General features: G+C 44.8%; 2 protein-coding genes across 2 annotated transcripts in view; one reads left to right on the top strand and one right to left on the bottom strand.

Moving 5' to 3' along the window:
• The window catches only part of LOC107378977 (sodium- and chloride-dependent transporter XTRP3), a 44054-nt gene extending 20325 nt beyond the window's left edge, over window positions 1-23729 (top strand). Inside the window, exons 6-11 of the mRNA XM_015949499.3 lie at window positions 1-179; window positions 4646-4808; window positions 10864-11065; window positions 14180-14339; window positions 14424-14589; window positions 20407-23729. The exon at window positions 1-179 is cut by the window's left edge and continues 63 nt beyond it. Coding sequence (XP_015804985.3) covers window positions 1-179; window positions 4646-4808; window positions 10864-11065; window positions 14180-14339; window positions 14424-14589; window positions 20407-20601 — 1065 coding nt within the window. The 3' untranslated portion in view covers window positions 20602-23729. The remainder of the gene's footprint in view (window positions 180-4645; window positions 4809-10863; window positions 11066-14179; window positions 14340-14423; window positions 14590-20406) is intronic.
• An 8472-nt stretch (window positions 23730-32201) lies between these two features.
• Window positions 32202-56229, bottom strand: popdc1 (popeye domain cAMP effector 1). Its single transcript, XM_070551927.1, has 14 exons — window positions 55574-56229; window positions 52947-53055; window positions 48350-48625; window positions 46479-46534; window positions 46214-46359; window positions 45863-45958; window positions 45786-45813; window positions 45386-45630; window positions 38450-38574; window positions 37937-38124; window positions 36163-36271; window positions 33628-33795; window positions 33346-33487; window positions 32202-32503 (listed from the first exon to the last, which is right to left on the bottom strand). Exons 1-14 carry the CDS (start codon window positions 56074-56076, stop codon window positions 32388-32390), a joined length of 2307 nt encoding a protein of 768 aa, XP_070408028.1. The 5' UTR covers window positions 56077-56229; the 3' UTR covers window positions 32202-32387.
• Between the last annotated feature and the right edge of the window lie 10361 nt (window positions 56230-66590).

Below are 66590 nucleotides of genomic sequence, written 5' to 3' on the forward strand. Positions count from 1 at the left end.
GGTTTGGGCTTTGGGTCACTCATTGCTTTTGCCAGCTACAATCAGTACCACAACAATTTTGAGCGCCAGGCCATTGTCGTCTCTCTCATTAACAGTGGGACTTCTATCTTTTCCTGCATTGTCACCTTTGCCATCTATGGATTCAAAGCTACCGTAAACTACGAGAATTGCCTGGAGAGGTAGGTGTGTATTATGTGAACTTGTAAAAGTCAGGTTGCTGTGTTTGTTTCTTGTTGCGCATTGCTCTGTTTGGCCCTAGCACTGATCCATTTCATGCCGAGACAGTTCAAAAGACAACTACAGATTTCACCCCTATGAGTGAGCTGTTTAAATGGTTCATGGCCAGACTATATACACCACCTAGCCAAAAACAAATTCACCACCAAAAACAGTCAGACACAATTTTTTGGACTGCCTTTAGCTTTGATTACAGTGCACATTTGCTGTGTCATTGGTTCGATACACTTCTGCAATGTTACAAGATTTATTTCCATCCAGTGTTGCATTTTTCACCAAGATCTTGCACTGATGATGGTGGAGTCTGACCGCTGCGCAAAGCCTTCTCCAGCACAACCCAAAGATTCTCAATGGGATTAAGGTCTGGTCTCTGTGGTGACCAATCCATTGGTGAAAATGATGTCTCATGCTCCCTTAACCAGTCTTTTACTACATGAGCCTGTTACGTCCTCTATTGGTGGATATGGAGAAGGATGGGGAGTAACACAGAGGCATGTGTTTCAGTTGTGGAAATTGTAAACATTGATTTTATTAAAAGGATTTTAAAATGACAAAAAGCTCCAAATCTAAAAGTACTTAAACACATTGTTAAAATGGCCAAGGGTTTACGTTTAAAACAGACATCCGAATGCTCCCAAACATTCACAAAACAAAGTCCACTGACTTAAACACAAGTTTGGGAGCCAAGAGGTAACCAGCACTCTGGTCCCTCGTCTGTTAAAAACCTCTAAAAGCTCTTAAGCTTCTCTAAGCTTAAAGAACTAAAACCCATTTAAAAGCCATTAAAACACCAATAAATGGAGCACATGAGAGAACTGGCACAGATCCAGTCTCTCCCTTCCTCCTGGCAGCTCTCCCTTTTATGCTGCTCAGGAGGTGATCAGCCCAAGTGAGTGCAGCTGTGCAGGTAGGAAGAGGAGGCAATGCATTGATTGTCCTCTGCAGTGTCTGCTTTCTGAGGTAAACAGCAACAGCTGTTACAGAGCCCAATGAATCCTGCATTGTCATCTTGGAATATGTCCGTGCCTTCAGAGAAGAAAAAAATCCATTAATGGAACAACCTGGTCATTCTATATATTCAAGTAGTCAGCTGACCTCATTCTTGGAGCACATCCTGTTGCTGAACCTAGACCTCACCAACTGCAGCAACCGCAGATCATAGCACTGCCCCCACAGGCTTGTACAGCAGGCAATAGGCATGATGGGTGCATCACTTCATCTGCCTCTCTTCTTACCTTGATGCGCCATCACTCTGTAACAGGGTCCATCTGGACTCATCAAACCACATGGCCTTCTTTCATTGCTTAAGAGTTCAATCTTTATGCTCCATAGCAAATGGAAGCATTTTTTTTCCCAGTTTATACTTTCATTTTCATTTTAGTTGCTGGTTGGAGCTCGGCAGTGTGCCCACGTGATCGTGACACCCCTCTCTGTTGCGCCAAGGCACAATTGCCGTTTATTAGACAGACAGTTACCACTATATTACCACCAAGCAAAGATGAATGCCGAACGATTGCTGCAAAATTCGTGCATCTCCATGCCAACATAGCGCTTTGTAAGACACACCATTGCAGTAAAGGTACACTGATTTGCCAGCAGTGTGTCTTGTAAAAAGGGCTAAAGGGAGAGCCCAGACACCCTGTGGGGAAACTAATTTTGGCTGCTTCTATCTGTGATCTCATGCTTTTGGTCACTACCCAAAGCTTGTGACCATCGCTGAGGGTAGAAACATAGATCAACTGGTCAATCGAGAGCTTCGCCTTCTGGCTCAGCTCTCTTTTAACCATGACAGGCTGATACAATGCCCGCATCACTGTGGATGCAGCACCAATCCACCTATTAATGTCGCTCTCCATCTTTCCATCATTCCCTCACTCGTGAACAAGATCCCAAAATACTTAAACTCCTCCACTTGGGGAAGGACCTCCATCCCTGACCGGGAGTAGGCATTCTACCCTTTTCCGACTCAAGACCATGGACTCGAATTTAGAGGAGCTGATTCTCATCCCAGCTGCTTTACACATGACTGCAAACTGTTCCAGCAAAAGCACGAGATAACGTTCTGATGAAGCCAACTGGACCACATCATCTGCAAAAAGCAGAGACCCGATCCTCAGGCCACCAAAATGGATCCCCTCAGCACCTTGGTTGCGCCTAGAAATCCTGTCCGTCAAAGTTATGAACAGAATCGGTGGAATCCAACTCTCACCGGGAATGAGCCCAACTTCTTCCGGCAATGCTGACCAAACTCTTGACACTGGTCATACAGGGACCTAATAGACCTTACACACTAGCATCGGCTCCACTCTGCCTGGACCAGGTTGAGAATGTTCTCATTTAGGTAGCCTTTTATTTTCCCGGGCGCAACCGGACATTTTTTCAGCCCTCTTCCTGAGGAGGGCTGCTTAGAGCCGAACAGGGCTTATTGATCAAGTGAGGCCTCACGCCTCCCGAAAAACCAACCCTGTAATTGACTACACAGTGTCTATATAGTGATGTAGAAGTGCTCCAAAGCCAACAGAACAACCAGCACACCTCCATTTCTTCTAGACAAACATCATTATGTTTTCTTCAGCCTGTTGAGCGCAGAGGTGGTCTCCCAAAACGAGCCACAATCAAAGTACCAACAAAATAATAACCACTAGATTCTCCATTGTTGTTATCAATGCTATCCCACACGGATCAACTGCCTGCACTCACGACAGCTGTTTATAAACAAGTGGCGCTCATGTATGACATCACAGATATCTTCATGTCAGAAAATGTTCGCGGCAATTTTGGAGACCGCCTATATGCTCAGTCACTTCCACACTCCTATGATGTCGGAGAGGGCGTTTGTGTAATCTATTTGACTGGGCGGGGTGGAGTGGAGCTGATGCTAGTGTGTAAGGGCCATAACAGCCCATATCAGAGGGCCTGGTACCCGATACTCCCAAAGTAAACCCCCCCCCCCCCCCCCCCCCCCAATTTCTTTAATGAGTTAGGTTTTTAGCGCACATAGTTAAACAAGGATTAAGGCTCCCAGTTTATTACTTTAGATCGACCTAGATGCTAATGTAAATGCTCTGAGTGTTTTCATCCAACAGCAGGTCAGCTACAGAGTGGTCAAGATTTCTGTTAATATAAACTATAAAATATTCCACCACAAAAACCACATTTGGTCAATCAGCTGTTTCCAGCAAATAAAGAAATATCTGGACAACTTTGTTTAAAAAAAAACTGCATAAACCACTTTCTGACTTGTGTGTGTGTGTGTGTGTGTGTGTGTACGCGCGCGCGCGCGTGTGTGTGTGTGAAATTTTGGATTGGTCTTTTTACTGCTAAACCCGTTTGCATTGGTTACATTGTTGTTTATACAGTAAAGCCTGATTTATGCTTCTCCGTCTGCGTCAGTGCGGAGACACGCAACGCCATTATCCGTCCTTGCGTAGGGCTCCGGCAGGCACGCAAGTACGTACGGAGTCGAGCCCACTTTTTTAAACATCCGTCGAACGAGACGGATTACGCAAGCTTGTGATTGGTCAGGACGCCGCTGTTGTTTACAGCGCCGCCATTGCAAAGAGAGCCGAGGATAACTAGCGGCAGACACGGAGAAGCTTGAAGAATACCTCGCGAAAAAAACTAAAAATATGGACGTTTAATTCTCCCGTGACTGGAGGAGTGAAAAGATGCGCAGCAAGCGTTTTATTTGTGGATGGAAATGACAGGAAACGTGGGTTTAGAGGTGGGGAGCGCATGAAGCGGTGGGAGAATGAGAGACAAATACGTCCGTGTTAAAAGTCTCTTATATACACAAAAAACACAATATAAACACACGATCGTGGACCAATACATGACAGGATACCACAGAACAGCGCTACGCCCTCTGTGGTCCTGTCAGGCAATTGCTTTGCAACACTCCCCAGGAGACGGAGAAGTAAAAGCGCAAAACGCTTCCGTCAATCCGTGCGTGTCTGTCCCTTGCGGAGCTGACGGAGAAGCATAATCTTTTACGTTTAAATTATAAAACCCAAACCAGGTACTGAGGTTGCAAACTTGCAGAATTGTTCTTAGTTTTCTGTGTGAAACTGCACTGGCCTGGATTAAGAAATCCAATAATACTAAATCAAATAAAACCCTAAAACTAACCTAAGAACCTTGTAACATTCTGATGCATCAACTTTGAGCAGAAGGGTGAACCATGACAACGGCTTCATCGTTTATTCAAAAAGAAAGATCTGTAAAAGCAAATGAATGATACATTATTGAACTGTATTGCGGTGTTCACATGGCATGCATAGGTGGGTCAGTGGAAGAAAGGGAAGCTTTTGGACGACAAGGTTGGGAATCAGTAGCTTATGTAACAAGTGATCTGAGGGTGATTACGTTTGCATTTTAATATGATAATCCAAGTTTTTCCATCTTTTAGGACACGCACTCTGCTGCTCAATGCTTTTAGTCTGGCTGAAGACAGCATCACTATGGACAACATCTTTGAATGGGTTACAAAATTGAACACAACATATCCAGAGCAGATCGCTGATCTTCAGGACAAACTGGAAGTCTGCAACTTGGAGCGTGAACTAAACACTGTATGTTTCTCATCATCTATTTGATCACAACATGCCCTATAGGTAAAAAAAAAAAATTGTAAGTCGCTTTGGGTAAAAGCGTCTGCTAAGCACATAAACATAAACATAAACATCTATTTTACTTCTACTACAGTACTATGTTTTAAAAGATTATAATTTTTAAAGAGTGGAAATGTATTTTTTTTTCCTTTTATAAAGAATTCCCATTACAATAATTGCACTGTAATGTGAGGTATGCTGACTTTGTCCATGGCCCTGGCAACCCTGTCGGTTAGCCTGGCGACAGATGTTGATAAACATTAAAAACTAACTGATGCAGAATTCTGACAGACATAGCCAGCACACTGGGCTCCATGTGGATCATCATTACCGGGCAGGAGGCAGAGATTGTGCTGAGAGAGAAAACATAAACAAGAGTGCTAAGCTGGTTTTCACCCACATCTTAAGATGCAACCGCACAAACTGCTGCTTGTCAGTGGTTTTCTCACCAATATCAAAATCAGCCAGTGTGTATCTTCCACTCCGGTACAGTAGGTGGTGACATGCACACTTCATTTAGGCATTATTCTGCTTAGCTTATTATAGGGAGTAGGGATGCACATTTACCAAAATTTCTTTAACCGGCTATTGACAGCCCTTAACGGTTAATAGACCGGAAACCTGAAGTAGATGGGCGTGACTTAGGCTCCCTAAAGCAACACAAATAGTAAACAAATGCTGGCGGAAGTGAAGCAGGCGAAATTGAAACAGGATATGCACAATGGCCAAAAGAATGGACAACGACAATGCTGCAGCGCAGCTTATTTAGTACATACTCTACTGTATCTTCAACACATTCTCACACCCAAAGCGTCAAAATATGACTCGTGTGACCATGCGTCAAAATATGATGAATTGGGATGCCCCAGCGCGTCAGGAGAGGACGCATTGAGGACGCACTGTCCCAGAGCGTTGGCATCCGATGCCCGCGGTGATGTGTTGGTATGTTACGTTTTTATTTTTCCCGTGTCCTGTCTGGCTGTGAAGCAAACAAAATTAATGTCTGAATGCTGGTGACAAGCCTTACAGATTTATTCTCAGGTGGAGCATCAAAGCTTCTGCTTTAATGTCACGCCTGATACTTTAAACTTTATTCTTATTGTTTTTTGAATGCTTTGTAATTCCAACCAGACACGGAGACAGAAGTGAAAGAGAAAGGAAGAGACAAAAGGAAGGGGGGGGGGTCCACAAAAATAAACAATCAACGATGAACAAGAGTCTGCTTTTAGACCTGCAGAAAGAGAGAGAGAAACAAAAAGGGGACAGACAACAATACAACAGGAGCAAGCTATCACTGTGCCGTCAACCTGATGAGGAAATATAAAATCAACATTGTTTTACTGAACAATCACAATAATAAATCACAGTGCATTTAGTGTCAACCACAGCCTCAAGACATGTGATGAAAATGCCCAAGTCCATACTTATGAGAGCACCATGTGAGCACCTGTGTGTGTACACGCGTACAATGTTTCTCTATAGGATAGTCCAATAGAGTGTGTGAAGGCCCCCCCAAAGATGTGTTGGAGATGGAGGGAGCTCCAAGTCCCAGAGATCCTGGGGCTGTCCCAGAGCACAGGGACCCCAGGGAGACTGTAACCAGAAAAGCCCCTGCCCCCCTCGAGAGGTGCAGAGGATTGCCCCGGGGGTCACAACCAGCAGCCGGTAGGGTCCCGAGAGATATCAGTGGCAAGCCCACAGGCTGTTCGCAGCCTCCCACCCCCAAGCCAGCCGAGCCCGGAACCCAGCGACCCGGGACTCTGGGGCGACCAGCCCCGCCGGGGACCCAACAGAGCCCAGGGATCCAGACCCCACCAGGCAGCCGCTGGGATCGATCAGGCAGACTCCAAAAATCTTAAACCCCCTGACCGGGCAGCCGCGAACACTTAGGCAGACCAAGGCACCACATTCCACACCAAATGTGGCATGGGGAGGGTAGGCAAAGATGTATAGTAGCACAAGAAGTCCGAGGAGAGGGGAGGAGTCCAAGACCCCACCTGACATATACAGCCATACCCAGACACAGTCACACACTCACTCGCTCATGCTCACACTTACACTGTATGTTACATGTTAAATAGCGCTGATGATATTATATTATTGTACAGGTTCCAATGGGTCACTTTAAATGTTTAGCATTAAAATGTTTTACCTGGATCCTCCAGATATTATTCTTTTTTCCCTTAAATGTGCAACTTGTCTTTCTTTTGCTGATAAAATCGTTCAGGGTCAAATGCAAACCTTTACCTTTCAGCACTAATTGCGTAAAAGGGACATTTTCAACATTTTTTCTCGTCGTCCTCGTCTTCCTCCGCTTATCCGGGTCCAGGTCACGGGGGCAGCATCCCAACTAGGGAGCTCCAGACTGTCCTCTCCCCAGCCACCTCCTTCAGTTCCTCCGGCAGGACCCCAAGGCGTTCCCGGACCAGATTGGAGATGTAACCTCTCCAACGTGTCCTGGGTCGACCCGGGGGCCTCCTGCCAACAGGACATGCCCGAAACACCTCCCCAGGGAGGCGTCCAGGAGGCATCCTGACCAGATGCCCAAACCACCTCAGCTGACTCCTTTCGATCCGGAGGAGCAGTGGTTCTACTCTGAGTCCCTCTCGAATGTCCGAGCTCCTCACCCTATCTCTAAGGCTGAGCCCGGCCACCTTTCGGAGGAAACTCATTTCGGTCGCTTGTATTCGCGATCTCGTTCTTTCGGTCATTACCCAAAGCTCATGACCATAGGTGAGGATTGGGATTTAGATCGACTGGTAAATCGAGAGCCTGGCTTTCTAACTCAGCTCCCTCTTCACCACGACAGATCGGCTCAGCGTCCGCTTCACTGCAGATGCCGAACCAATCCGCCTGTCAATCTCCCGATCCCTCCTACCCTCACTCATGAACAAGACCCCGAGATACTTAAACTCCTCCACTTGAGGTAGGACCTCTCTCCCGACCTGGAGTTGGCAAGCCACCCTTTCCCGGTCGAGAACCATGGTCTCAGATGTGGAGGTGCTGATCCTCATCCCAGCCGCTTCACACTCGGCCGCGAACCTTCCCAGCAAGAGCTGAAGGTCAGAGCTGGATGAAGCTAGGAGGACCACATCATCCACAAAAAGCAGAGACAAGATTCTCCTGCCACCAAACTCGACACACTCCACACCACGGCTGCGCCTAGAAATTCTGTCCATAAAGGTTATGAACAGAACCGGTGACAAAGGGCAGCCCTGGCGGAGTCCAACCCTCACCGGGAACAGGTCCGACTTACTACCGGCTATGCGGACCAAACTCACGCTCCTCTGGTAAAGGGACTGAATGGCCCTTAACAAAAGGCCACCCACCCCACACTCCTGGAGCGTCCCCCACAGGGTGCCCCTGGGGACACGGTCATAAGCCTTCTCCAAATCCACAAAACACATGTGGATTGGTTGGGCAAACTCCCATGCCCCCTCCATCACCCTTGCAAGGGTATAGAGCTGGTCCACAGTTCCACGGCCAGGACGAAGACCACATTGCTCCTCCTCAAACTGAGATTCAACTATCGATCGGACCCTCCTGTCCAGTACCTTGGAGTAGACCTTTCCAGGGAGGCTGAGGAGTGTGATCCCCCTATAGTCGGAACACACCCTCAGGTCACCCTTCTTAAAGATGGGGACCACCACCCCGGTCTGCCACTCCACAGGAACTGCCCCCGATGATCATGCAATGTTGCAGAGACATGTCAACCACAACAGCCCTTCCACATCCATAGCCTTGAGATACCCAGGACAAATCTCATCCACCCCCGGTGCTCCGCCGCTGTGTAGTTGTTTGACTACCTCAGCAACTTCTGCCCCAGAGATTGGACAGTCCATCCCCAGGTCTCCCGGCTTTGGCTCCTCCTCAGAATGCACATAGGTGGGATTGAGGAGCTCCTCAAAGTATTCCTTCCATCGCCCGACTATAGCCCCAGTTTACAAACTAGCCACAGCTAGCAACAGCCGCCTCAACAATCGCAGAGTGGAGCAAGGCCCACTCGGAGTCGATGTCCCCCACTGCTCTCGGGACGTGGTCAAAGCTCTGCCGAATTGGGAGTATAAGACCGTCTTGACAGGTTCTTCTGCCAGGCGTTCCCAGCAGACCCTCACTATGCGTTTGGGTCTGCCAGGTCTACGCGGCATCTTCCCCTGCCATCTGATCCAACTCACCACCAGGTGGTGATCAGTTGACAGCTCCGCTGCTCTCTTCACTCAGGTGTCCAAAACATATGGCTGCAGGTCAGATGATACGACTACAAAGTCTATCATCGACCTGCGACCTAGGCTGCCCTGGTACCAAGTGTACCGATGGGCATCCTTATGTTCGAACATGGTGTTCGTTATGGCCAAACTGCGGCTTGCACAGAAGTCCAATAACGAAACACCACTCGAGTTCATATCAGGCGGGCTGTTCCTCCCAATCACACTCCTCTAGGTCATGCTGTCATTGCTCACGTGAGCATTGAAGGCCCTCAGCAGGACAATGGAGTCCCCTGATGGAGCACTATCTAGCACTCGTCCCAGGGACTCCAAAAAGGGTGGGTAATCTGAACTGATATTTGGTGCATAAGCAAAAACAACAGTCAGGACCCGTTCCCCGACCCGAAGGCACAGGGAGGCTACCCTCCCGTCCCCCGGGGTAAACCCCAACACAAAGGCAGAGAGAGTCTTGGGGCTAACAAAAAGCCAACCCCAGCCCTCCGCCTCTCACCCGGAGCAACTCCAGCAAAGGAGAGTGTCCAACCCCTCTCAAGGACATGGGTTCCAGAGCCAATGCTGTGTCGAGGTGAGTCCGACTATATCTAGCCGGTGCCGCTCAACCTCTGCCACAAGCTCTTGCTCCTTCCCCGCCAGCGAGGTGACGTTCCATGTCCCAATAACCAGTTTCCTTGTCTGGGGATCGGACCACCAAGGCTGCCACCCAATCCACACTGCACCGGACCCTTCATGTTCCTCCTGCGGGTGGTGGGTCCACAGTTGGATGAGCCCATGGATCCGGTTCGGGCTGGGCCCGGCCGGGCCCCATGGGCGAAAGCCCGGCCACCAGGCGCTCGCTCACGGGCCCCAACCCCAGGCCTGACTCCAGGGTGGGACCCCGGTAACCCTCCTGGCCGAGGACTCTGACTCTTTTTCTGACTCTGAAACATTTTTCTTAATAGTTTTATCATCAATACCAAACATGTTCAAAAAGTTCTTTGTTCAAAATCCCTCTCACTTAAAGTAAATACAAGAGTTTTATTAATCAGTTTCAGTACCTTCCAGAATGAGCCGTTTCAGGGCTCTGTCACTTTAAAAAAAACAAGCTGTTTGTGGGCACATCCACCCATTCTGTCTCAGGCTGCTTTATTCTTAGAAGGTCCTATATCTTTGAGGGATTCTGATTAGAGCTGTTGCTCCTCCAGCAGCTCTTACTTGCATATTAGAGAAGGTTTCTATTCTACTTTCCCCATTTGCGATGTCACATTTGACCTTTTAGGCACATAATACTTCAAATGAAACACTAACCAAAAATGAATGGACATATGTTTTTTTCCTATTTGGAGTATTATAGAGGCAGAATAGATCCACATAGCAGCACCACTCTCGTTTACTGTAGTGATATCGGGGGGACGTGGCCCAGGGATGATAGCCGATGGGAAGGGTTACAGTTCAGTGACTGTGTTTGTGTTTAAAAGCTAGCTTGTTTTGCAGCTTTGCCATTTCAGCTTTAAGTGACAAGTATAGTGTTCTGCTTGTATTAATAATAATAACAATACATTTTATTCAAAAACGCCTTTCAAGACACCCAGGGTAGCTTCACAATAAACAAAATGAGCAGTTAACAACTAGTGAAAGCAAACACAATACAGTAGGGAGGGTGTATTCACTAAACACATCTGTAGGAAAAGAAATCCAATTGAATTAAACTTGATCTTACCAGTAATAATAAGTCCCATTGTATTAATATGACAAGGTAGAACTTACTCAAAACTGATTCCAACTCTGTTAAGCTGGTTTTGTCTCTGTTACAGGCTGTAGAGGGAACTGGTCTGGCCTTCATCGTGTACAGCGAGGCTATTAAGAACATGCCGTTGCCTCAGCTCTGGTCTGTCCTGTACTTCTTCATGCTCCTGCTTTTAGGAATGGGCAGTATGCTCGGAAATGTCACAGCTATTATCACCCCGCTACAAGACTTCAAGGTTGTGTCTCACATGAGTCACGAGCTTCTTAATGGTGAGAACTGTTTACTGTAAAGTAGGGATGTAAGAAAATATCGATATGGCAATATATCGTAATATTTTTCCAGCGATATTATGTCTATATTTAAAAGCCGTGTATTGAAAATATCGATATCGCAAAATATTGTGATATAATTTTCTGCTTTATTATATTGATATTCAAAAGCCGTGTATCCAATTTTTGGAAGAATGTACATATAAACATTTGTGTATTTTCTTTTCTTTTGGTGCAATTCAACCGCTAGTTGGCAGCAGTGTGCATTGGGTTTTGTTTCCACCATTGAAATGTAAATCCCTCCATTATGGTTCAGATACCTCATGTTAAACATGTTAAGTATTACCGTATTGACTCGAATATAGAACGACCCCTCTTTCCAAAACTAATCTTCAGGAAAAGGCAAAAAAACAAACAAACAAAAAAAAAAACCCAGACTTTTTAAACAAACTATTTTTATTCAAAATTTGAGAACAAATACTGAGTAAAAATACTATTTAATATAAACTATCAGAACTTTGCTGACATGTGAAATCAAAAGTCAAATGAAGCATTTATTCAGGCGCCCTCTGCCTCGCTGTACTCACTCAGTCTTATGCTGCTGCGGGGTGTACCATCAGATCGCTACACCTGCCGGCTCCTCCCATTGAACGTCATTCTCACTGCTGTCCAAGGTATCCATGCATGCAAAGTTTGACGCCTCAGCTGAATTGACCACCGTCATCTTGAAATTCGCATAACTCTGCCTTATAGCTTGTTAACTTAGCCCACTTTCAGTCCACTCTGCTCCAGACCTCTCGTCTCCATTTATTTCTCCTGTTGAGAACATACAGCCTTGGCACCCTCTGCTGTTATAGACGTGTAATGCTTAGACCCCAATTATAAGACGACCCCGCATTTAAAATTATTTTAAATTAAAAAAACCTTGTGTTATATTCAGGTCAGTACGGTAATTTGGACTGTTTATTAAATTCTCCTGCTCTAAAAAATCGCTAATATCGTCTGACTGACTGTATCGCAATATATTGTGATGTATTGTATCATCTCCCCCGTCTCGTGGTACGTATCGTATCGCCATAATTTCACCAATACACATCCCTACTGTGAAGCATTGAATAAGTACTGCAGGTATAATGATGGTGTTCTTAGTTACTTCATAAAAAGTATCACCAAATCTCTTTCCAAAGATTTGCATTTATTCTAAACACTAACTTAGAATGAAATAATTATAATGTAATAGACTTAAGTATCTAGTCAGTAAACAGAACCTACATTTGGAGTATTTTTGGTAAAATAATTATGAAAGAAGTTTTGAGTAAAGTAATGTTTATTCTTTATTCAGCAAAATGTTCACTTTGTGTTTATCAAAAAACATAACTGTCTGCTCACACCGATGTTCAAACAATAACAAATCCATTTAGAAATGTTTCCTCCTCACTAGGGTCATGGGGAACTGGCGTCTATCTCCAGGTGGTTCATCACAGGGACACACAGAGACAAACAGTGTAGATTCCAGTTAACCTGAAATGCCTGTTTTTGGTCTGGTTGGATATGAACCAGCAAATTTAATGCTGTGTGGTGTAGCATTATGATTGACTACATTTATTAAAATGACCAGTCAGATGTGATAATTCCATATAAATATGAAATATCAATCTGGTTGATCTTTGAATGTTTAATCAGAGTATTCTAGTTACTTTATTTATTCAGGGACCATAAACACACCTCGTATTAATTCAGACAGAGTCAAGTATAGTTTATAAAAAATGAATTTATTTCTTTTCCCTAAACTAATGATTATACATGACAAGGTATGAATAATGTAATGTAATATATATAAAGTGATTTAATGTGATGTGTGAAATGTTGTAATGGAAGCTAGCTGTTGTAGCAAAACCGTTCTTCAGTATCTGAGGCTGCATGGTGGCGCAGTGGTTAGCACTGTTGCATCGCAGCACGAAGGTCGCAGGTTCAAAACTCGCCTTTCAGCGTGGAGGTGCGTGTTCTCCCCATGCATGCGTGGGTTTTCTCCGGGTACTCCGGTTTCCCCCACAGATCACAACATGCCCTATAGGTTAAAAAATAATTGTTGTAAGTCGCTTTGGGTAAAAGCGTCTGCTAAGCACATAAACATAAACATAATTTGTGAAGTCTGGGTTGTAAAATAATTTGGCTGTTTGTTTAGTAAACTACAGATTTGTTTATAAAACCATCCGACGCCAGTGTGCAGGCTACAATACCCTTTTGTATGTGTTGCTCCCGGCGGTCCGGAGGAAGGGTGGACCGATTGGTGATTCACCAGACGTCGAGATCACGAGACTCTAAGATTAGTAGCTTCCTTTGAGTTCAGCTTCACCGGCCATCAGATGCAACCCGGGATCTGCAGGGTAGGTGTCTGAGGTGTGAAGTAGCTCTGAAAACAGCTGTTGCGTCTGTAATCACTTGCAGCGTTGCAGAGAGGTTTTTGACTTAAGGTCAAAGGAGATGGTTTCAAAAAGCTTTCTCTGATTTGGCCGAATCAGGAGTCAGCTGGTAACTGAATCAATCGGGAAGTAATTCCTGTTTTATTAAACTCGTTGTTTATAAATTTAGGCAAATTTGGCAAATCAGAATTTGACACGTTTGAGGGCTTTACCAAACATTCCTCAGAGGTCCTCCTTCCTTCAGATACAAAGATGATTTACTCTTTGGGTGCGAATGAGAATGTTTTAAAGCACTTATGTGAAGGGAATATTAACATTAATACGTATCTTATTAAATGTGTATGAGTGTAGATACTGATTGACTTGTTAAATCAAACACATACTGATCTGATGTAGATAAGATCTGAAATGGATCATTGCCGGAACAATATTCAAACAGTGCTACAAACAGTGCCACCGTGCAGCACATACTGTTCTATTAAATATGCAAAATGTTCATCAAGGCAGTCATGGAGTCCTGATCAAGGGTACAGCTAGGTCAGATGCAGATTTTTGTCATGTTTGGCACATAGCTTCACTAGTACCTTCAAAGTAAGCACACAAATACACCGAAACTCACCAAACACTGCTAACGGTGAGCAACTTGTTTGAGCTATGGAGTTTCATAACAGAAGGCTCCTGTTTTTTCCAGGTGTGGTGTGTTTACTCTGTTTTCTGCTTGGCTTGGGCTTCACCACCACATCAGGAAACTATTGGTTTGCCATGTTCAATGACTATGGAGCCACCTTCTCCTTGCTCTTCATTGTCCTGATTGAGGTCACAATCATCAGCTACTATTATGGAATCAAGAGGTCATTTTTAGCTTTCTCTATCTGCCTTCTGTTTGTGTTACTGTTGGATCTGGTTAAATATTCTCTATCTTGTGCTAATTTAAGGTTTGAGAAAGATATTGAAGATATGCTTGGTCATCGTCCTAACTGGTACTGGAAAATCATGTGGGCAGGAGTAAGTCCCCTCCTTCTTATCGGCCTCTTCATCTTTTATATTGTCAACTACATTCAAGGAGGTACACCAACTTACCAAGCATGGAACAAAGATCTGGTGAGTTTTGGCCTTTATGAACATCTTAAACACAATGATGTTACTTAGAGGGAGCCTTAGTCACGCCCATCTACTTCCGGGCCATGGGTCCCCTGAAGAACGAAAAAATGAATGCAAGTCAATGGGTCTAAAAATGCAGTTTTCTAATTCCACTTGTTATGTTCCATGGATTTCACATATGTCCGTGAATTTTAAAGACGCGTTTTGATACCAAGAATGAGCTTATTTCGAACATGGGGAAACGTTATTTTAGGTTTTGTGTGAAAATAAGTCCAGGACTACAAATACGCATCACGAAAGTGACAACATCAAAACAGACACAGAGAAAAACAGAGAATTGACTACGTTTAGCTAACTTAAAATCCTTCCTTCAGGAGGACAAAACACCTTAAAAATGGCCATGTGGTAAGTAGCAGCTACGCTAGGGGAGAGGAGATTCTGTGGTGACATCATATATGCGACATGCTGATGTAGTCATGCTAATTACGAACTTTTACAAGCTGATAAATCTCAAAGTACGTGACAGGCGTGATCGAAACAACCATCGTTACTTTTCATTTAAATTGCAGTACAACATATGTGCGATCTAGGGCCTAAGGCAAAGCAGATTAGAAAATAGCTTTTTTTGCCCAGTTGAATTGCATTCATTTTTTCGTTCTTCCAGGGATCCATGAGCCAACCAGAAAGGGAGGAGACTTAGGCTCCCTATAAGCCATTGCCATTGTGAGTGTGCTTTGGCTCAATAAGATACAACTTCAGAATAATTTCATCCAAATTTGTCTCCTTTTGTATCATGTAATGCTTGTAAAGAATCTGAGATTGAGGAGGAGCAATGTGGTTTTCGTCCTGGCCGTGGAACTGTGGACCAGCTCTATACCCTTGCAAGGGTGATGGAGGGGGCATGGGAGTTTGCCCAGCCAATCCACATGTGTTTTGTGGATTTGGAGAAGGCTTATGACCGTGTCCCCAGGGGCACCCTGTGGAGGACGCTCCAGGAGTATGGGGTGGGTGGCCTTTTGTTAAGGGCCATTCAGTCCTTTTACCAGAGGAGCGTGAGTTTGAACCGCATAGCTGGTAGTAAGTCGAACCTGTTCCCAGTGAGGGTTGGACTCCGCCAGGGCTGCCCTTTGTCACTGGTTCTGTTCATTACCTTTATGGACAGAATTTCTAGGCGCAGCCGTGGTGTGGAGTGTGTCGAGTTTGGTGGCAGGAGAATCTCGTTTCTGCTTTTTGCGGATGATGTGGTCCTCCTAGCTTCATCCAGCTCTGACCTTCAGCTCTTGCTGGGTAGGTTCGCGGCCGAGTGTGAAGCGGCTGGGATGAGGATCAGCACCTCCAAATCTGAGACCATGGTTCTCGACCGGAAAAGGGTGGCTTGCCAACTCTGGGTCGGGGGAGAGGTCCTACCTCAAGTGGAGGAGTATAAGTATCTCGGGGTCTTGTTCACGAGTGAGAGTAGGAGGGATCGGGAGATCGACAGGCAGATCGGTTCAGCATCTGTAGTGATGCGGACGCTGAGCCGATCTGTCGTGGTGAAGAGGGAGCTGAGCCAGAAAGCCAGGCTCTCGATTTACCGGTCGATCTACGTCCCAATCCTCACCTATGGTCATGAGCTTTGGGTAATGACCGAAAGAACAAGATTGCGGATAGAAATGGCCGAAATGAGTTTCTTCCGTAGGGTGGTTGGGCTCAGCCTTAGAGATAGGGTGAGGAGCTCGGACATTCGGGAGGGACTCGCAGTAGAACCGCTGCTCCTCCGGATCGAAAGGAGCCAGTTGAGGTGGTTTGGGCATCTGGTCAGGATGCCTCCTTGACGCCTCCCCGGGGAGGTGTTTCGGGCATGTCCTGCCGGCAGGAGGCCCCCAGGGCGACCCAGGACACGTTGGCGAGGTTACATCTCCAATCTGGTCTGGTAACGCCTTGGGGTCCTGCCAGGGGAGCTGGTGGAGAAGGCCGGGGAGAGGACGGTCTGGATCTCCCTAGTTGGGATGCTGCCCCTGCGACCCGGACCCGGATAAGCGGAGGAAGACGACAACGACGACGGCTTGTAAAGAAAACTATATTGAATCAAAATTTAAATTTGTTATAAAAACTCAAAACGAAAAGTTTTGGTTAAACTGCGCCCTTCTACACCCTACACGACCTTATGTTGGTACGTGAGTAGACAAAAAGCTATGGATTGAACAAAGAACCCCTTCCGATTGTCCATTGGAGCCATGATTGGGATGCTTTGAAAGTAAAACATCCAACAGTGGAACCCCTAAGAAACACTACCTGTTCAAATTCATGGTGATATTACCGACTAAGCTGTATGGTGAACAATGGCTAACAAACCATCTTTATAGCATATGAACCCACACTTAACATAACCAAGGCTGGTAACCAACAGACTAATACAACTTAGTGAAATAAAAAGAAAATCAGCTGAATACATTTTTAAACTGAAGATCAAACAGGACACAATAGGCTTGTTTCCATTGTCTTAACTTCAGGTTTATTTCTGGAAGGGGGAAATTTACCAGGAGGCTTAGTTCTCTCAGCCATTGTATCTCCATCAATGAGTTTAAAAAGTACTGGAGATACTCTCTGTGAAGTCACCTATAGGCTTCTGAAGAGCTGAATTGAAGCCCGATGGGCGGTTCCCACCACCGCCATCTTGGCCGTGTCACACATCTCGTCAATCCAAAACAAGACAAAAACGGATAAAGAGATGGAGCTGAGAGTGGGGCTGTGAGGATGTGGTCAGCCATCAAACTCAGTTTACGATACAGCTACGAGATAACCAAACCCAATGGAGGTTTTTGAGCACTTTTAGACAGAGAAGGGCAGCTGAGTGACTCTAACATGAAGTACGCATGAACTCACTGAGCTGCAGTGTTTCTGTGGTCTCTGTCAAAGTGCTCCACAGGCAGCCAGCAGAGCTCCAGCCTTGAACGCAGCAGTCAGACCGGGCAGCCAGAGACTCACACTCCCTACAGCTCAGTGAGTCCCAAACCTCCGTTAGCTTTGGTTTGCTCAGTTAGCTCGAGTCATCGAATTTCAACCCATTTTGGACCTATCTGTGTTATGTTAAAGACGCATAATTTTACCCTATTCAACCAGCAAATTAAAGTATTATAAATTATCACACTGATAAAAATGGAGCAGATTTCTTGGATTGTCCGCTAGTGCAATCAATACCACAGCTTGTCATGTTTGTCCATTAATAGCACGATGAACAGCTGAATGATGTCACTGATCAGTGCCAAATAGTGTCCACAGACAGGAATAACATTAAAAGTTTTATTCTGTCAAAGTACAGCTGAATTTGATCCATACAAAGGACCAGGAGAGCTGCTGTGCGATGTAAAATGAGGCACTCAATGACCATAAGAACCACTGATTTTTACTTTCTTCTGTCAGGCATCGAAGCCCCGTGAATGATGTTGCAGATTTCCTCTGCATTTTATGGTGGTTGGAGTTTAGTAACGTGATTTTAAAGCAGCATGAACAATGCTTATTTTCTTTTACTTCCATTCTGGTTCACAAGCAACTCTTCCAATTTTACAAACGCCGGTTGTTTTGGACGCTGTCTGCTGAAGTGATTTCATACCGAGTTACAGCCAATCAGAGCGAGTTAACCAAAAGTTTTGCCAGCGATTCAAAGCAGAGACATCTGCATGCCCAGAAGTTCCAGTGAAAATACCCTGAAGTTCTGATAGTGGAAATGCTGATAGTGACCAGGGAGACTTTGCTGTCAAGGCCGCTCTGATATCTAATGAGTGTGTAGAGAACGTTAGATAACTGGTGACTGAAGATGTGATTAACTGATGGTGGAAGCTGTGATGTGAGACAGCTGTGGTAGTTTTGAGGTTAAAAGAGGAATGTGGCATAAAATACTCATATCGTCTTCGTCTTCGTCTTCCTCCGCTTATCCGGGTCCGGGTCGCGGGGGCAGCATCCCAATTAGGGAGCTCCAGGCCGTCCTCGCCCCGGCCTTGTCCACCAGCTCCTCCGGCAGGACCCCAAGGCGTTCCCGGACCAGATTGGAGATGTAACCTCTCCAACGTGTCCTGGGTCGACCCGGGGGCCTTCTGCCGGCAGGACATGCCCGAAACACCTCCCCGGGGAGGCGTCCAGGAGGCATCCTTACCAGATGCCCAAACCACCTCAACTGGCTCCTTTCGATCCGGAGGAGCAGCGGTTCTACTCCGAGTCCCTCCCGAATGTCCGAGCTCCTCACCCTATCTCTAAGGCTGAGCCCGGCCACCCTACGGAGGAAACTCATTTCGGCCGCTTGTATCCGCGATCTCGTTCTTTCGGTCATTACCCAAAGCTCATGACCATAGGTGAGGATTGGGACGTAGATCGACCGGTAAATCGAGAGCCTGGCTTTCTGGCTCAGCTCCCTCTTCCCCACGACAGATCGGCTCAGCGTCCGCATCACTGCAGATGCCGAACCAATCCGCCTGTCGATCTCCCGATCCCTCCTACCCTCACTCGTGAACAAGACCCCGAGATACTTAAACTCCTCCACTTGAGGTAGGACCTCTCCCCCGACCCGGAGGTGGCAAGCCACCCTTTTCCGGTCGAGAACCATGGTCTCAGATTTGGAGGTACTGATCCTCATCCCAGCCGCTTCACATTCGGCCGCGAACCTACCCAGCAAGAGCTGAAGGTCAGAGCTGGATGAAGCTAGGAGGACCACATCATCCGCAAAAAGCAGAGACGAGATTCTCCTGCCACCAAACTCGACACACTCCACACCACGGCTGCGTCTAGAAATTCTGTCCATAAAAGTGATGAACAGAACCGGTGACAAAGGGCAGCCCTGGCGGAGTCCAACCCTCACTGGGAACAGGTCCGACTTACTACCGGCTATGCGGACCAAACTCACGCTCCTCTGGTAAAGGGACTGAATGGCCCTTAACAGAAAGCCACCCACCCCATACTCCTGGAGCGTCCCCCACAGGGTGCCCCTGGGGACACGGTCATAAGCCTTCTCCAAATCCACAAAGCACATGTGGATTGGTTGGGCAAACTCCCATGCCCCCTCCATCACCCTTGCAAGGGTATAGAGCTGGTCCACAGTTCCACGGCCAGGACGAAAACCACATTGCTCCTCCTCTATCTGAGATTCAACTATCGATCGGACCCTCCTCTCCAGTACCTTGGCGTAGACCTTTCCAGGGAGGCTGAGGAGTGTGATCCCCCTATAGTTGGAACACACCCTCAGGTCACCCTTCTTAAAGATGGGGACCACCACCCCGGTCTGCCACTCCCTAGGACCGGGGTGGACTCCTCCTTGAACCGTCACCTTATCGTGGTGGAGGAGTTTGAGTGCCCTAATGATCCCAGGAGCTATGTTGTCTGGGGCACTTAGTGCCCCTGGTAGGGTCTCCCATGACAAATTGGTCTTAGGTGAAGGGTGAGACAAAGAACGGTTCGAAGGATCTTTCATGGCGGTTAAAACGAAGAGTCGGAGTACCCGGCCCGGAGGGTTACCGGGGTCCCACCCTGGAGCCAGGCCTGGGGTTGGGGCCCGTGAGCGAGCGCCTGGTGGCCGGGCTTTCGCCCATGGGGCCCGGCCGGGCCCAGCCCGAACCGGATACATGGGCTCGTCCAACTGTGGACCCACCACCCGCAGGAGGAACATGAAGGGTCCGGTGCAATGTGAATCGGGTGGCAGACCAAGGCGGGAGCCTTGGCGGTCCAATCCCCGGACAAGAAAATACTCATATATCCACTAAAATTGATGAATTATCGTGTGTGTGTCATCTGAGCTAAATTCAGGTGTGTGTGTCAGACTAAATAAGATTGTCTTTGTTATGTCTTTAGGGGAAGTCAGAGCAGACGGACTATCCTGGGTTTGGTCAGGCCTTCATTGGACTGCTGCTGGTGTCGTCAGTCAGCTGTATTCCCCTCACTGCTCTTTATGTCTTCTGTCAGAAGAGAGGTCAACAAAAGCAAGAAAAGCAGCAGCGCACTGTTGGTACAGCAGAGGCGTCAGGACTGGACAGAGAAGAGAACTAACCCTTGGTGCCCTTTTTGTTCTTTTACAACATCTTCTATAACCATGCAAAAACCATAATACCGTCCATGGACTGAATGTCAAACTGATATTTTAAAAGAAGCCATTTGTGTTTTCTTTAAAGGCACACTGTGTAAAAACATTGAACTCTTTAGCGCCACACAGTTCAGAGTAGGTATTACAGCTACAGTAGCCCACATGCATCAAAAAGGCCATGTGTCATGTTTGCACAGCCTCAGGGGAGAGGGAGACACTGTAGCACTGACAGCTACTTCGAGGGTCACACACAGAAAACACCACACTAGCTTTTGACCGTCTGCACGTTGTAGTTACTGTTCCTGCTGCTTCCTACACTCAGTGTCTCAGGGAACCGACAGCTCTCTGTCTATCCTGTGAATGTGTGTAGGATGGGTCTGATTAGTCATTTGCAGCAGGTGCGCCTTCTCACCCCAGGACTGCCACTTCTGCCAAATCTACCTTCATCTACCATGCCACCGTCTCTCTCCCCCACAGCCGTGTTCGTACCCTCACTGTCATGAATGACTTCCAGCTTTCAATCCAGCAATCACATCTAGTTAGAGCAGGGCATGTGTGGGACATGTCCCCTGCACTTCCCGTGTCAATGCCCTCTGTTCCCTGCTCTTTTTTCAGCCATTTAATCTGATAATGCGGCGAAACAAAAATTTCAGAGCTGTCTTTGAACGCACCTCTAGCGTACACACGAACTAACGTGAGTCGATCTCTGTGCTGCTGACCAGAGGCAGAGCAGCATCTCAGGGCAAACTTAGCAGTCTTTTTCCAAATGATGTTTGTAAGTTAAATTATGTTGTTGCATGCAGATGATGTTAGCTAAATAATGGCTAGTTAATCCCTGCCAGCATAAGCTAACAACAGTTTTGTTTTAATCTGTTACATCCCTCACTAGTTAGTTCACACTGGTAATACATTTTTTTAAAAGATCATAAAAGGACAACAGGAAGAAATTTTAAATGAAAAATTAGAGTAAAAATGAAAAAATAAAACAGTGAAAGAAGAGAACTGACAGAAACAAAGAGAAGCTAGTGAGGAAGAATCAGCAGAAGAACATAATAAAACCAGGCAGAACAGGTGAGTTTTCAGCTTTTTAAAGATGTGGGTAACGTTTAGTGACGTACCGATATGAAATTTTTGGGCAGATACTGATATCAGATATTAATATCACTGTTATAGCCAATAACCAATATTTGTCGATACCAATAAACTGACATTATTCTTCTAAAATCAGGGGCGCCTCCATAAAATTTTGATGGGGTGGCCAGATGGGGCCATAGAAAATTTTGGGGTGGCACACCAAATTGGTCCTTGTGGAAACTCTGGTTGAATTTAGTCTGTGGCGATGTGCTGCATTGCACCTTTATTAGTTTTTATTAAAATAACAGTACATATCCAAAACATTTAACTTAAATTTTACAAACACAAACATTTTAGAAAAATACATTTCAGTTATTTAAAATGTTATCCCAAATTTTATTTAAAATTTTATTTCTTTAGGTTAATTCACCAGTTGCTGTGTTCACAAAAATAATAAATAAATAAAACTATGGAGATAAAAACTTTTTAAAATGGTGAGCAGCAGAAACATATGTTTAATTTTTTTATTCTGATTATTTCTTTACTCGTTAATTATATTTTATTTTGTTTTACAATTATGTCTTGAATAAACAAGATCAATATATGGTTTGATTGAACATTAATATGATTTGTTAACACTGGCTTTTCCTTGGGGGGGGGGGGGGGGGGCAGCAATTTTCTAGGGGTGGCCATGGCCACCCCTAGCCACCCCTTGGGGCGCCCTTGTCTAACATCAGCGGATTTTGTATAGAATAACAATGATTAAAGCTGAATTTACATTATTATGTACACACAACACACACACATTCATGCTTCTGAGATGATTACAATCACTGTGACATGACTAAACAAATACACATCACCACCACCACCACCCCCCACCCCACCCTCTGAAACAGATGAACAAATGGAAACAAGATGGAAAAAATTGGTTGTTAATCTTGGCCCAGTTTTATTTATCGGACCAATACCAGTATGTAAAAAACGACTAACATTGGCCGATACCAATATTGATGCCGATATATTGTGCATCTCTAGTCACTTATTTAATCAATACATTTGTACTGTTGTCTAGTAGGAATAAATTAAATGCCTAAGTTGTTCTCAGAGGGAAACAATATACTAGTGCACCATTTCCAAGAACTAAGTGACCCACATAGAATAGAATAAAACATTATCATCCCACAAAGGAGAACTTCAGGTGTAACAGCTCTTATAGCGAAAGCAATATAAAACATAGGTCTGTGTACATCACAATCAAACCAACAAAACAAAATTTGTATGCAAAGAAAAATGTACAAAATATGTAAAACTGTACAGAGATATATTTACAAGTGTAGATGTGTGAATGATATAAACACTACAACCAAGCTGCCAATAAATAACAGCAAATCAACTGTAATGTCCAGAAAAGGTCAGTTTTAATCTACAGTTTGACCTCTTTAGTATCCGGCCATCTACAGACATATTCTGCCTCTGGTGCCCTCTAATCCTCCAAGCTGCAAGAAAGGTTCTACAGTGTTGTTAACACAGTGTTTTGCTTCAACAAGGTCTTTCTGCCAAGCTGCTGCGTATCTAGTATTTTCCTCACAGAATAAAGAATGAACTTTATAATGAAATGTTAAAATAATGATGAAATGAAATGAACAATATGGTTAAATGGAATACTTAAATAATCATATAATGAATGGACAAGGTGTTAAATGAAATGTTTTGATTAATCTGTTCCTAAATCAATGAAGTTGAAATGAATATTATTGTTAAATTGAAAGATTTATATGTTATTATCAGTAATGTTTGATATGACAAGGTAATCATGATCTACACTCACACATGTGCATCTTCCTGACACAAGGCTACAGTTAAATGTCATGACACAGCGATTTTCATATCCACAAAATCAGCATCTTTTATCTGTAGGAGGAGTGTTCTGAGGTTTGTTTGGTAAAACCTCCTCAACATGGCATGTTGTGATTTGCCAGAAAACCATAACATAGGAATTAATAAAACTTAGATCACTTCCCGAGTTATTCAGTTTGTTGAGCCGAGTTGAGAAAGTTTGTTTCCAGCTGAGACTCCGGATGTGGCCAATCCAGGACCAGCCTCTTTGAAACAGCTCTCTGACATACAGTCAAAACCTTTTTGCACGCTGCAAAGCTGAAACAGCCTCCGACTCCCTAAGAGTTCAACCCTTGGAGACGCAAAACGAGTCCACCTGTTTGTTGTGACCTGGAGACAACTCTGGACTGACCTGTTCCCATTGCGGGTAATCTACGACCTTCAGTGCCTTGGGGTCACCCGACCCCCCGACATCTCAGATCCAAAAGAGAGTCTCTGATCAGGGATATGTAGACACAGCAAGATTGCATCTGATGTGGTTTTATTAATAATCAACTTTCTAGTTTATAACAGACCAAATTCTTTCACACCCAGAACTCACAGTTTCTTCCAAATACAAGGTTCTGATAAAAATCACATTCCATCATCACACACCACATCCACACATATTCATCTATTTCACATCGTTCATAACTTGTCATGTATTGTAATTAGTCTAGAAAATAATGTTTATTTTTAATTACATACTTGACTGAATTAATAAGAAGTGTGTTTATGGTCCCTGAATAAGCAAAGAATCCTAAATTCTTCTGGTTAAACATTCAAAGATCAATCAGATTGATATTATATTTATATAGAATCATCACATCTTATTGATCATAATTAAATCCCCAAAATACACTGCGTAACAACCGTTACACAACAAACTATATGTCAGTTAAACAGGTGATGCATCACAGCTGAGCTTCAGACGGCCGGTCTTGGAGTCTTATTTTTTGACATCTTGCCTCGGATTGGATAACAGCAGCATGACTCTACCGCAGACGTACAACATGGATGTTTTATCTCTACAAATAACAGAAACCCGGAGGAGTTGTGCCATGTTTTGGAGTTGTCCATGCTAATGGTTCGCTTGTACTGAACTGCGTACACTTTCTCTGCTGTTTCCTGAATGTTAAACCAACAACCCCCCCGTCACGAGTCAAGATGGGTAAGTCCATGAATGTTAACTCATTAACTGCTAGCCATTTTCTAGTCAGCAAGCCCCTGACTGCCAGCAGCTTTGAGGGTTTTTGTCACAGAACATTGTAATTTATGATCATGTTAAGACCAAAACTATCAAAAGAAAAAGTAGACTCACTTCGTTCTTTCACAAAAAGTTTTGGAAGTGTGAGCAGCAGAAGCTTTTCCGGTTAGCGCCTCACGTTTTTCACAGCAGCGTCCCTAAACAATCTTCTAATTCATGGATTTTCTGCTTCCTGATCATGTGACGTGACGCGTGACACACATGGGTGAAAATCATCTCCAGAGCCATGATGCTTACTCTCATAGTGTGGGGGCTCGTTCCCAGGCTAGCCCCGTTAAAAAATCAACTGGGTTTTCAGTGAGCCACACCTTTAAAGGAGATCACTGAGTCCACTGATCTCAGGCTCACAATCAGAATCTACATTGCTACCCTTTTCTATGGTCACAAGCTTTGGGTAGTGACTGAAAGAAAAAGATCACGGATACAAGCAGCCAAAATGAATTTTCTCCTCTGAGTGTCTGGGTTCTACCTTAGAGATAGGGTGAGAAGCTCTGTCATCTGGGAGGGGCTTGAGTAGATTTGCTGCTCCTCCACATCTGGTTAGGATGCCTCCTGTATGCTCTTGGTGAGGTTTTCTGGGCATGTCCAACCGGGAGGAGACCCAAGGGAAGACCCATGACACGTTGGGGGGACTGTCTCTCGGCTGTCTTGGGAACACCTTAGATGCTTTTATAAGACACACCATGCCGGCAAATTGGCGTAATATTACCGTAATGGTATGTCTATAAACGCGCCATGCCAGCATGGCGTTGCGCGAATATTGCGGCATTCGTTCCGCCTCACCTGGTAGTAATGTTGCGGTACTGGTCTGTCGTATGCGCCCTGGCGCAACAGGCAGATGTCATGATGATGTGGGGAGTTATTGCTGAGCTCCGGCTGGCAAATTCATTGAAAATGGTAGTAAACACAGGCAATAAGGTTTGCTTTTTGAACAAAATCAGCTGAGATGGCAAACTGGAGCGCCGCAGCGCTCCACGAGCCTCTCTGTTAGAGCTGAAGCTCAGCTCACCAGAGACTGCACAGGGACTGATGGGGACAGACACCTTTAGGAGCTACTTGTTAAAAAAAACTTAACGATCATGGCTTCAATCGCAATAAAAATGACTGGAATAAAACATTGAAATAAATATTATAAAACTATTCCAGAGCTTTGTGAACTTTCAAGAAATAGTTTTCCATGTTTTGCTCTCATAAGTTGTTTTTTCTCAGATTTTATTTTTATTGCGTTGATATCCCAATTAGATCTCCTGATTACAAACATTAGGCATGTTTCCATTACCAGAACTCCACAGTAGTTCCTGGGATGGGGAACTTGACCAGGAGATAGGATGTACCGGTCCTCTCAGCTGTTGTGTCTCCATTCAGCTCTGAGTTTTGTGAGACAAGCTTAAGTCTGTGGGAGAATTTCCCCGTTTTTTCCAACAGCTGTGAGAGAATTCCACCGAGTTTTCCGGTGTTTGGAGTTAGATTTTAAATGCGATCTGTGCTTTTTTTTTTTGTTGTTATTGCTTCGCTTCTGCTTCACCAGCCACTCTTCTAATTTTACTGCTGCCTGTTGTTTTGGATGTCTGCTGATGTCATTTCCTGCTGAGTTACAACCAATCAGCGGTTCCGCCCAGCTACTCAATCGGCCATTCCAAGGGGCTCGGAAAGTTTCTGAAAACTGCCTAAAAAACGGACGGCCCGGTCAGGTGGAGACATGCATGTCGGGAGGTTCCTGTAAATCCACCCTGAAGTTCTTGTAGTGAAAACATTGTGAAAGTATCAGAACTGAAATAACCAAGTGGAACTAATTTGCAAATAACTCACAACCTGTAATTATCTGAGGCTAGATTCAACTACACAAATGCACAGGAGCCCACAGTCAGGGCCGGATTGGGACATTATTTCAGGCCAGGGCTTTAATTACAACCCATACACACTAGGAAGGGGCTGCCATTGTTATTGTCTTCGGCCAGGGGGTGGGAGGGATCCCGGTGCTCCTGATGGCCAGTCCACCACTGACCTAGCTAGTCACCAAAACGTTCAACACCTAAATGTTTGTTCTCATCTGAAGAGAAACAAAACAACTTATCTCTAATCCTTATAACAGACATGTCAGGCACAAGGCATGTCAGCTGCGCCTGTGTGGAGACGGTCCCTGCAGGTTTCTGGGCATCGAGCTGGAGGATGACCTGAAACAGAGCTCCAATATCACGGAGCTGCTGAAGAAGATGCAGCAGCAGAGAATGTTTTTTCTGATTTTTCTTGAGAATGAGTGCAATTCTTCAGAGAAAAAAGTGCTCCACGAGGTTATCAGGCCAGCAGAGAGAATGGTTGGCTGTACCTTCTGAACCCTGGAACACACATGTCTACCCATGTCAGAAACAAAAGCAATATATATTTTACAGGACTCATCCCGTCCTGGTCACTAAGTCGTAAAGCCAGCTTGACAGACAAACATCCAGGAGGTACCGGGAACGTTTTAGATATTTAATGTTGAGGAAAATGCAAAACTGCAATGAACAAATGAAAATAAAATGCTATATTTGTGGCGCTCGCCATCTCTACTCGAGACTAAAGTAGCGAGATGTGATCTGTAGGCCTCACAGAAACACATCTCAGCACAACAAAGGTGGTGACGGCGAACATTGTGCTCAGTCTCTGGCTTTTTGTCAGACTCTGAACCCAGAAACGGCTGCAGGCAGAAAGCTCTGGAACAAACACTGACTTCACCTTCTAACCAATCAGTGGCCAACAGTTGCTGATGTTGTGTTATTGGGATGGGTCAGAACCATAACCACAGGTTCTGAAATGTTGGGGGAAAATACCAAACAGCGCTGTTGAAAAGGATGTCAAACCAAACTGCACCCATCCGAGTCACGTTGATTAATGCTGTTAGAAAACTGTCATAAGTCACGCCCATTTACTTCCAGTCCATGGGTCCCCTACGGGCAAATGGGAGACTACAGGCTGATAAATGTTATTTTCTGATTCCGTTTGATATGACCCATGGATTTACCTTATGATGTGCGTGAACATTAAAGAGCGAGTAACACTTACATGAACTTTTTTTTTGCTGATAACCTGAACAGATGAGTGTTCAATAGTGTTGTAGACATGTTTAATCGTAAATTTGGCAGTTTAGTACAACTTACTTTAAATGTAATATATCTTCCCCAAACCGTAATTCTATCTCCATCTTCAAGTTAACACTCTACTTAGAATCAGCCACAGCTGTAGCTGCAGGGTGACGTCTGTACAGGGCTATGTGGCTGCACTGCACTGGACTTCTGTGAGGCTCAGCCACTCACCTGCTGATATGACACGTTGGCGCTCAGAGCCGCTCGCTTTCTTAAGAAAAACGTCCTCCTTCCCTTTTTTCTAATGAAGGAGGTGACCAGGGAATCCTCCTTCCTGCAGTCAGCTTCTGTGTCTGCTCTTCTCCTAGGCGGTGAGTCTGCTGTTTGTGTGTTCTCGTGTACACGCGCTTGTTACAGTTTTTTTAGATTGCTAAAACGCATTTTGCAAAACTGTACGTTTCTTTCAAAACTGCACACACAAAACCCCAAACATAACACACAAATTCCTAAACCATGGCTTCCCTTTGCAACAAAACGCTGCCACCACATATCGTAACGTGCTCCCAAAATGGAACACGTGTTTTCATTTGGTAAACACAGCCACATTTTCACATGACACACACATACCAATCATTGCTTAAACACAAGTAGCCTTTGGGTGAACACTATCAAGCATGGAAAGAACACTGAAGAGCAAAACTGAAAACACAATTGTCTAAATGGAACACAATGAATTACACACTGAATGTATGACTGTGCCCACTTTTCTCTGAGACAAACATTAGACATCTTAGACATCACACAAATTTTGAGAGAAAAAATTTTATTCTTACAGTTAACCCCCCCCACACACACACAAATTTTGAGACAAAACACTTTATCTTTACAGCCCAGCCCCCCCCCCCCCCCCCCCCCCCCCCCCCAAGCATAATCATGGGGCATCATGCCTCCGGCCTCTGTCTGGCCAGAGGACCTCATTAACATCACAGGCAATGTCCTCCTGGTCCAAACAGCTCTGGAAGTACCGCCTCGAGTGCCTCATGAAGCCCTGATAGGCCTCAAAGGCCACATCTCTACAAGCCTCCTCCACAGCTTGAAGCAGTGGGACCTGGCTCTGTGGATTCCTTTCGTACACCTTCCACCTCCAGGCTGAGAAAAACTCCTCAGGGGGATTGAGGAAGGGGGAATAAGGTGGAAGGTATAAAACAGAAAACCGTGGGTGGTCCTGAAACCACTCATACACCTGGGTAGCCTTGTGGAAACTTACTTTTATTCTGCAGTCCCTGATTGAAAATTGCTTGCCAGACCTGAAAGTTTAGAGATTTGAATATTTGTGTGTTGTTGATCGAAGCTTTGAGAACTTATGTGGAAAGTGTGTATAAACCTGAAAATTGTGTGTTGTGTTTTGACAGCAAGGTAAAGTGAAATTGACATCAGAGTGTAAAGGAGGAAAATCAGAGTTCTAATATGATAAGGAAATCTTAAGTAGTGATAAACTGAGTCAAGCGATTGGGAACAGAAGTAGAGGTTGTGAAAATTGTGCCTCATTTTTGCTTTTTGAGTTTTAGCCATAGAAAAAAACTGTAACGACTAATTTTTCCGATTGAGAAACTCCAAAAGCGCACACTGAGGGGAATTGCTGCCATTCATTGCCTCAGTGCTGCTCTCTCGATCCTCCAGGTGACGCCTTTTTTCCAGGTATTTTTCTGACAGGATTTCTGGTTAAAATAAGTCTCCACCCATGCCTTGACTCCCACCAGACACATTTTGATGCCAAGTAACACCGTTTTCAACAGGCGGCAAGTCACTTAAGATTTTGTGTCAAAAGACGTATTGGACTGTAACTGCTCGTCTCACCAAAATACGTCATTAAACCAGACATGGAGAATTGGGAGAGATAGTAAAATGGTAAATGGCCTGTATTTGATATAGCACCTTCTAGAGTCCTGGAACCCCCCAAAGCGCTTTACAACACAATCAGTCATTCACCCATTCCCACACTGGTGGGGATGAGCTACGATGTAGCCACAGCTGCCCTGGGGCGCACTGACAGAGGCGAGGCTGCCGAGCACTGGCGCCACCAGTCCCTCTGACCACCACCAGCAGGCAACGTGGGTTAAGTGTCTTGCCCAAGGACACAGCGACAGACTGAGTGGGGCTCAAACCTGCAACCTTCTGATTACGGGGCAAGCACTTAACTCCTGTGCCACCGTCGCCGAGAAGACAAATGGCTGTGAGTTTAGCTAGCAAGTTTCAGGTGATGACAATAAAAACTGCATATCCAGTCTGTTCACTCCGGGGGCTGGCTGCATTCTGTGGGACAGCTTCTGTCTTCATCCTGAACTCTACCTGGTAAACCTGAGGAGCTGAGGCTTCGAGCTAGGAGAACCAAATGACAGCGACTGTTTAAAGCCTTGTTCAGACCAAATGCAGAACGAATAGAGTCTGTTTTCCATACGGCTTCTGCAAAGACTAAAAGTCATTGAGTCCAATCAGAGCATTGGCACCAGCTGAGGGGCTCTAAGGCTTCATAAACAGATTTAAGTGTAGGGATTTTGATCCTGAAAGTGAAAATCAGATATAAATTCTAAGTTTTTCTAGATCCCTTAAGCTCTAATTTACAGAATAACTGTATAAAAAATCGATCAAATCTGATTGGAGTTTCATGCCCTTCCCTGGTGAGTGGCTGACCATTGCAGATGAGGGACAATAAGTTGACAAGCAGATGTTACAGCTAACCATGATCGATGTTAAAACAAATCAGTGTCATGAACAACTCAACTTTATTAAAATTCAACACAAAATTCCTTAAACACTTTTACAGATTTGCAGACTTTCAGTTCTCAAGCGATACAGCCTTCATGTGTCAGAGTAGGTATCCATAATGTATCACCATGTCAGTCAGTGAGAAAACAACAGGTTTCTAATATGGTGAATTAACAGAACACCTATACATTTAAGGGATTGATTACACATTTAGCCATGAACTGAAATGGTGTCAGGAGGATATCGGAAACAAACAGGAGAAAGTCACAGCCTCAGATTTAAGCACACCTGTATTGTTAATTAAGTACCACAAAATTGCCTAAATAAAAAGTTTTTTTTACCCAAAATGCAAAGCAAAAATCAGTATCCAGATTTTTACCTGTAAAATGTGATTTTTACACACATACACACACACACACACATTTGTACATACATACATACACACATATATATATATACACACACACACACACACACACACGCGTGTGTGTGTATCTATTTAGGGCCAATAGAGAACAGTAACATTAAATAAGAAAAATTATTTACAGGTAAAAAATCAGGATATTAATTTTTGCTTTGCATTTTGGGTAAAAAAAACTTTATTTAGGCATTTTTTAATATATATATATATATATATTTATATATATACATATATAATTTGTGGAAATAATTACAAACTTTTTTACAAAATGCAAAGCATTTTATTCTATGAGGTTTACACTGTCAGTAAAATATAATAAACTGACATAAATGACCAGAAAAGGATTAGGGATCATCATATAGTTATTAGGAATTATCTGAGATCTGAGATTCAGTCATCAACCGAACTCAGCTCTGTAAAGTAAACCTCTCTGCTGTGAGTTCATTCTGACCAAACTGTAACTTGCACAGAAAACCAAAAACAAAGCACTAGTTGAACAATGACACCTCCAGCTCATAGTGGCCTTTCCCCCTCCCTCGATGACTTGGATGTGGAAGTGCGTCTGACTACTAGCCAGCATAGCTCAGCCTCTTCCTCCAGCTCCTTACCTGTTAGCGAGGTGTTGCTACATGTCCCAGACACCCGTTTAAGTCTCCAGGGATCAGAGCACCAAAGCCTCTGCCCTGGTCTCCTACCTAGAGAACCAGACTCTTTATGCTGCTCCTGTGCTTCACAGGTGGACAAATTCTGTTTCTACAGACTAAAGACTTCTCTTTTGTCACTAAACACATATCAGAATATTAATATAAGCTATAGTAAAATATTTTAGACAACTGCTTATTAACTAAAAGCTGATTATTAATTATTAAATTAATTTACAGGATCTGCAGCACATTACTATGCCGCCAGTAAAGTGAAACACAATGAATACAAAGTTTAGAGCCGATGACAAATAATGAACTCTAAGTTATTATTTCATTCTAAATACATTGAAATTGTGTTTAATAGAGTAGAAAATCCATGAGATCACACAGAAAAATGTGCTGGAAGTTGTGATGCTCTTTAAAGTGTAATAACAAACAAATGTTTGTATTTATCATGAAGATAATACAGAGTAGAAGAAAAGGAAAGAAGCCACAAATGTAAAAAAAAAAAAAACATTCTAATGGTCATGGTAGTTTGTGAATTAACTGGTGTAAAAATGAATATAAGCGGTGCTTGTGTCAGTCAGAATAAATAAAGCGGCTCACTATGAAAAGCCTCTGATGGATGCTCCTTTTCCTTCTACACCTCCTCTCTGGAAGTGTTGGGCAGACTCTGAAAAGGTTCTTCAAAAACATCATTCTCTATCCCCTCCTCTATAGGCTTCATCTTAGTGGAGGACTTGCCAGGGGATTTTTCTGGAAACATACAAAGAACAATTAAATCAGCCAGTATGTTGGTCCAGAAGCAGGATGGGTGAAGTAAGACTCCACGACTTCAGCAGATGACTCATTCACTTGTTATTGCACAGCAATTGTTTTTTAAAGGTTCAGTAGAATGTGGTTTATTTACAACTGGAAACAATTGTTTGAGCTTCTTAGTTTTGGTTAACCAGCTATTAACCGTTAAAGGGAGTCATTAGTCGGTTAAAGGAATTTTGGAAAAGTGCATCCCTGGTTTACCTAGTTTGCAGACACTGAAGTGGGTCCGAGCCTGCAGATGTGAGGAGGTGTGGCTTGTTTATTATGTAAGAAACCAGCTTGTCTCAGAATAAACCGTTTCACTCTTGCCTTTACAAGATTAATAGTTTACAAAGAAAGGTGCTCAGATCTGGATCTGGCTTTTATTTATTTATTTATTTATTTTGGTCTGCTACATTAGAAGCCCCAAGCTGCCTTTTTTCACTTACAACATAAATGTGACTTTACATTCTACCGCCCACTTTACATTTGGGTTCAAAAATCATGGACTGTCGAAATATCTTTACACAGACTATTTAACCCTTGTTCTGTTTGGGTATTTGACTGGTTTATCAGAACTCCAGCAGCAACATTCTGGATCCACTGGTCCTGGCCCTAGCAAGCTCCTATCCAGCCTGTTTTAGTTGTTTTCCAGCTCCGACACGCCTCATCAAATTACCTTTTCAGTAGGTTATCAAGCTGTGCAGAAGTTGTCACCCAACCATTCAAATCTGGTCTGCTGAAGCAGAGACACATCGGATTTTAAGGTGTATCTGAGTCAACTACAGAGTGACACTTACGGAATGACGATCCAGCAGATCCCCCTCGAAGGATCTGGTTCAAGACATCATCTGTGTCACTGGTGCTTGCCATGCTGTTCCTCATTTGCATCATAGAAAGTTGGGAGCACAGGCTGGGCTGGCGGTCTATCTTCTTCACTGCCTAAAAAACATCCAGCACCAACACTTTCACAACCAATATCACCAGAACAGAACCGAGCTGCTGCACAGGCCTATTGTAATGTCCGAGATGCCGTTCTTTGCTTTAAAACACAAATCAAAGAGCCGCAAAGTAGCACCTACCTTATCACTGAGTGTAGGATCATTCAGAGAGTACAGTTTATTTGTGATGTCTTTGCCAATGAGGTGTCTAAACACTTCACTGAGGAAAGTGTCTGATTCCAGGAAATACGTGAGCCTCTCTCGAGACCAACACAGGAACTTACAGTTTTCCTCTGCCACTATGGTCACCTGGCAAGAAAAACATGACAGTGAGGATTACCATGTATTTGTGAGAGGTTTTGTTTTCGTATTTAAAATAAAGTCAGTCAGCGATAACTCTACAAGACCAATGGACAAAACATTGAGTAGATTATGAGGACAGTGCAGGATGGATCTAGTCTAGTGAACTAGACCAAATTCTTGCTTTGCAAAGTTTGGTCTGGGAACGCTCCACTGGAACCTCCGCAGCCTCTAGCAGCACTCTGGCTGGCCAATCACAGCTTTCTATAGGGGTTTCAAATGGATAGAATCCAGTATTGTGGACCAATCACAGCACTCTATTGGATTTGTGGGCCGATCAAGGCACTCTATTCGTCTGGTGGGGGGGATATTGGGGGGGGGGGGGGAATGATGCGATAGAGTGGAACAAAATAGAGGCAGCTCATTTGAAACGACTTTTACATCAATTTTGGCCTATTTGGACTTTGGCAACGGATTACCAACGGATTTGTCATGATGTCACCTTTTCTTCTCCCAGTCTTCATCCGTTCACATGTTTCTTCTTCTCAGCGCCTCCTGCAGGCTTTCCTCTTCTCTGCATGCTATTGACATTAGCCCAACATTGCCCCACCTTCTTGCTTGTCAAGGGGAGCAATTTTATCGATTCTAAAAGTCTATGTCTTGTTTGGATAAACCATTAGTTGGTGCACCTGGACTTTCTCCAGAATGAGCCTCCTTACCTCCTTGCCTCCTCCACTCCTCTGGAGGTCAAAAAGGTTACCACAGAACCGTGAGACCGAAACAGCTCGGTGAAGGCAACTAGGAATTTACGACTTCAGGGGTGATAAGAGACAAGGCTGTAGGAACACACACACACGGATACACCTTGGGAAGCCTAGAACTGATTTCACATAATGAGAGACATAATCCAGACTTAATTCCATACATTAAAAAGTCTGATTATACTCCATACAACAGTCCCAAACCGGGCATTGAGATCTGCTGATTGCTTGCTGCTTCACATCCCCACAATGAAACACAAAACACGGGGGAAGCGTGCTTTTGTCAATGCTGCTCCGTCCCTCTGGAAGACTCTTCCTCTCTCAGTGAGGCGGGCACCATCCCTCCCCCATTTCAAGTCACTGCTTAAGGCCCACTTTTACGACCTGGCATTTAGAAAATCTTGACTTTTTATGAATTATTTTATTATGAGTTCTTATTGTTGACCGTGATTATCTGCTTTGCTGTGTATTTTTATTATTGATTGTGTTTTTGTGTTTACGTTGCATTCAACTTTTTATCTGTACAGCACTTTGTTTGGCTGCCATGCCATTTTTTAAATGTGCTTTAAAAATAAAGTTGTATGGTTGGTCTAAATAAATACATTATTTAGTTTGGCTTGCCAGGCTAGGATAGATCTGGATCTGGATCAAGAGGGGGCTTGTACAGTGTGTAGGGATCAGGACAAACCTGCAGTGATCCATAAAAGAAAACAAGTTAATCAGCATAGCTGGCCAAGGCTAAAGGACGTGTGGGACCAATCCCAGTTTATGCTGTCTGATCCAATAGGACTTACTGTAGGTCAACCAAGGTTGGTAGGACTTTGTAGTCAGGTGCATAAAGACAGAGGTGTTGGCCTTGGGAGGTTCCACTGTTAGAAACAACCATTTCTTATAAGGTACTGCTTTGTCTTACTGTATGTGGATACTTATTATCACTCAACTTTTGCTCTTTCTTATTTTACCTAATACTTGAATTTAAATTTGAAGCAGCTCCTCATCACCACTGTAAACAGTGTTAGTGAGTTGCCACCTTTGACCCCTGCAAAGGCAGAGAATTAGCTAAAACCTCAAACTTATGCTTTGCCCTTTTTTGACAAATTATTCCTCCAGATGTTTCCACTAAACCCTCACTGTACATATGAGGGGGAAAAAGACCTCAGGTTGATAAATGATCAGTGACCTAGGCTATCCTGTAGCCAAGTTTACAGACAGGCATGCTTATGTTCAAATATCGTGTTTGTTATAGCCTCTACTGAAACTTGTACCAAAAAGAAATAACAAAACACTACTCAGGTTTAGATCAGCATCCCTGAGCCAGACTATGTAGTCCCTAGTTGGCATGTTACAGCAAAGAGTTGTGACTCTTGAAATACTAGTGGATGCTTTGGTGAAGACAATAGTCGAGATCCACTGAATGACTCACAGGTGGTGGGAAGCTACCCTTTCATCCAATGAGGTAAACCCTAACGTACAGGCAGATCCTCAAAAAGGCCAACCCAGCCCGTCTCATCTTACATTAAAACAACGCCAGCAACCATCCTCAAGGTTCAATAACCCATGCTAAATTAATGATGACATTCATGCAAAAATTGTCATTTTTATTTTCAATGTTTACCTGAAATTTCTCTCCTCTCTGCATCTCAGTGGACCTGAACTCTGGAGAGTCAATGAATGAGTTGGCATAGATGTTGTGCAGAAAATGGCCTCGATATGACACCTTCATTCTGTCACGTGGAGATTTGAAGAAGAGTTCACTTTAGTCTTAAAAAGAAAATGTATTAAGACTTGTTGAGTACAAACAAAACTGTTGCTATTTGGGGAACTTTAGGAGGAACCTTTAGTTCATCTAATGGTTAGCCGATGCATAAAGTAGTAAAGTAGATAAGCAGAAGCTGTTTGAGCTTCAAACGTCTTTTTCTTGTCTTCACTTTCCTCGTCCATGTAATTACACACAGTATAAAACTTATTTATACACTACCTTTAGTTTCATTGCTACACATGAGCCAGTACTGTTGAACTGTGGTAATGGGCTAAGGGTGAAGGTTAACCCAGGGTAGTGAGGCTCTGTGTGTCTCAGTCTAAACCTTGACTGGATGTCATCAGCGTCTGAGGATCTTTCTGTAAAATAATGAATCTAATTCTATTAAAGAGGGCATACACTCATTACGTCAATAAATCCGGAGTGATTTCTGCAATGCTGCTGTTTGATTTCTACTAATAACACAAGCCTGAAGGAGTTCTGCCAAGTTGTGGAGTTACTAATGCGCGGTTAGCTTTACAAGCTGACCGCTGTCATGGTCTCCTCGCACCAGTGGTGTTCTGTTGCTAAATACGCGACTGCGTAATAAATGAAGGACCCAGGAAAGTGCGGGAGTGTGGCGGTTCGGTGAGACAAACAACCGGATGGTCCGGTTGTTGCTTTCGGTCAGAGCCGTGTTATTGGCCGAGGTTTTTAGACAAATTCGACAGAACCACTTCATTTCTTTTCATCTCCGCAATATATGTATAGCTATACTACGTTGGAACATTGTTAAGAGGCATGAAAAAAGGTTTGAAGCTAGCTTGTTTTGCTAATTTGGTTTTGTAGTTTTAATGGAGAGTCTAACTTTACCTAACATTAAATATCCATCTGGACAATCATCGCTTGATCAAATCATAACTAATGCCCCCCACAAGTATAATGTCAAAAAGGTCTAGATCTCAATGACTCCTGCATCTGGTTAAATAAAGATTTCATAGAAAAATTAAAAAAATATTATTTGTGAATAAACAAAAACTGTTTCCTTAAAAAATATCAAAGTACAGATTTCACTAACTTCTTCTTAGATGTCAAGACACAGTTAAGCCCCTTTTCCAACAGCACTACTCAGCATGACTCAAATGTGCTCGTCCAGTAGGACAGTTTTTTCTGACTGCACAGATCCGTTGTTTCTGCCAAATTTTAAGTACCTGCTTCAGTGTGGTTCAGAGCTTATTGAGCTGTAATAAAAACGCAACATAAGTGACTGTCAGCCAAAATGTCCCCATTTGTGATGTCACATATGGGAAATTTTGTAAGAATCTGGTCCCCCGATGCAGCAGGAGCAGAAGCTCAACTCCAACTCGTCCTGGATATCGGAGCATCTCAGTTTATAACAGCTTGGGGGGACGGGAGGGGCTGTGGCCACTGGCCAGCAACAACTTGTTGTTTTTTTTTTAAGAGAGAGCCCTGAAACAGCTCATTCTGAAGGTACTGTTAACTAGCAAGAATAAAGCTGCTGAAATGTAAGCAAGAAGGTTTTTTTTTTGTTTTGCTTTAACTTCACAAACCGTTTTTTCTAAGGACCAAAAGTGATATGTCTTCTTGTAATAGCATCAAGAGAATAGGATTCCCAGCAGACAGAACATACTTTCCTTTAAGCAGGATGCTTAGGCGTTCATCCACAGAAGTCTTGTCCTCAGCAGCATAGGCTTGGCTTTTCTTCAGAGTCTGGATGGTACAGAACTGTCCAGTGAGTCTCTGGAATAAAGCCTCCTGAACATGGAGTGGCTCAAACATCCGCTTGTAGACAGACCGCAACTCCCTGTCAATCTTAATCTGACAAATAACAACAACAGCTTTTAACAACTTCTATTGACAACACAACAATTCACTGATGTGGGTTTATGATGTCTGGAAACACGATCAGGGGCGCTGAGGTGGTTTCTTGCTCATTAAAGACATTAGACTTGATTCTGTAAGCTCGGCTGATACTCCAATCCACATCACATCCCCAGAGCTGCTAGTGAGTTATAAAACCAGCGTTTATTTACTAAAGCAGAGTGGGGTTTTGAGGATAGACTATTAGGAACAGCAATGAAAACCATGTGCCCAGCCTCAGAGGAAATTAAGAGGAAGAATGGCACAGTGATAAATTACTCACCGGTCTGCGCTTGTACAGAAGGAAGAAGAAGTGCATGAAGTGAACGACCAGAAACACTACATTCCAAACCATCACATCCAGGTTGCACCGGTACAGAGTGGCCCAGGCGATGAAGAGGCTGCATCCTGTCAAAAACAGATTTTCTTAAGGATTAGGAGGTTTTATCTCCTGTAGATGAACATAAAAAGATCCGTTAATTGTTTAGGAATTTTTGAGGACAACAGGTTTGACTATTATGACTATGTGAGTGGTATCTGGAGAGGTAAGTTCAACTCATCAAGAACGAGCGTGACAAGTGGTGAGTGAAACTAGAAAGACCTACTGAAGAAATTTAAAGGTAAGGTCATGATGATGTGACTAATTAGGTTTTTAAAAACTGTGTTAAACTGTTCAATAAAATATTTCACTGTTGATAAAAAGGTAGACACTAGACAGTGTAGACTATAGTGTGATAAAAATATATTATTTATATATATATGTGTGTGTGTGTGTGTGTGTGTGTGTGTGTGTGTGTGTAATGCTGCTGTCGCTATGGAAACTCTTTCTCCCTATTGACCCTTTGCACGTGATGTCACGCCACTCATGTGACCGCCCCCTTCGCCATGATGGATGGCAAAAAGACCATTTACACCCATTGAAACTCCAGTGAAGGTAGTCAAAACAAGACAGGTTGTAGCCTTTTATCGCTTTTATTTAGTTGATTTGACAGTAAAATGGTTTTAGCTTGCTGCGTGGTTGGCTGCACTAACAGACAAGGATGTAAACTCAACTCATTTTGATTTTCTTTAATAACTTTGGGCATATTCCACATTTCTTCTGAGGGGAGTTTTCACTTCAGCCTCACAGGCTTCAAGGGCACCAGATTCAGATGACAAGAATTGTTTTGGGTACAGGCAGAGATAATTTCCTCTCTGCCTTAGAGTTCTGTCGGTCTTCAACCCCTCCAGGTCCCAATAATGCCATTATCAAACTATTCCAATCCGTGCTGATCCATCAATTCTCTCCTTGATCGAATCAACCTTCTGTGCCAGAGCCTGAATCTCAGCCAAAGTTCCAAGCTTACGACTCATCTTGACAATTATATGAGTCTGTGAGCTTACAGCACGATGCATTCCATCCCTGAGCTCCGGGATTAAGCCAATATTCCTCGAAAGCTCATTAATTTTCCGGTACGCCAGGTAGCCACTCAGGCCAAACAGCAGGAATCCCGACACCGAAACGACAAATATCCAAACATTTTCAGAATCCTCTACCGACAGTTGAGACAGGCAGATCAAGTTCCACTGTTTCCAGGAGTCCATGATATACCCAGCTGGCTCTGTCCCAGAGGGCCATCCAGGAGCCCCTTCTCCCGTTCTCATCGTTGAAAAGATTTTGTCAATCGCGTTGAGAGACCAACTGACCAGATCCATGTTTAATAATTTCCAATTTCCAGAAAAAATGCAGAGAAGCACAGACAGGACAGAAAGCCTTGGGAGGAGCAGGGAGGGAGAGGAGAAAAAAGCGTCAGTACTCTCCATGGGCCAGAAGAAGTCCAGACGGGCTTGTTATGGGCTGTTAGGTCCCTGTATGACCGGTGTCAGAGCTTGGTCCGCATTGCCAGCAGTAAATCGAGCTTCTTTCCGGTGAGAGTTGGACTCCGCCAAGACTGCCCTTTGTCGACTTTGCCAAGGCTGCCCTGCATCACTTTTATGGACAGGATTTCTAGGTTCAGCCAAGGTGTTGAAGGGATCCGTTTTAGTGGCCTGAGGATCAGGTCTCTACTTTTTGCAGATGATGTGGTCCTGTTGGCTTCATCAGACAGTGATCTCCAGCTTTCACTGGAGCAGTTCGCAGCAGAGTGTGACGCAGCTTGAATTAGAATCATCTCCTCTAAATCCGAAACAATGGTCTTGAATCGGGAAAAGGTAGAATGCCTTCTCCAGGTCACGGATGAGGTCCTGCCTTAAGTGGAGGCCTTTGAGTATCTCTGAGATAGATAGGCGGATTGTTGCTGCATTTGCAGTGAAGTTGACATTGTACCGGTCTGTCATGGTGAAGAGAGAGCTGAGCTGGAAGGCAAAGCTCTCGATTTACCAGTCGATCTACGTCCCTACCTCACCTATGATCATGAGCTTTGGGTAGTGACTGAAAGAACGAGATGGCCAAAATGAGATTTGTCCACAGGGTGGCTTGGTTCTCCCTTAGAGATAGGGATAAGCTCGGTCATCCGGGAGGGGCTCGGAGTAAACCCGCTGCTCCTCCATGTCAAGAGGAGCCAGTTGAGGTGGCATCTGGTCAGTATGCCTTCTGGATGTGTCCCTGGTGAGGTTTTCTGGGCATGTCCAACTACAAGGAGACCCAAGGGAAAACCCAGGGCACGCTGGAGGGACTATGCCTCTTGGCTGGTCAGGGACCACCCTGGGATTCCCCCCGAGGAACTAGCCCAAGTAGCTGGGGTGAAGGAAGTCTGGGCTTCTCAGCTTAGGCTGCTGCCCCGCGACCAGACCCTGATAGGCAGCTGAAATTGGATGGATGGATAAATGAATAACCCTTAACCTGAGAGAGTAAAACCAAAGCTAAAATAAAAAGTGAGAAACAGGATATAATTTTGCTGGAAGAGACTCATCTTTCACATGAATGTGAAAAATGTATGCATTGTCCTAGTTTCAAATAATGTGAATTTTCAGTTTTCCTCCCATAAAGAGGGCATTTTTTTTGTTAAAGGCTATATTAACAATAAAGAAGTCACTTTACTGAATGTCTCCAGACCAGGAAGTAACAGGCTGGTGTTAAAGAAGGGCTTTGTGATTTAAAATGTGTGGAGACTGGGGCATTGTAAGAGAAAAAGAGAGGTCAAGTTGTCTGGTTGCCATGGGTGAGTAGATAGTATGTTTTTCTCATTTCTGTAAACAGCACTCTAAACGCTTATTTGTTATCTCAGAATCTGGTATCTTGGAACAGAACGTTCTGGGTCGTCAAAACCTCCCATTGACTACAGGTGCTGGCCAGTAAATTAGAATATCATCAAAAGGTTGAAAATATTTCAGTAATTCCATTCAAAACGTGAAACTTGTACATTATATTCATGCAATGCACACAGACCAATGTATTTCCAATGTTCATTACATTTAAATTTGATATTCATAAGTGACAACTAATGAAAACTCCAAATTTGGTATCTCAAAAAATTAGAATATTCTGAAAAGGCTGAATATAGAAGACACCTGCTGCCACTCTAATCAGCTGATTTACTCAAAACACCTGCAAAGGCCTTTAAAAGGTCCCTCAGTCTTGTTTTGAAGGCACCACAATCATGGGGAAGACTTCTGACTTAACAGCTGTCCAAAAGACAATCATTGACACCTTGCACAAGGAGGGCAAGACACAAAAGGTGATTGCTAAAGAAGCTGGCTGTTCGCAGAGCTCTGTGTCCAAGCACATTAACAGACAGGCGAAGGGACGGGAAAAATGTGGTAGAAAAAAGTGTACAAGCTCTAGGGATAACCGCACCCTGCAGAGAATTGTGACGACAAACCCATTCAAAAATGTGGGGGAGATCCACAAAGAGTGGACTGCAGCTGGAGTCAGCGCTTCAAGAACCACCACGAGGAGACTCATGAAAGACATGGGATTCAGGTGTCGCATTCCGTGTGTCAAGCCACTCTTGAACAAGAAACAGCGCAAGAAGCGTCTCGCCTGGGCCAAGGACAAAAAGGACTGGACTGATGCTGAGTGGTCCAAAGTTATGTTTTCTGATGAAAGCAAGTTCTGCATTTCCTTTGGAAATCAAGGACCCAGAGTCTGGAGGAAGAGCGGAGAAGCACAGAATCCACGTTGCATGAGGTCCAGTGTAAAGTTTCCACCGTCAGTGATGGTGTGGGGTGCCATGTCATCTGCCGGTGTTGGCCCACTCTGTTTCCTGAGGTCCAGGGTCAATGCAGCCGTCTACCAGGAAGTTTTAGAGCACTTCATGCTTCCTGCTGCTGACCAACTTTATGGGGATGCAGACTTCACCTTTCAACAGGACTTGGCACCTGCACACAGTGCCAAAACCACCAGCACCTGGTTCAAGGACCATGGTATCCCTGTCCTTGATTGGCCAGCAAACTCGCCTGACCTTAACCCCATAGAAAATCTATGGGGTATTGTGAAGCGGAGGATGCAATACGCTAGACCCAACAATGCAGAGGAGCTGAAGACGACTATCAGAGCAACCTGGGCTCTCATAACACCTGAGCAGTGCCACAGACTGATCGAGTCCATGCCACGCCGCATTACTGCAGTTATTGAGGCAAAAGGAGCCCCGACTAAGTATTGAGTGCTATACATGCACATTCTTTTCATGTTCATTCTTTTCAGTTGGCCAACATTAGAGAAACAAACATTTTTTCATTGGCCTTTAGAATATTCTAATTTTCTGAGATACCAGATTTGATGTTTTCATTGGTTGTCACCTATAAATATCAAAATTAAACGTAATAAACATCGGAAATACATTGGTCTGTGTGCATTGCATGAATATAATGTACAAGTTTCATGTTTTGAATGGAATTACTGAAATATTTTCAACCTTTTGATGATATTCTAACTTACTGGCCAGCACCTGTATTACAGCGCTCACTCGGGCCATGAGTCAAAAAAAAAAGAGGAGGGGGAGACAAATGTTTGTGCAACTTTGTAACTATGCCCATGTGTGAGTACTGTAAAAATATGCACAGAAGCTGAAAGATTTGGAGTCGGCTTGGAAACACACCCACCACTGTGTGTTCCATCTAGCTCCCCTTTCTGCAGAAAGTGTAATCTGAACAACTCAGAGTTTCCAGCCTGAGTTATTTGGTCGATGTTAGTAAGGAAATTTACCCAACAGGCGTTAATATGGGCTGGGGGGTCACAGGGTATTAATTAACTTCAATGAGACTCAACCATTTTAAACAAAATGCCACCTGAAGCGCCGTATGTTAAAAACGGTCTAAGGAACTTGGCGTGATAGCTGTATGGAGAGATTTACATCCAGGTGATAAACTACTTTTGGGACAAAGATGTTTGAAGAGTTATGAGTTCACGCTGTAACCTGTGGGTTACTGGTTCAAGCCCTGGCTCCATCCCAGGGCAAGACACTTCACCTGCTGGTGGTGGTCAGAGGGACTGGTTATGCACCAGAGCAGCTGTGGTTATGCTGCATAAAAGCCCCTCAGTGTGTGAATGGATGAATGACTGTAGCCTCTTTTAGAAAACAATGCCGTCAATTTGCCGCAATGCTGAAGGAGCCTTAGGTTGTTTAGAAGTGGTCAGATCGTGGCGGTAATGTGGCACAATCGTGTCCCTTTTTCAAAAGATTACATGATGGCGGTATATAGGGGGTATGAGGGCGGTCTCTGCGCTGCCGCAGCCTTCCATTTATCTTGGACAGAACCTGCTTTTTATTGTGATCGAAGCTGCGCTCATGTGGTGTAAAGAGCTTCAGAGTCCTCTGACTCAGAGAAGCGTTATACAAGTGCAGAGTGCAGATCATTTATTCTTTACTTTCTCAACTCACTCCCACTCCAATTGGACTGGAATGACTGGTTGAGAAAGTCACAAACTTACCAACTGATCGATCGACTAGTTCTACAAGATCTAACATAACATAAATTAACGTATTATGCAAAACTTGCCTATTGCATCCTTTGGTGCTGCCATGTGGGTATCTGCCTCTATCTGCTTCCAAGCATGAATAAAAAAGTCCATCCAGTTTCTGTCTGTGTTTGGTTTCAGGAATTATATTCCTAAAAGGAGTCATTTGAAAATGTCCCTTATTGTGATGTCACAATAAGGAATAGATGTTTTTCTGCATTGTCGTGTGTTGCCTATTGACTCTGCTATCTTGTTCTATATTTCTTGTATGGTAGGAGAACCTGCTCGAAATCCAGATGTCCCTTCTCAAGCGTTTTTTTTAATCCTCCTTAAACATAAGTGGTTGAATTAAAGTAAATTAACCTCTTAGCCACAATACACAACAGATAAATGACTTTTCATTCTTCCCTTGTCTTCCACAATTAGATAGAACTTTACAGACCGGCATCCTTTCAATGCAGGTCGAGTTGAGGTTAGAACTAGGTTGGTGTGTTAAGCTGACACAAGTCACCCAGTGGATTGACGGCTCCCTCTTGTGGATATGCGCTCAATTGGTCAATGCTCGGCTCGTGCAAATGATTTGTTTTGCTGTAATGTGAACCATTAAAGATTACCTACCTTGTATCATGGGAAAGGATTGGATCACATTTAGGCATGTTTTAAATTCAGTTTCAGTTCAATTCAGTTTATCAGTTGACAACGAGGGTCATTTCAGGGAACTTCACAAAGTAAGCATTCCAACTGAACCTATACTTATCAGTGCACTGAGCTCATGATTATGACAATTAGTTAAGTTTCCTATGTAAGGAACCCCAGCAGATTGCAACGAGTCACTGACTTGTTGTGTCAGACACTTTACAGCAAATGCAATACTAAGCAAGCGTGTAGTGATTACCATGTACTCCAGTTTTAAAGTGACAGAGCACCAAAGCTATCAAGAACAGAGCTGCTTTAGGTGAGAGAGATTTGGGGCAAAGAAATTCATCCGTGTTTTGTGTCGACCATGGATCTACTACAGCTCTTTGACAAGGATATAACATCTCCACTTTAAACCCACCCTGTTTACTGTGTTTTCTTTCATGAAGAACACAAACAGCCCCTAAACACCATCTCCATGTCAACCATCCACCCCATCATCTGCAGCCGAGCTGGGCCCTGATCATATCTCTATTTGTGATTGAGTGACTGCAAAATAGAGACTTTTACAGGCTTTCAGACAGCAATCAGATCCTGAACCAGTTCACCAAAACATGCTGGACATGGGACGGGAGGACAGGGACACTGTGGAAGTGGTGGAGCTCTATCATGTTTACTTCTGGACTGAGGAATGCATGGGCTGACCTGTCATCAGGAGGAGGCGCAGCAGGATCATGTGCAGACCCAGGGTGGTGGGGATCAGCAGGCCCAGCAGCAGGGACACATTCCCCAGATGGAATAACAGATGGTGGCTATGCTCCCAGTCCTGGCACACGGTGGCGTTGAGCTCCACGGTGTGCAGCCCTGCACTGGAGGAGTGCATTGTGGGTAATGTTGTGTAGATGAGGTAGGGCAGTTCAGCGGTGGAGGACATCCTGCTACAGGGTGACCTAGAAGACCAGCAGATGGCGTCAGATGGTCTGTTCAGTTCTAGCTCTGGTTTGAGTTGGACAGACTAGTTAGACCAATCAGATGGATCCGTTATGGTTCTGTTCTAGGTCCAGCTACTACATCTGGACAGGATCTCACACCAGCTAAAAACCACCTGAAGGTCCAGGGAGGAACATGAAGTCCTGATGAGACCAGATGGTTTTCAGGGGACAGCAGAGTCCAGAACAGTACCCCAGGTCCACCATGCATGTCGGTCATTAATGGGGTTCAGCAGAATGAGGTGCTGAAACAGCTGATGCACGGAGGACCTCATGGAGCAGAACTGGACTAAGGTCCGGTCACATGCTCACACAGCAAAGTCTCTGGATCTGAGGAGAGTTCGGATCCAAAGCTGCAGCTGTGCCCGCTCAACTTTCTGATGTAAAAATAGATTCGGTCCGGTCCGGATCAGAAACACTTACAGAAACAAGCCTACGGCGGTTCTTACCGGGAAGGTTAGGCCTCTGGAAGTTCTGGAGTCAGAAAGAAGAACGACTTTCCGCGTCAGCAGCAGCTGCTCAGTGCCCGCTGCGCATTCCTCACCGCTGACCGAACCGGTCCGGCTGGCCGGAGCAGGACCCGAACCCTCCGATAGGGGGAGACGGCTCACAGCTGGACCAGAACATTTCTGTTCGTTCCGCTGGTTCTGGACCGAGTATCTGACCCAAAGTTTATTCAAACCGAACTTTCTGATTTTGTAAAGGAAAAAAAACCCTTCCTTAAAGCACACCGCCGTGGTTCGGTTCTGACCATCGACACAAATATACGGTTCTGACTTATTGAAACATGTTGCGCTTGTACATCATACTTTAGGGTCCTGCGCGAGCGCGACTGCACGGTGCATTCAAGTACACTCAGAACATTCTGCAGTCATTAATTAACTCAGAAGAAAACCTGGATAATTGGTGGTTCCGGACAAGATTAACACCTGATAATAAGGCAAGACAGCTTTATTTATAGAGCACATTTCAAACACAGAGGCAATGTGCTGAAAAATTATCAGGATATGATATGAAAACAACATAAAAATACAGAGATAGAATTACAGGAAAAGACAAAGTTACATGGGAGTTTACAGTGGAGATAGCGCAACACAAGGAAAAATGGCTTTAAACCGCTGATGAGTACATGAGGGTGTTTAGTTAATGGTAGGGTTGGGGCACATCTGAGGTCAAGGGGAAGCTGATTCCATATGTGAGCAGTATAGTAACTATATGCATCTCCTCCATGTGTTCTGACCCGTGGTTCTACCAGCTGATTGTTTCCATGGGATATCAGAGCCCTATGGGGTGTATATGCAGGAATGAGATCTGCATTTTGGCCCCATGCCATGATTTATAAATTAGTAGGAGCACTTTGAAATTTATTCTGTAGTTGACTGGTAACCAGTGTAGAGCTCTAAGAACAGGAGTGATGTGCTCCATTCTCTTAGTTCTTCTTAAGACTCTTGCAGCAGCATTCTGAACAAGCTGCAGTTGCTTCACAGCTTTTTGGGGAAGTCCAGTTCAGCTGACTAAAAATAAAAAGCACGAATAAGTTTCTCTAATTCTGGTCTGGACATGAAACCTCTGACTCTTGATATTTGATGAAGGTGATAAAACGCTGATTTTGTTATAGCCTTAATATGTCCACAATTGCATGAATATTCACAGAATCTGTGTTTAGTAAATATGTGAATAAACTGGTAATTCCATATCTGCTCCAGGAGAAGAAAGAAAAAATTATCTTAGCGCCTCTAAATATTAAAATTACGAGGCACTTCGTACGAACAAAAAAGAAAAAAAGATTTTAAAATATCATAAAAATTAGAAAAATAAACAGGTTACTGGGTCAGATCCAGGGCAGAGCATGTTTCCTGTAGCTTATCACCTGTAGTCTCAGTATTCAAACACAAATGTGCCACAGTAAACCACCTCCGTGGACCAGTTCCCTAACGGTATCAGCTCCAGGAGCTACTGGGTTGAGATCAGTTGAAACATCTGAATGTATTCAGCATGACATGACAGCACTGATTTTTTTCTGACTAATATTTAAAAATTATTTATTATAATGAAATACAGTAACATCAGCTATTAATCTAAACTAGAACTATAAACATTATCTTCAAACCTGAGTTTTCCAGATGTACCTGAATGAATTATGCAGTCACACTCATTTTTGACTTTAAAACGTATAAAAACTGCAATGTATTCCAGCCATGAATGCAGGAGGTTAATATGGTAATGAAGGTATGCTGAAATAAACAAGTTTGACTGCAACCTGCTGCAGCTGTCTTAAAATACCTCCAATCTGCTAACTTCTTTGGAAGTATAGAGTTCAATGTAAAACATCAATAGTTAAATATTAAAAAGGAAGTGTTTCGTTGAAACAAGAGGTTTGTAATTGATCTGTTTAATAAAGCTGAATGGATAAATTATTCCAGTGTGTTAATCAGAAGCTTTTATTTTGGAAGTCTCTGAGTCTGCCCTGAGAGAAAAGGACAAACAAATAAATATACATTTGTGTAATAAATATATAAATGAGTAAATAATTCTGTTTATGAGAATTCCAGACAGGTTCTGTTGACCTTTGTAATAAACACCAACATCATTCTGATGTGAAGTAATGCTACCACATCTTAAACCAACAGCCAGGTGTAACTTCAAGTCATCTCCACTGACAGGTCTGTGTGTGTCTTCAGGCAGGCCTCTCTTCCTGATCGCTCACTTGCAGGACACCGTCTGTGTTTTGTAATTTTTCCCGGGGCAGGTGACAGTAGGTTGGTAGGCGGAGATCGAAGCGGCGGCCCAACCCGTCACAGGCCTTATCGCTAAGCGAGAACAGCTTCTCTGCGATGTCATTGCGCACAACCAGGGCAAAGACTCGAGCAATGTAACGATGCTTAGCAAAGAGAAGGTACAGCTTCTTCCTTCTCCACGCTACATAACGACATGGCTCCTCAGCATGCAGGGTCACCTAACAAAGACAAATCAAAGAAGAAACGTCAGGACACAGAGATAATCTTCATGTTTCTTAGATCCAGTCTGAGTTTGATGAACCAGCTTTGGGCCAACGGCTGATCACCTCTCCTATCCCACTCACTCATTTTCTAATCAACTTATTCCTCAGTAGGTTTTATCTACAGCAGTCATTGTAAGTGAGAGAAAGAAGAAAAGCAATGACTTTAAGTTTAATAACCAGACAGTAGTTATTAGGTGTTGCTGTTAGGGTTAGGTTATTTAAGATTACCACACAGTGCTGTACACCATAGCTAAGCACTAGATGAAACGATTAAAAAAGTATAATCCAGATCATCATAAACAAGCACATAATAAAAACTGCAGTAAAGATAAAGGTATAAACAAGAATAAAAGTCTAACACACAGTTAAAGAGTGAAGGGCAGAGCCCTTTTTAGAAGACACACCATGCTGGCAAATCTGCGACCACGGTGTGTCTTATGAATGTGCCGTGGCAGGCTGGCAGCATGGCGATGCAGGAATTTTGCAGCATTCGTTCCGCCAAGCTTGGTGGTAAAATGCTGCAACGTCGAACTTGTGAATGCATATTACACCTTGACGCAACAGAGGGAGGTGTCATGATCATGAGTGGAGCTACTGCTGAGCTCCGGCAGGAACCTAGATTCAAAATGAAAGTAGACACGGGCAGTAAATTTCTCTTTACTTGAAAGAATCAGCCGAGATGATAAACTGGAGTGATGCAGAACTCCCGGAGTTTCTCTCCGTTAGAGCTGGAGCTCAGATCACCACAGGGACTGAGTGACAGCCACCTTTAGGAGCGGCTAAATGAGCTGCTAGTTAATGAGCGTGGCTTTGATCGCAATAAAAATCTATTTCTGTTCAAGTTAAACGGAAGTCTGCGGCAGCGCAGAAACTGTACTTAAAGAGCAAATTACAAGTTAGTTACTCCCATGAACCAATGGTTAGAGAAACATAATAGAAACTTAAAAAAAATATTTTTACACATACATAAATAATTTAGGCTTTTAGAGTCATTTTTGTGAGAAACTTTTTTATTTATTTTTTTTGCCAAACCAAGTGACATCAGCTTAGGGAGTCCTGTAAGCTTAATTCAGAGAACATATGGATTCTAATGCCGGCTCTGACACAGAGGAAACTTTAAATGATTATAATTCTACTTATGATGGACCAAAATCATGAAGTTATGAGTTTGCTGCACGTCCCAGAGGGCAGAGACAAACCAGAGGGAGAAACTGTGACGTGAGGAGAAGCAGCGGGAGCAACAGGTGTCTTGTGAGTTAACGACATTAGCTTAAACTCGCGTTCTAACATCACAATATTGTACAGAATACTATCATGTACCAGACAATTAAAATAGTATCGGATAGTTAATATAATATTAATACTTGATAGGGCTGCACAATATATCGAAAAATTATCGTCATCGCGATAACAGGACGTGCGATAGGCCCATCGCAAAGCACGTCAAAAACGGCGATAAATGTTTGGTTCAAACATTTCCATCCATGTCATACATCAACTTTTTGTAAACCAGCTCTGTTTTTTACGCGGAAGTATTATTTGACCAATCAAATGTAGCTCTTCTGATATGCAACCAATCAGATGGGTCCGTTCACGTAATACGCCTGCCCCCTACGAGCTGCCCCGCGCTGCTCGGCTGTCTCTATCCGAAGGTTGAGATGTTTGCCAGCCTTACATAACCGCTCGTTTTCGGCACCACCACTTCCTCCGTGCGCCGACACCAGAGCGTCGGAGACGGTGCTGCCGAGCGGAGCTTCCCGGGCTGCGCTTACTTTGGGCCACCGTGCCGCCGCCTGGTTCACCCGCTCCAGCACAGACTGTATCCCCAAAATTCCACTATCTCCACTCCGCCCCCGCTTTCCGCTGCCGCTCGCTTCCCTTGTTCGTCATGCTGGCTCAGATTAACGAACGCACTTTGTGCTGAGGTTTCTGGCTCCGGTTAGCTTCCAGCTAAAAGGCTACAGCACTCTCCTCCCAGTCCCACCCTGAGCTGCTAAAGAGGGCCTGGAAAAGTTCCCCCACACATCAAAGTGAATTTTCATTTATGAGCTTTTATAACCTTGTTAATCAGGATAGTTGATTTGCTGCTGCACATAAACTCAGTCAGAAGCTCTGCTAGCCGGTTATCTTAAGAGGAGCTAGTTCAATTTGTTAGCTTGTTATCAGAATCATAGTTGCAGTTTCATCATCTGAGCTGCTTTTTAAGATCTAGGTAAACTTGTTCAATATGGGGTTAAAAACAAACGTTTTCACATATTTTCCATGTAGTTTGTTGCCAGTTCCTCTTCTGAAAGGTAGACAATTGTTTTTCTCTTTCCCTCAAAAAAATCTTAATATTCTCCTAGTTTGGCCCAGCACAGTTCACTTCCCAATAGCAGCAACAGCCTTATATCATAACCACATAAGTGGAGAAAATGCTCAGTAGCAATGAGAGAGAATTAGCTGTAGCATTTAAGTGATGTTAACTATTATTTAACATTTAAACTTATTTTCTGATATTTTTATTCATTCAGAAAACCCTGGTAAGGGATGTTTTTCTGTATTTGGAGCATCAGAAAAAGTTTTATGGTGGAGGTGATGTTTTAAAGTCACTGAGAATCTGCATGAATGCAGTTTGTTGTTTTGCTGCTAATACAGTAGCAGGTGCAGCTGCTAATACAGTAGCAGGTGCAGCTGCATATTTTTGCAATAAAAATGTTATGTTGTAATGGAATTCATGCATTCGTTTTTGTTTGCTTTGAACCCAGAGCAGATGTCACACGCCAGACGACATCAACATTGCATACTTTAGTATTTGTTCATTTATCGTGAGTAATATCGATATCGCAATATTAAGCACTGTTATCGAATATTGTAGGTTTTCCTAATATCGTGCAGCCCTAATACTTGACTAAATAAACTCATGAGTGAAACCAGCTCGACTGGCCCGCTGAGCTGAGAGAGAGAGTTGCCTTTCTTCCAGTTCTGGAGCGGGCTTGCGGGCTTTTGTGAGTTGGATCCGGCCCAGAAACCAGCTCAACTGGCCCGCTGAGCAGTGCGTCTCTTCTGGTAGTCGGTTCTGACCTGCTTCTGATGATGATCTGAGCTCCAGAAATCTGCATTTAATTTTTTAAACCCCGCCACGCGTCTCCAGAGACCAGCACGGACTTCCCTATCCAGGTACCAACCGATGCGGGCTACAGAAGTCCCGTCTTTTCAGCTGCACAAAACGCCCTCAGGCACTGAGATAGAGGCGTTGTTTCTCTTATCTGGAAACTCGTGGACTCGATGTCCAGACAGGCTGGAGTTGGTACAGCCTTCACGAACTATAGTTTATCAACATGAACACAATCCAAAACTAATAAACACACACAATGACTGGATAACATGACATCTCTACCCTAAAACTACCCACTCTCCACACTGAGCTGAGGCAGCGGCCAGCTTATAACTCCTTTTGGTTACCTCAGAGGTTCAGATTTAGAAAAAAGAGCCTTTCACTTTTTACTAGAAAAACGGTTTTGTTATGTATTTTAAAACGAAATATCCACAATATGCATTTTAAATAGTATTGTTTGGACAGCATTTTATAAAAATGTAACCTGCAATTTGCTCTTTAATATCAAACGCAATGACTTTGATGGCCTGTAGTCTTTCCCCTACTATGTGCTCTGCTGCCTTACTTTCTGCATCGCTTTCTGACAATTTGAAGAGCAGCTCCCATACCAGACAATAATTCTGCCCATCAGTGGACTGTTGTCTCTCAACAGTTCAGGGATTCCGGTTCTGCAGTCCACTACAGGGACACACGGAACACAACTAACCAAAGACCTTTTAGAACATATTGCAAAAAGTATAACATGTCTAATTTAAATAAATAACTCAGGTAATGAATTGGGGAAAAAAACTTTTGGATACCCTTCAATATGTCAAGAGTGTAAACCTAACATCAGAATGATATGGTTGCCATGCTTTAGTCTGACCTTTTGGTTTATCCTGAGGAGCAAAGTGTTTTTTTGTTTGTCTGTTTGTGGTTGGTCAGCGAAGCTGTAAGTCTGTACCTGCCTTGTTAGGTTTTATATTTCACTATAAAAGCGTAAATTAAATAAATTGTCCATCAAAAAAGTGGAAATTTGGTCTGACAGATTGGTGGAGCTCAATAAAACACACACACACACAAACAACATCCACAATACAACATGGTAGGCTGTGAAGACACACAACTGGTGCTGTGTTGGGTGAGTAACATCCTGAACAGGGAATGCTGTTTCTAAAAAAAAAACTGGAATATTAAAACCTGAAATACACCCTCCTCTGAGGGCCTGAGAGAATCCCATTCAGGCGAATCCAGGAACTGGAAAGGGTAGATGTAATGAAGGAACTCTCCATGAACGGTTACTCGAATTCTGTAAGTAAAGAGAAAAAGTTTAGATGAATAACCTTTATATAAAAAACTATGAAGACTAACAGGAAACGCCGCTGCTAAAGAAGTCAGTGATAGTGGAGCCTACGTTTTTAGTTCTTTTTGGGACTCTGGTAGTTTGTCCTAAAGTTGAAGTGGTAGCAGTCGGCTGTTTCTCCCTCTCTAACATTATTGAGCCAAGAACCTCTCACACCAGTGGTGTTCTGTTGGAAAATTTGTGAGTGCATAAAGAACGGAGGACCTAGTTAAAGGCAAGAGGAGGTTCGGTGAGACGGACAACCGGATGGTCCAATAGTTGGTTTTGAACTGAGCCGTGGTGGAGGTTTTCAGACAAATGCAAGAGAACCACTTAATTATTATTGTCCATTTTTTTAAGCTTCACAAAATACTTACAGCTATATTATGTTAGATGGTTGTTAAGAGGCTTGAAAAACATGTTTAAAACTAGCTTATTTTGCAGATTTGCCATTGTAGCTTTAAATCTAAGGCACCTATCACACATAATCAGGAAACAAAAATGTATCGGATCATGGTATCAATTAATGTAACAGTCCTGTTCAGTTCTTATTCTGAATGTATTTACCGTAAATCCTCTAATACAGGCCGGTATCCAATTAAAGGCCGGGTCTCCAATTTTGGCCGGTCTCTTATTGTGGCCAGGTGGAATGTGATAACAAGCAAGTATGAGCGTCCCAGTGGCAGGGTTATAATCCCCAAATCAACCAGCAGGAGGCAGTAGAGGCTCACGCAAACCTTTATTGGGCTTTTTCTTCAACGCTTGGTAACGCTACAGACACGATCCTCTATCACGCTCCTACCACACAGAGTCACGGTGTCAGTTAACCATGCTAATTCAACCCCTCCACAGAACACACATCACCTTCCCTGTGGCTTACATAACACTCACACAACACGCAAATCAGCACATAGGAACTAGCAGAACGATAGGAAACACATATAACACAATACCCAGAATGCACCTGGCTTACAACCCCAGCCAGGTCATTACACTATCAAGTTCAAAGAGAACGTGCTGATTATGCTGCAGAACACTCTGGGGAGCAGCAGTAGGGGGTGTATGAACTAGTCAACTTCACTATACAGTAATCCCTCGCTACTTCGCGGTTCGTTCATTGCGGATTCGCTGCTTCGCGGATGTGCCAGACCGTAGGTAATGTTTTCTGTCTTTTATTTGCGCCTGATGTGTATCGCTGCTGTGGAGCGGGGCGCATCAACTTGTCCTCCGACGCACAGATCACTGATGCGGCCGACAAGCAGGGAGCGCTCCGCTGTTTTCGCGGTCGGTAGATCTGCCTCCTGAGCACGGCCACAGTAGCAATCAGGTGTCGCCACCTCAAAAACTAATTTAACACGCGATTGTTCATGTCAGTTCATTTCCTTTAATGTTTTCTGTCTTTTATTTGCGCCTGATGCGTTTCGCTGCATGCTGTGGAGCGGGGCGCTGCGCGCATCACCTTGTCCTCCGACGCACTGATCACTGATACGGCCGCCAAGCAGCGAGCGCTCCGCTGTTTTAGCGGTCGGTAGATCTTTTAGAACTGCAGTTCAAAGGTAACTCATAAGGTGAATAGATATGAACCCAGGTAGCAGTTTTTCTTTAGGATTGAGAGGAGATGCAGGAAGATAATAAACAGGCAGGACAGAAAAATAGTCAAATAAAAACAAGTTTGTTTTTGTACCTGCTGTTGCAACAAACAGACACCATTGAAGGTCATCAGAAGTGAGGAACAGAAATGAAATAATTATTTTAATGTTTAGAGCAGCAGGAACTCCGAGAGGCTGCAGGCGCATCAGTGAGTTTGCGGCCGCTGCGCAGGGGGAGGGGGGAGAGGGCTGAAGCAGGGGGAGGGGGGAGATGGCTGAAGCAGAAACTACAGTTGTTAAAAGAAATATGTTTAACTTTGAAAATGTGGGCGCAATTTTAATTGTCAAAAACTCCAGCGAACCATTAGTTCATTTTGCTCAATTAGAAATAGAGGCCTGCCTCTAATACTGGCCCTCCTTCCAATAAAGGCCTGGAGCTTGATGAGCTTGAGTCAAATACAGGCCCGGGCTTGAATTAGAGGATTTACGGTATTCATGTGTTTGTTTTGTGGCACTCTTTGTTTTGGCGTGTATCCCTAAAATTACCTGTTTTCTCAGAAGGTAAACAATGAATAACAATAACATTACAATAAATTGTTTTATGTTTTCTCTTGATATTTAGTTGACCGTTTACATAAAGGGGGTTTTCACATTCTCCATTTAGGTCAAGCATTACCACCCTCAATTTTTGCACCTCCTTTGCCTCCCATATAACATTTTCTAGATCAGCCACTGGGTGAAAGTGATTGTGATCTGATTTACTTTGTTTCAGTCTGATCATTCAGTGACTGCTGCTGTTCACCTAATTAAAATCCATAACCCCTTAGTAAAGCCCGGCATCTGTGCTAATATTTTAAATCAAAAATCAAAGCAGGCGTGTTTACGTCAGCCTTCACCTGCCACACAGGAGCACCGACAGCTTGTCTATCGGGGTTTTCCCTTCCACAGCGAAGCACTGGCCCTTCTCCAGGGTGTGAACGATCCCATCACCAGAGGACACTATCCTCCCAAAGTGTGTGAGAGACACTCCGAGTCTCTTAAACATGCGGCTGTAAAGTTCTTGGAAGTCCTTGTCAAAGGAGAGACTCTTCAGCCTGTAGGTAACGTACAGAGCTTGGCTCAGACACACCCCAAAGAGGGCAAAGCTCCACAGGATCGAGTCCGTGGTGCAGGGCTCGGACCAGGCCCACAGCGTGCAGCAGAAGAACCCCAGAGTCAGCAGGATGAACAGGTACAGGACTCCGTAGAAACCGCTGCCGGCCATAAATCCGAGGAAGAGTAGGATGTTGGCGAGGTGGAACACCGATCCCTCCGCGCCGTTCCTCCACTCCTCACACAGCGGGAAAGACGCCACCGGCTCCACGGTGAAGTTAGACGCTTCAAAATCAGGAGGCTCCATGTCCGTCAGAGAGAAGAGGAAGCTGTCCACCCCGACACCGCAGGTCTTAGTAAGCGTTTACAGCAGGCTCCCGGTTAGAGCGCTGGGGTCCAGAGTCCCGTCACAACACCGGGAGAGTCAGAGCGACGGCCCGGCGGGCTTCCGAGGGGAGGGACACACACACACAGGGGGGTGTAATTTGGGGGGGGGGGGGGGGGGGGGGGGGGCAATCTTTGTCCCCTGCACTTTTTACCAACCAAAAACAAAATTACTCACTCTGTACACTGGGACCGCTGATGTAACTGAGCTCTATTGATCCAATATTCCAAAACTAATTGATAAATTGCCTGTTTTTGATATAGTGCCTTCTAGTCCTGGAAGGGGGGTTCACTCCCACCTGTCTACCTCTAATACTCCCCAAAAACAATGTTTTGGATTGAAACAGCTAATTCAATTAACATGATTTGAACATTTAAAATATTATTCTTTTAATTTCTTCTGTTTATCTGAGGTCAGGTCATAGGGGTAAGGCCAGACATTCCTCTTCCAAGCGACACTACCTAGTTCCTTTTGGGGAATCTCGAGGCATTCCCAGATCAGTTCCGTCCAGCGAGTTCTAGGTCTTCCTGGGGGCAGCTCGTAGCTCCTCACCAGTGTAATGTATCAAAAGGGTCAATTTTCACCAACAAATTGACACAGTAACCTTTCATGCACGCCAGAGCTGCAAAGTCAAGGTAATGCCAGCTGGTGGATCCAGACACACAGATCAACCTTTTGCTCACTCATTTTTCTTCACGCTCTGCAGTGAGGAGAGTCCCAACCCTACCTCCCCACCTAGTGGAAACTTATGTTGTGTAATGTCTGAAGTCTGTGTGCATATCTGTCTGAGGTGTTTTTTGCATAGCAAAGCTACCCTCTCTGTTGAGGGTAACTCTGAAGTGACTTTTTTTCCCTCCCCCTGACTCTATCCTCATATAAACCTTCTTGATCTATTACGGTAGCGCGACTCGGGTTGTGAATGACCACAGTCACCAATTCTAGTTATGTGTCTATGTATGTACAGGTGCTGGCCAGTAAATTAGAATATCATCAAAAGGTTGAAAATATTTCAGTAATTCCATTCAAAACGTGAAACTTGTACATTATATTCATGCAATGCACACAGACCAATGTATTTCCAATGTTCATTACATTTAAATTTGATATTCATAAGTGACAACTAATGAAAACTCCAAATTTGGTATCTCAAAAAATTAGAATATTCTGAAAAGGCTGAATATAGAAGACACCTGCTGCCACTCTAATCAGCTGATTTACTCAAAACACCTGCAAAGGCCTTTAAAAGGTCCCTCAGTCTTGTTTTGAAGGCACCACAATCATGGGGAAGACTTCTGACTTAACAGCTGTCCAAAAGACAATCATTGACACCTTGCACAAGGAGGGCAAGACACAAAAGGTGATTGCTAAAGAAGCTGGCTGTTCGCAGAGCTCTGTGTCCAAGCACATTAACAGACAGGCGAAGGGACGGAAAAAATGTGGTAGAAAAAAGTGTACAAGCTCTAGGGATAACCGCACCCTGCAGAGAATTGTGACGACAAACCCATTCAAAAATGTGGGGGAGATCCACAAAGAGTGGACTGCAGCTGGAGTCAGCGCTTCAAGAACCACCACGAGGAGACTCATGAAAGACATGGGATTCAGGTGTCGCATTCCGTGTGTCAAGCCACTCTTGAACAAGAAACAGCGCAAGAAGCGTCTCGCCTGGGCCAAGGACAAAAAGGACTGGACTGATGCTGAGTGGTCCAAAGTTATGTTTTCTGATGAAAGCAAGTTCTGCATTTCCTTTGGAAATCAAGGACCCAGAGTCTGGAGGAAGAGCGGAGAAGCACAGAATCCACGTTGCATGAGGTCCAGTGTAAAGTTTCCACCGTCAGTGATGGTGTGGGGTGCCATGTCATCTGCCGGTGTTGGCCCACTCTGTTTCCTGAGGTCCAGGGTCAATGCAGCCGTCTACCAGGAAGTTTTAGAGCACTTCATGCTTCCTGCTGCTGACCAACTTTATGGGGATGCAGACTTCACCTTTCAACAGGACCTGGCACCTGCACACAGTGCCAAAACCACCAGCACCTGGTTCAAGGACCATGGTATCCCTGTCCTTGATTGGCCAGCAAACTCGCCTGACCTTAACCCCATAGAAAATCTATGGGGTATTGTGAAGCGGAGGATGCAATACGCTAGACCCAACAATGCAGAGGAGCTGAAGACGACTATCAGAGCAACCTGGGCTCTCATAACACCTGAGCAGTGCCACAGACTGATCGAGTCCATGCCACGCCGCATTACTGCAGTTATTGAGGCAAAAGGAGCCCCGACTAAGTATTGAGTGCTATACATGCACATTCTTTTCATGTTCATTCTTTTCAGTTGGCCAACATTAGAGAAACAAACATTTTTTCATTGGCCTTTAGAATATTCTAATTTTCTGAGATACCAGATTTGATGTTTTCATTGGTTGTCACCTATAAATATCAAAATTAAACGTAATAAACATCGGAAATACATTGGTCTGTGTGCATTGCATGAATATAATGTACAAGTTTCACGTTTTGAATGGAATTACTGAAATATTTTCAACCTTTTGATGATATTCTAATTTACTGGCCAGCACCTGTATGTCTGATCGCAGAATTGTGTGTACTGAAACTCTAATTTCCCTCTGGAAATAATAAAGTATTTTTAACTGAATTGAATTGAACCACCTACACATCACATTCCATCACCCCATATACCCTCCATCACATCCAAGCCCCCATAATTCGGGTCTGAAATTGAAGCCAATACGGAATGCAGTTCCACCCTCATCCGCTGGGGGCTGGTGCCGAAGCGAGCAAATTCTCATTGACTCCCATGTTAAAAATACCAATTTCACAGCAGAAATAAACATATTTACAGCCTGGTTCCAAAACATGTTTTAGGTTTAATAGATCTAGTTTATACTCATGACAACTCTGAGGGGGGTGAATTTTTTGTCACTTCTATTTAAGTGTATTAAATGCCTAAAATTCTGAATAATTAATGGGCATCAGACCCACTTGACTGCAGAGCTAACTCCGGGGAAAGGCCTGAGCCTCGGCCTCGCCTGAAAACTGTTTCGCGATTTTCAGTCTCTCAACTTAGACCATTAGTTGTGCCATTTGTGTATTCTTTTTTGGATATTATTTGCGCAATTGTTGGACAAAATGACTTGCTGTGGCATTAATTGCACTAATAGAGTGTGCAAGGACTCTCCACTTCATTTTGTTTGGTAAGTAAAATTATATTTATGTATTTTAGGTCACTGCCGCTCTTGCACTAGCTGAGCTTAGATTTTAACATGTACTGTTTAACCATGAAATTTAAATATAATAGGGTAAAACCAAAACCCAGTGCCTTTAACATAACGCTGCATTTTAGAAAGTGGGTTGAAATATAACATGTTGGTGGAGCTGGGTTCCGACTATCGGCATAGTGCCCTCCCCGCAGCTCAGCGCATCTCCGATTGCAGCGGCGCTTGTCTGCTGCGCGGCTGCCAGCTTGTGGAGCTCTCGGGAGACCTCTGTGTTCCACTCGGGTCTCCCCTCCCCGCAGCTCTGCGCATCTCATATCGCAGCTGTGCTTGTCTGCTGTGCATCTGCCGGCTTGTGGAGCTCTCGGGAGACCTCTGTGTTCCACCCGGTTTTACCCAGCGGTCAGCCCGGCGTATTTCTGACTCAGAAGCTCCGGTGTTGTGCACAGTTAACTCCGGTTGTAGTTAGGTAGCTACCTCCGTTAGCTTAGCTCCCACCTCCGCTTTAGCTTTGGGTTAACTTGTAGCTACATTGCTTCAGTTCGACGGGTGTCGTCATTTGATCCCAGCCTTACAGCCCCACCCTCAACTCCACCTCTCTTCCCTTTTTTGGAATTGTCTGGGCTTGACGGAACCTGTGACACTGTCAAAATGGCGATGGTGGCCACCTCCCATTTTGGCTTGAAAACGTATTATTGGAGCCTATGGAAAGGAATTGTCCAGTATATGTCGATGATCACATCTCCTTATTCATATCTTGTCATGTACAATCATTAGTTTAGAAAATAATAAAATTCCTTTTTAACTATATACTTGACTCTGTCTGAATTATTATGAAGTGAGTTTATGGTCCCTGAAAAAGTAAAGAACCCTAGAATCTTCTGATTAAACATTCAAAGATCAATCAGATTGATATTTCATATTTCTAATGTCCAGAAATGGTCCATTTTCACCTACACATTGACCTACACAATGTCCGATCATCTCAGACATAATTCCACTGTCTGAGTGGAGTTTCTATTCTGTCTTCTAAAGCCCAGAAGATTCTGCAGCCCTTGTTGACATTTCAGGGGGAATAAGATGTCAGCCTATGTTCCCAAACAAAGGCTTCTTTTGATAAGACCGCAGGATTGCACACTGTCATGAAAGAAGAACTTTTACAACTCATAAGTTAAATAATCATTAAGTAATAATATGGTCGAATGAACAAAAGTTTTATGAATAACTAATCATATAATCATATAATGAAATGGACAATATGGTTTAATGAAATGTTTTGATTAATCTGTGCTTACATTACTGAAGTTGAAATGAATATTATTATTACATTAAAAAATTAACAAGGATGAAATGAAATATATGACCCATATATTTAATCAGCACACTGACTGGACAGGACACATTCACCATATCTCAATGACGCAAGTTATAGTCAACGTCACTGCACATAGATATTTTCTTATCCACAAAATCAGCATCTTCATATCTGAGGGAGGTGTGTATCTGGGTTTGTTGGCAAAACCCCATTACTGTCACGATCTGCCCCTGCCCGCCTGACTGTGTTCCTCTCCTGCCATGATTACCCTTATTGTTCTCACCTGTCCCTTGTTTACCTGCCCATGTTTCCCTAATTTGCCCTCTGTATTTATACCACCTGTTTTGCCCCTGTCCTTGGTCAAATCATTGTTGTTGTTTGTTGTTGTTTGTTGGTGTTCCTGTTCATCCCATCCTGCCATTAAACCATTTTTTACTTTTACTGAAGCCTGCTCCTGCAGTTCTCTGCCTGGGTTCCACGCCTGCTCCTGCAGTTCTCTGCCTGGGTCCCACGCCTGCTCCTGCAGTTCTCTGCCTGGGTTCCACGCCTGCTCCTGCAGTTCTCTGCCTGGGTCCCACGCCTGCTCCTGCAGTTCTCTGCCTGGGTCCCACGCCTGCTCCTGCAGTTCTCTGCCTGGGTCCCATGCCTGCTCTTGCAGTTCTCTGCCTGGGTCCCACGCCTGCTCCTGCAGTTCTCTGCCTGGGTCCCACGCCTGCTCCTGCAGTTCTCTGCCTGGGTCCCACGCCTGCTCCTGCAGTTCTCTGCCTGGGTCTCACGCCTGCTCCTGCAGTTCTCTGCCTAGGTCCCACGCCTGCTCCTGCAGTTCTCTGCCTGGGTTCCAAGTTCCAGTCAAGTCTTCACATTCCAGTCAAGTCAAGTCTCGTTCCTGTTGAGTCAAGTCCCTGTCATGTCAAGTCTTCGAGTCCCTGTCTCCTGTGTTGTATAGCCTTGTGGGCGTCTGGTATCCGCCCTTGGGGGGGGGGGGGGGGGGGGGGGGGTACTGTCACGATCTGCCCCTGCCCCCCTGACTGTGTTCCTCTCCTGCCATGATTACCCTTATTGTTCTCACCTGTCCCTCGTTTACCTGCCCATGTTTCCCTAATTAGCCCTCTGTATTTATACCACCTGTTTTGCCCCTGTCCTTGGTCAGATCATTGTTGTTGTTTGTTGGTGTTCCTGTTCATCCCATCCTGCCATTAAACCATTTTTTACTTTTACTGAAGCCTGCATTTTTACCTCCTGCTCAGCTCATCCACACATGGTCCATCATCTCCACCTCCTACACCGTGACAGAATGATCTGACCAAACCTGGACCTGTGGTGAGCTAACACCTGCTCCCTGGAGGATTTATTTTTTGCTTTTTCTCCTTTAGTAGAAGGAGATTCTGGCCCAGGGTGTTGGCGCATCCTACCTGTTCTCTGGGGTGGTCAAGCCTCTGGGTGGGTTTCGGCGCATCATGTTCGTTTCCTGTGGTGGTCGAGCCCTTCTCCTCTCCTGCTTTCTGCCCCTGTCCCGTTTTGTCATGGAAGCCGCGGATCCTGGAGCTTAGAAGGAGTTACACCCCCTACGCACGCCATCATTCTCCGGGGTGGTAGGGCTGGTCTCCCCGCTCTTCTCCTGCTTCCCTGCACCTAAGCCTCCGCCTGAGATCCAGCGACTCGTGCTGTGCACCTGCTCAGACTGGTTGTCGAGCACCTGCCGCCGAGCTGGGTTTCCTCGCGTCGCTCCTGCCGTTTGTCCACTTCCTGGTCCACGCTGTGGGGCTTATGCCTGCAGGTCTCATGCTGCTGCAGCCTCTGCTGGGTCCCACGCCTGCTCCTGCAGTTCTCTGCCTGGGTTCCACGCCTGCTCCTGCAGTTCTCTGCCTGGGTCCCACGCCTGCTCCTGCAGTTCTCTGCCTGGGTTCCAAGTTCCAGTCAAGTCTTCACGTTCCAGTCAAGTCAAGTCTCGTTCCTGTCGAGTCAAGTCCCTGTCATGTCAAGTCTTCGAGTCCCCGTCTCCTGTGTTGTATAGCCTTGTGGGCGTCTGGTATCCGCCCTTAAGGGGGGGACTGTCACGATCTGCCCCTGCTCGCCTGACTGTGTTCCTCTCCTGCCATGATTACCCTTATTGTTCTCACCTGTCCCTCGTTTACCTGCCCATGTTTCCCTAATTATCCCTCTGTATTTATACCACCTGTTTTGCCCCTGTCTGTCATGATTCTAGGAGACTCTGGAGCGAACACACCCGGACACAGGAGAAAGTTTAACAGTTTTATTGAAAAGTTCAGCGGGTTCTCAAAATGGCGGAGGACCTCTGGACGGGTTTGCAGAGGCGGTTTGGTCTGCGTGGCGAGGAGTGTTTGGAGAGGAGGTGAGGTCCAGTGTGGGAGTGTGGCAGGCTGAGGTTGAGATTTTGCTGGAGGCTCGAGGGTGGACAGGCAGGTGGAGAAGAGGAGGATCCAACAGGGCGTGGATGAAAAGGCTGAAGCACCGCAGCCAGGAGGAGCACTGGGTGAAGCAGACACCACGGTTCAGGGAAGACGCTGGGAGATCCTGGGAACTCAGAAGGTCGGGACAAGCTGTGTGGCTTAATCATCTGGCATCTGCTTTCCTCCTCCGGCCAGCTTTAAGTGCTCCACCTTAATTGCCTCTGATCAATGGCACCTGGTGCGGCCTGCCTGTCACACCTGAGGAGAAGAGGTGAGGAACCACACACACACACACACACACACACACACACACACACACACACACACACAGAACCTCACAGTACCCCCCCCCCCCCCTCAACGGACGCCACCCGGCGGCCGACCCCGAGAGGTCGAGGCAACAGACCGCTCAAAGTCACGGATGAGGGACGGATCCAGGATAGCAGAACGAGGAACCCAGGAGCGTTCCTCAGGACCATAACCCAGCCAGTCGACCAAGTATTGGCGACCACGTCCCCGAGGTCGGACGTCCAGGATCCGGGACACAGAGAAGGCGGGATGGCCATCAACAACCCGGGCGGGCGGAGGGGGATCGGCAGGAGGGAACAGGGGGCTCGAGGATACCGGTCTGATCTGGGAAACATGAAAAACTGGGTGAACACGAAGGTGGCTAGGGAGTCTCAGACGGACAGCTGAAGGACTGATGATAGCAGCAATAGGGAAAGGGCCCAGAAACCGGGGAGACAATTTCCTGGGAGCGCCCTTGAGCGGGAAATGCTGGGATGACAGCCAGACCTCCTGACCAACGGAGTATGCGGGGGCTGAAATGCGACGCCGGTCAGCATACCTCTTGTTTTGGGCTGAGGTGCACTGCAGGGCGGACCGAGTATGGTTCCAAACTCGTTTGCAGGCCATCATGTGAGAACGGACAGAGGGAGTGATGGAATCGGGGAAGGTGCCAGGAAGGAGAGGTGGTTGATACCCGAGTGAGGCCTCAAATGGAGACAGACCTGAGGCGGCAGAGACGTGAGTATTGTGAGAGTACTCAACCCAAGGAAGGTGGAGGCTCCATGATGTAGGGTTATCGGCACAGAGGCAACGGAGGGTGTCCTCGACTTCCTGGTTGAGCCTCTCACATTGGCCGTTTGTCTGGGGATGAAAGCCAGAAGACAAACAGGGTTCAGCCCCAATGGAGCGACAGAAGTCCTTCCACACTTTGGCGATGAATTGGGGTCCGCGGTCTGAAAGGATCTCAGATGGGATGCCATGTAGTCGGACCACGTGGAGAAACAAAAGTCGAGCGGTAGTAGCAGCTGAGGGTAGTTTGGACAGCGGGACCAGGTGACATGCCTTAGAAAAACGATCTACTATAGTGAGGACGACTGACTTGCCTTTGGAGATGGGGAGACCTGTTACAAAATCCAGCGCGATGTGAGACCATGGTCGGGCTGGAACTGGAAGAGGCTGCAGGAGCCCAGCAGGTGGACGGTGAGAGTTCTTACTACGAATGCAAGTAGTGCAGGCAGTAACATAGCTCGTGACATCCTTATTCAGGCCAGGCCACCAGAAGTAACGGCGAACAAAGGCTATGGTACGACTCACCCCTGGGTGGCAGGAGAACCTGGAGCAGTGCGACCACCGGATGACCTGGGACCGGACACTTGCGGGGACATAGAGTCGGTTAGGGGGACCCCCACCCGGGTCTGGTTCAGTCTCCTGGGCCTTGTGGATCTGTCTCTCAATGTCCCAGGTGAGACTGCCCACCAAACATGTGGCCGGTAAGATGGGTTCTGGGGCTTCAGAGGGATCGTCGGGTGAAAACTGGCGTGAAAGAGCGTCTGGCTTGACATTTCGGGTGCCTGGCCTGTAAGTGATAACAAAATTAAAACGGGAGAAGAACAGTGACCAACGAAACTGTCGGGGATTTAGACGCTTGGCCGATTGTAGATATGACAAATTTTTGTGGTCAGTCCAAACGATTACTGGTAACTCGGTACCTTCGAGCCAATGCCTCCACTCCTCAAAGGAAAGCTTGATGGCCAGAAGCTCTCGATCCCCTATGTCATACCGGCCTTCAGTGGGGGTGAAACGCTTGGAGTAGAAGGCACAGGGGTGGAGCTTCTGATCAGCAGATGAACGTTGAGACAAGACTGCCCCCACGCCAGTGTTGGAGGCATCTACTTCCAGAATGAACTGGGCCTTGCTGTCAGGTGTAACCAGAATGGGAGCATCAACAAATCTCTGCTTAAGGGACAGAAAAGCCTGGTCTGCGTCTTTGGTCCAACGGAAAATCTGCTTAGTGGAGGTGAGAGCAGTTAATGGGGCTGCCAGAATGCTGAAATTGCGAATGAACCGCCTATAAAAATTAGCAAAACCCAAAAATCGCTGCAGTTGTTTTCTCGACTCTGGAATGGGCCAATCCTTTACTGCCTTGATCTTTTCTGGATCTGTCTTCACCTGCCCACCCCCGAGGACGTAACCAAGGAAAGTGATGGAACGTGTGTGAAACTCACATTTCTCAGCTTTCACAAAGAGGTTGTTTTCCAGGAGGCGTTGTAGGACTCGGCGGACGTGGACCTGGTGGTCTGAGAATGATTTGGAGAAGATTAGAATGTCGTCCAGATAGACAAAAACAAAGACATTCAAAAAATCCCGGAGTACATCATTTATCAGATTTTGGAATATTGCTGGGGCGTTGCAAAGGCCGAAGGGCATGACCAGGTACTCAAAATGTCCAATGTGTGTTTTAAACGCTGTTTTCCACTCATCCCCTTCCTTGATCCGGACCAAATGGTAAGCGTTCCTGAGATCAAGCTTGGTAAAAAATAGAGCTTCCTGGACAGGCTCGAAAGCAGAAGCAATTAAAGGGAGGGAGTACCTGTTCTTTATGGTGATGTTGTTCAGGGCACGATAGTCAATGCAGGGCCTCAGGGTTCCATCTTTTTTCCCCACGAAGAAAAAGCCTGCTCCCATGGGGGAAGTGGAGTGTCGGATGATACCTGCTTTTAATGAATCGTTAATGTATTCCTCCATAGTCTCACGTTCTTGTTTTGAGAGGCTAAACAGACGACCGGAGGGAAGAGGGGCCCCTGGGAGAAGGTCTATGGAACAGTCATAGGGCCGATGAGGCGGAAGGGAGAGGGCACGCTCTTTACTAAAAACCCTGTGAAGATCATGGTATTCTGTGGGGACGTTAGTGAGATCAGTGGGCTCAGAATGTTCTGGGACGGAGGAAACCTGAATGGGAACGGCAGAATGGAGGCATTCGCGAATGCAGGTAGGGCTCCAAGATTCCACACAGGCCTGGGACCAATTGATGGAGGGATTGTGCTGGGACAACCAGGGGTAACCTAAAACTACAGGTGAATCATTGACTGGGAAAACCAAAAATGTAATTTTTTCACAGTGGTTACCAGAAACCACTAGGTTAACCGTTTCAGTCTGATGGGTGATTGTAGTAAGAGAACAACCATCTAATGCAGAA

This window comes from Nothobranchius furzeri, chromosome 5, assembly GCF_043380555.1.
Source record: "Nothobranchius furzeri strain GRZ-AD chromosome 5, NfurGRZ-RIMD1, whole genome shotgun sequence".
NCBI lineage: Eukaryota > Metazoa > Chordata > Actinopteri > Cyprinodontiformes > Nothobranchiidae > Nothobranchius > Nothobranchius furzeri.

What these genes read in the sequence shown, in the direction of transcription:
- popdc1 (XM_070551927.1), bottom strand. Translation starts at nt 56,076, where the DNA reads ATGGAGCCTCCTGATTTTGAAGCGTCTAACTTCACCGTGGAGCCGGTG. An exon ending in AGCATCCTGCTTAAAGGAAA is followed by an intron (nt 36,272 to 37,936) that starts GTATGTTCTGTC and finishes TCCACGTGACAG; the next exon opens with AATGAAGGTGTCATATCGAG. An exon ending in ATCTGCTGGATCGTCATTCC is followed by an intron (nt 32,504 to 33,345) that starts GTAAGTGTCACT and finishes GTATGTTTCCAG; the next exon opens with AAAAATCCCCTGGCAAGTCC.